The sequence below is a fragment of the Cupressus sempervirens genome, chromosome 4, assembly GCF_028749045.1.
Source record: "Cupressus sempervirens isolate cs-2001-9-10 chromosome 4, ASM2874904v1, whole genome shotgun sequence".
Lineage (NCBI taxonomy): Eukaryota > Viridiplantae > Streptophyta > Pinopsida > Cupressales > Cupressaceae > Cupressus > Cupressus sempervirens.
This window is the reverse complement of record NC_143121.1, coordinates 902,823,868-902,895,956: the sequence shown is the minus strand read 5'-3', so window position 1 is coordinate 902,895,956 and position 72,089 is coordinate 902,823,868. Positions and strand designations below refer to the sequence as shown.

Genomic DNA, 72,089 nt, shown 5'->3' with positions numbered 1-72,089 from the left:
GTGAAATCAACAATTTAACCTCGTGCCCTATGATTAATATGGTAAATGGAAAGGTTGTTAGTGGTCAAGGATGGTACACAAAGAACATCATTATATATACCCTCTCCCATAGGAATAAAACCTTTCTGACAAACCTTCATGTATGTATTATTACCCATCAATATAGGTGGAGAAGTACAAGGCTCAATAGAAGAAAATATATCCATTGAAGATGCCATATGATGTGATGCACTTGGATCAAGAAGCCATTTACCTTGCTCAAGATATGTGGAAGCAATGAGTGCTTGTCCTTTTCCTCTAGATGACGATGTAGATGTAGCAACTTCTTGATATTAAGAAGAAGGGGAGAACACTAATGAGAGAAATTGGATATTGTTCTTTTGAAGAATGTGAGTAAGCTCATCAATATTCTAATGGAAACATTTATACTCATCATGTCCTAACTTTTTTCAATAACCACATTTATCTCTCTCTCTTCTAGATGATTCCTCTCTTGAAGAGGACTTGGATTTAATATTATGTTGTGAAGGAGAGTCATTACCTTTTTCATGTTTCTTAGGATACTTGTGTTGTTTGTTTCCCTTTCCTTTGGGAGCTTTTGTAGAGGATTCATTTGCAACCAACACTTGATACTTGGAAGGCTTCAATTGACGCATGTGTGCTAACTTTGCTTGTTCCCTTGTGAGTTGAGCTACAAATTAATCAAGAGAAGACATTTTGTATGCACTACCAAGAGCATCCATAGAAGCATAGAAAATGGAAACAAAGATTGAATATTCAAGACCTAGCTTGGAAAGAATAGATAATATCAATTTCTCATCATCTTTAGTAATGCCACAATTAGAAAGCTCTAATCTAATGGAATTGAACTTAGAAAAAAAGTCATGAATACTATGAAAATCACATGGACTTAGACCTATAAGCTCATTATCCAATTTGAATTTTCTAATTCTATCAGGTTTACTAAAGATTCCTTCCAACGTAGTCTAGGCATCATGAGGATGTGTGCAAGATGCCATATGATATAGAAAATAATTGCAGATGGTAGATCTAAGAGATCTAGGTGCTTTATCCCTTCCATCAAACCATTTCCTTCTTTCTACAATATCTATAGCTCATTCTAGATCTTATCCAAGAATCATTGTAAGAAATTCAATACTCATCAACTGACTAGAAACTGCTTGTTTCCATTCATGATAGTTAAATGGAGTGGGTAATGGAACTTTTGAAAAATATATAACAAAATCAAATGATGACTGAAATCAATTGATAACTCATTCAAATTACTAACTCAATTAAGAAAATTGAAATCCCAATATTCACCAAGTGCAAATATAGCAAGAAAAAACCTATTTCTAAAAGTGATATGCCCAGTCCAAATCAATAAAATCTAATTACAAATTTGGAAAATAGAGGAAAAGTCATGCACATTCAAAAAAGTTGTGCATGAAAAATATTACCGAATGTGCCCAAAGAGAGCCTTGAAAGTTGTAAAAAATGGAATTTGTGATTTTCATAACAATTCAAAGATGGAGATCCCAAATCACCTACACCACTATGTAGATTGTGAAATTCTAGCCCTAATAAAAAAAAATTCTTGGAAAAAGGAGTCCGTATTAGGGAGATATCGTTGTTTGAAAATTGCCTCTAAAATTATTTTTTCTAAATTGCCACTGCACCTTCAAGAATTAAATGGCTCTAGATTTGCCCTTAGATGTCTAATTTGGATGAAACAAAATTGTATTGAAGGTTTTTTGGACCTGCTCTATATGATGCCAACCTCTTATTTGCACTAGCAAGCTCCAATTTTTACCTGCAATAGAAGGTCACAAAATAGGACTCCTAAAATCTCCTCCAAATTGCGATGTCCAAATTGCCAAATGCTGCACCAACAATGAGTCAATCCAAGATTTCACTTCTTAAGAAGAATTCTTCACATCACAAGAGCTCTAATACCATGTTAGAGTTTTAGGTGACTATACAACACCCCTAGAATCAAATGAAAGACCAAGATAACTTCCACAAGAGATTTGCATGATAATTACATGAAGATGCAAGAATGCTATTATTGATAATGGACTTGATTGACATCCAATGGATTGATTTTAAAATGTATATAGTGGGCCTCCTTATATAGGAGAGGTGATAAGAGATGATGATAAGGAGAAGATAAGCTATCACACACACAAGGTGGAATCACATCTCCACCAAAGGTGGATCATCCTCAACTATGCAATAAAGTATGTATGATGATGAGGATGATAATGTAGTATGTGCACTAAAGGTGGAATGAGATAAACACTATGACCACCTAGAGTGGAATTCTCATACACCATGTGTTTAATTGAGGTGCAAACTCTCAAGTATCTCAATCAAAAACTACTCTGAAATGCATTATTCTAAGTAAGATTAAGTAAGTGTAATTAGTGAATATTTAATTACACCAACAATTACCAAATCAAAAAATTATAGAAAAGTGGATTGAGACTAGTTGATCCTACAATCAAGGAGTTTAATTAGCCTATAATCAAATACCTTGGTAGCTTCTTTTTTAGTGGAGTGGTGCATGAGGAGCTTGCACACTTTCTTATCTTTTGTTGGTCATTCCAATAGTTATTTGGAATAGAAAAATGACATTGGCTTGAACAGTGAAGCCCTAATGAGATTAAAAATGGCTACTAGACAAATGTGTTGTTCAAAAAATGGTGGATCCTTGGACCCTATTGTAGATATGGTGTCGACTAAGGAAAATGGGGAGGATGGGGATTTATTTGGAGAAATCCCCTCTACAATGGCTAAGAAAAGGAAAGATTCTACTATTGACAATCAAACCCTTGCAACTGACAAATTGATGCATGAATCTTTAGCTATAGATCAAATTGATGCATGAATACCAACTCCTAGATGATGTTGCTAAAATATCAAACTAGAACTATCATTTTAATTTTTAAAGATAGATACTGTCAGAACTTGATTTTTGCAAATGTGAAAAAATAAAATTTGGAGAAAAGAGGATGGGATATTGAAGTGATAAGGGGACTAAGTAAGGGCTACATTTTTTGCAGGTTTAAAAATGTTGAGCAAGCCCAAGCAATACTTTATTATACGACATGGGTTATTTATGACCAAGTGTATTATCTTCATGCTTGGAATTTTGATTTCCATCTAAAGGGCCCAGACTCTCATGCATTCTATCCTATGTGGCCTAAGCTTCCTTATCTAAACTTATCCTTTAGATCTTTTCTCAAATACATTGCTCTCCAACTTGTTAGAGTCATGTGGTGTAAGTAGAAAATAGAAAAATTTTGTAGCTTGCATGTCCACCCATGAGTGTGTATAGAAATAGATTTGAACACATATCTACCTAAGAATATTAGATTGTTTGGTCTAGGATTTGAATTGGAGTAGCCAATAGTATATTTGAATAAACCTAATGCATGTTTTTATAGTTGCCAAGAAGGTCATCTTAATAGAGTTAGTCCTATTAGGAAGCCTATACTTCCCATAAACAATTCTATTTTAGAAGTTGTGAAAATCAACTTCATAGATTGCCAAGAACATGTGGATGCAAATAACCTATGTTGAAGAGAAAGTAGAGAAGGAAAAAGTAGAGCTTGGAAAATCTCAATAGAGTGAGAGAAAAATGTATTCCAAAATAATGAAAAATAAATTACAAGAGTTTGACCTTAAAGGTGGAAAAAAACCCTAAAAAGAGAAAATAAACTAGGTTGCACAATATAATTAATATAAAATATTAATTATATGTACCTAATAGATAGCTTAAACAAACTAGAGTAATAAACAACTTAATTAATTAAATCAACATGACCTAATTAATAAACATAAATAAATAATTACTCTAGCATCCCCCCTTAAGTGAAGCTCGAGAGTTAAGATAAACTAGAAAAGCTATGAAAGAAGGAAAATGGGTCCCAACAACAAGGCCTAATTAGGTACCCAAAACAAGAAAATCTTTGTAAACTTGAGATAAAGGAGAAAACCTAGTGTGAACAACTCCTCTCCAAAAAGAGATGGAACAAACATACTGAAAAAACATGAAGGAACAAAGGCCTCAACAAGACCCCCCAAGGACAACTTCTATAAACCCAAGCATAGACCACAATTGAAGATATCATGGTGATGCAAAAGGTTTGGTGAAGATGTCAACAACCTATGTGTCAGTGGGGATGTACTCCAAAGAGAGAACACCATCCTAAATCTATTGATAGATGAAATGCATTTGAAGCTCAATGTGTTTAGTATACTAATGACCCACCAGGTTGCGAGAAATATGAATAACACTCTAATTATCATACCATAAAATAGTGAGATGATTAGGAGGAAAACCAAATTCAGCCATTAACTACTGAAGCCATAAGATCTCGTAACTAGCAATCATTACTTCTTTGTACTCATCCTCTATAGATGAAATTAAATGAGCCTATTGCTTCTTACATGCCCAAGTGATAGGACCAAAGCCAAGACAAAAAAAATAGCCAAAAGTAGACTTTTGATCATCAATATCACTAGCCCAATTTGAGTCAATGTAGCCAACAATGTGAGGATCCCCTGACATGTAATAAATTCCATAAATAAGTTGCCAACAAACTATTGGTACAAATTAGGATCCACTAAAGGTGAACTAAAAGAGGTGGACAAGGTTACACATGACTGAAAATGTGTAGGAGAAGTCTTGCAATAAATCATATCAAAGCATCAAAGCATGTCAAGAGCATACTTCTATTGATAAACAAAGATCCTAGTAGAGAACTAAACAATCTATAGACCAAGAAAGTAATGTAGTAGACCAAGATCAATCATCTCAAACTATTCCATCAATGCATGCTGAATATCGTTAAGCACAGAGGATGAGCTACTAGTGAAGATATGATCATCAACATATAGAACAAGGATCAAAACCTTAGCCTCAAGATGCTAAATGTACATAGTGGGATCAGAATGGTAGCGGGTGAAGCCTATAGAGAATAGAAAGGAGTCCATCTTCTCATACCAAGCCTAAGGGGCTTGTTTGAGACCATAAAATGAGCATCAAAGTCTACAAACCAAGGAGAAATCTTGTACAAATCCCTGAGGCTGCTCCATGTAAATATCCTCAATAAGATCATTGTGCAATAATGCACTCTTCACATCCATCTAAAAAATGGGCCATCCTTGTGAAGCTATGAGGGATAATACAAGGTGAATAGATTTCATCTTGGCAACATGGGAAAATGTCATAGTATACTCAATACCCTCAACTTGCAAAAAACCCTTTGCAATAAGACATGCCTTATACTTATCAATTGAACCATCAATAAAAAAACTTAGTATGCTACAACCATTTGCATTGCACTAGCTTTCTTTCCTTAGGAAGAGGACAAATATTCGAAGTATGACTATTCATCAATGAAGAATACTCCTACACTACACTATCCTACTTAGAATGTCTTATCATTGTGGAAAATGTCTGAGGATCACCACAAATATCGTGACTCAAAAGACTAGAACCCATAATATGAGATTGGGTGCAACATGAAGTGGAAGAATCACCAACCAGAGATCTTGTAGCTTTAATTATAAAACTAGTCCATTTAGGCATCTATGGAGGATCATGTGGTGGAGGTAAATGGGGATCACCAAGATCATCATCATCATCATCTAGAAAAGAGTCAAGAAAGGATGAGTGAGTAGTGGTAAGTGAAGGAATGGTATCTACTATAGGAAGGCATTCATCAAACTGGACAGTTTTTCAAAATAGGACCTCTTTAGAATTAGGATCAAACAACCTATGTGGCTTAATGTCCTTGCAATAGCCAATAAGAATGAGATGTTAGCTCTTCCACTCCATTGCTCTTCTCTGAGAATCAAGTACAAATGCCCATTCTTCACTACCAAAAAATCAGAATGAAGATACATTAGGCTTGACATGAGAAAAAGCCTCCTCAAGAGTCATATGTAAAACTTCCTTGTGAGGCATCCAATTTTGAATATAGTTGGCACAATTGACTACCTCTACCCAAAAAGATGAATCCATGGACTTGGAGTAAATCATACAATTAGCCATCTCCCAAAGTGTTTTTTTCTTGTTCTCTATCACACCATTCTACCGAGGGGTGTAGGGCACTAAAAATTAATGTTGAAGACCATTCTTAGAGAAAAAATACCTAAAAGCTTGGTTCACATAATACCCCCATTATCTATGCATATCCATCAATAGAAAGACTAGACTACTTCTCCACAAATGTCTTGAAGACTCAAAATGAATCAAAGATGTTAGACTTGTACTTCAAAAAGTACATCCATGTGCATCTAGAGATGTCATCAATAAAAGTAAGCACATATTTAGCACTAGAAAAATGAGTGGGAAATGGTATGAGGTCACTATGAATCAACTCCAATGGTGCCAAAGCATGAGTAGCTTGTACATGTGGAAAAGGATCCCTATGTTGTTTTCTAAGTGCACAACCCTAAAAAATATAATTTGTGCAACAAATCTAGGGAAGCCTAAGAACAAGTGCCTATCTACTCATCTATTGAAGATATCTATAATTGACATGGCCCAAACACTCATTCCAAAGTATTCTTACTGAATTTGCATGTGCTACAAGATAGGAACCTATGTCATCAGAAGACTTAAATCCATCAAATCTATAGAGATGAGATGCACAGTAAACACTCCGAGTAGCCACAATCAACTCAAAATCATGTAAGTCATGAATAACCACATCATGTGGTGAGAACTCAACTATCTTACTAGAGCCATAGTGGAAAATCTGATATATAGACAATAAGTTCATCAAAATATCAAGGACAAAGAGAAGTTCCTGGAGAGAACCCCCAACTAATGAAATAGAACTAGAACCCAAGATGAAAAGATGTGATGAGTTCCCAATAGCAATCTGTAAAGTAGCATAAGGAGCAAGTGGTGTGAACAACTATTGAGTGTTTTTCATAAGGTGAGAGGCATCGAAATCAAGAATCTAGGTAGGCCCAGAAATCATAGCTCGTGTAGTAAGAGCATGACCTTTCTCTATAGGATTGGACAAATGATGATAGATTTGGGATTTTTGACACATTCTAGGTTGATTAAGACTAATTTTGGGTGCTTCCACATAGATTTGGGTGATTTGGGGTTAATTTGGGGTGATTTTAAGTTGATTTAATTTAATTTTTGATGATGTTGAAATGGTTTTGAAATGATCTACAATTGATGTGAAAAAGGATATAAATGATGACAAAAACTGTTGAGATATAATCAAGTTGGCCAAAAGATCAAAGTTAGTGGAATGAGAAAATGGGATGAATTAGTATGAAAATGTGACAAAACCGTAGATGCAAACCATTTTTGAGAATATACATTTTTCTCATGATTAGTTTCAAGGGTTACCACTCAAGATAGTGAAAAAATAATTTAAGTTATATTTTCATTTTTCACAACAAAGATACAAATCCAATGAAACTAGTGGATTGCAAATCAAACTTGAAATGCAAAAGTTATGGGCTTTGGAGTGCAACATAGGGGATCTGAGAGTAGTTTTAGGCATCTAACTACCCAAAGTGCATGTAAAATGGACCAAAGTGTGCCAAGAGTGCACTTGGTAAGCCAAAGTGCACTATGAAAATACCAATTGTGCCCTGGGTACACTTGAAAAGCCCATCTATGCTTTGAAAGTGTAAATATTACCCTAGAAGGCTCCAGGGGCCAAAATCAGCCTGATTGGACTCAAAATTACTTGAAACTTTGAATGCATGCCCAAAATGATGGAAAGATGTCATAAAATGAGTGAAATCAGTCAAACAATGTCAAATTTGGTTAAACCTAGTTAAAAAAAGGTTAGACTAAGGTGATACTAAGTGCAAAGCCATAGAAGGTTGACAGACAGTGTAGAATGATGCAGAAATGTAGGAATGCAAGTTGAAGATAGTTTGGTGTATTGGAATACATGATCATGGTGGAAGATGAAGAGATGAATGATAGAAGACCAAGGAGATGAGATGAGGACCAATTATAATGAAGTGAAAACTTTTTCTTTCAGAATGTGCACTATATATCAAATGGAGCTTTATTTTGACATGGCAAATAGAATGCAACACATCATGGCATAAAGGGCCAGAGCCCAAATGCAAACCTTTTGTATAAACAAGTATGATGTAGATAAAAAAATGACCTTTTCCTTCTTGAGGCATACATACATGCCCTAGACTCTCAAAGGTACATTGTTTAATAGATGAAAAAGGAAAAGATGACCATGAACCATTGCAACCACTCTCATAGATTAGTTTATATCATCGAGTGGCATAGAAACATGATCAAAGAAAAAGAAAGAAAGAAATTTTTTCACTAAATAGAATGAGCCAATAGCTATTATTTTCCATTACTACTTTCCTTTTAGTGTCTTATGTCTTCAAATAGTGTTTGACAGGTTGATCATCTGATAGTTTTATTTTTGGATTCAGTTGATAGGATCATATTGACATGTTGGATTAACTGTTGGTTCACATTACTCAGATAAGTGTGATTATCATTGAACTTTAGTGCTTTGAGTTTTAGTATGCAGAAGTGAAAGTGTTTATGTAAAAGGATTGATAATCTATAGTGAGTATTTATAAGGTTTATTACAAAATTTTGGTGGGTTTTGTGATTTTTAGGGTTGTTGGGCATATTTGATGTTTTTTGTGTTACTCATTTGTTCATGACAATTTAGAATTTTTAGGATTTACTTCAGGAAATATTATGATGTTTTAGGGATATTTTAGGATATTTTATGATATTTTTAAGTTTTTTTTTAGGATTATTTTTTTTAATTTTTAGGCTTTTTTTAGGATCATTTATTTTTTATTTTTTTATTTTTCTAGGATCATAAAGGATTCTAGTGTTAGCTCCAATTCGATATGTGATAAATCCAATGGATAAGATGTGCTTAGGGAGATGCCCCAAGTTCAAGTTTAAAATCATTCACTATGTAGGTGATAAGCCCCCAGACAAGACACAAACTATATCCAAAGGACAATGACCATATGTACAAACTAGTGATGCTTAGGTAAGATAGCAATGGGCATTAACCAATTCATGGGCCATGATCAAGGACTACGAATGTCTTACAATATGAAGGATATGATCAAGGAATGACAAAAGGGGAAAAAGCTAGATGGAATCCCGATAGATTGAGGAGCAACAACTAATTATACATGGCATCTCTTTCTGAGGTTTTAATCATAGTACTTGCCCAAAGCACCTATTTTCTAGGTTTTCACTTTTGGAAAAAAAAATTATCTTGACTCTAATTTTTGTGCCAAGATGCCTATTAGCCAATTTTTCATCAAGGCATCCATTTTTTCATGAATTTTTTCACTTTTTTCTTTTATTTTTTCATGACTTTTTGCAATTGTTTTGATATTTTTTAGGACTTTTAGATGGAATCACGAATTTCACTGATGAATGCTGAAAAAAAATATGTTGTTGGTGCTACTAGCTAATAATCTCTTCATCCATGATTGACCATAACTACGTAGTATTCCTTCTAAGTTTGTAGCTAAAAGAAAGCCCTTGAGATACACCATCACATATCATATGTAAGACAATGTTTTCTTCTTGTGAATTAGGGCATCTAAGGATAATTGGGTCAAAGGATATGTTGTATGGAATGTCATTGATGAGTACCTATTCAAAGACTCATTGGATGGAGGTCTAATTATGGGTATTGGTTAAGTTAGGTAGTTGGATTTGGGGATAAGCAACTAGATATAAGGAAGGTTTGGGAGGATTGGTACCAACATATTCCCACATGAAGTTTGATCAAATGTGCTAAAAAATACTTCGTGGCATGTTGAACACTAGAATACTGATATTCATGGTATTATCTTTTTCATCTTGTATCCTTGGGAGCTACTTATCTTTTGAATTTTGATGGTGTAATGTCACCTTTCACTTTTCACCAAGAGACCAATACTTTTTAATTTTTCCACTTTTTTCTTTGCAACTAGAAGGTGGATTTGGCTCTCAAAAATATGCCAATGTGTTCACTTTAGGAGAAATTTCTTCTTTATGATCACCAATTTTAATACCTTCATTGATTTCAATGTTTTTTGTGAGAGCATCATCATTGTCGAATCAATCAAAAATTTGTGGTCCATGGTGGTTCCAATATAATAGTTTAGGGCTTTTGTTGAAGGTATATATATGGATATCTAATTTAGTGGTATAGTTGGGGTTTTCTTTAGGAACTAGAGGATCGTTGGTTTCAGGTTGGGTATCCTTAGATGCCTATTCATCATTCAAAACATCCATAGTCTTACATGTAGGTATCATAGTACTCAAAGGACCTATTCATAATGGTTTGTATCCAAGCCCCAAACAAGGAGGTTGTCCTTTTGTAGTGATAGGTTCAATTATTCCTTGTTTCTGAAATCCAAGACCACTACATCTATCATAGCCTTATTTTTGCATGATAATAAACCTAGGTCCATACTTGCTAGGAGATATCAAAGTGGGTTCTTATTCTTCTTTTTCATTCTCAATATAGATGGATGTATTCTCATAGACATGTTCTTCAATTAGGCCTCCTCTGGGAATGAAATTGATAGAAGTGGCATTTTTTGTACTCATCTTAGAATGTTTTGATTGCAATAGTTTTGATTTACCATAAGATTGTGGAGAAACTAGTGACTTCCTAATGTGGAATACTTGAGACATAAAAAACTCTCCAAAAAAATTTTCTTGAATCTTTAGCTCTTATTTGGCCTTATTGAGGAGTATATCTATGTCCACAAATTTAGAGAAATTTGTGTGTTATGCTTCATTGTTTCTTGGGACTTGGAATGTAGTAGTATCTCTTAGATTATCAAAAAAATGGAAACAGTTTAGATCACTAGGGATGGTAACCTCCACATTGTTATAGGAAAACTTTAGACATTGATGATATGTAGAGGGTATTGCTTTCATATCATGAAGCCAAGGGTGTCCTAGTATTATGTTGCAATTCATTTTGATATCTAGGACTTGGAGCAAAGTATTCTCAGTAGCTGGACCAACTCTAATAGGTAAGATGATGACACTAGTGGACAAGCTTTCACCATCATCATATGCCTTTATGGTGATTCTATGAGAGGGATCTACATTATTTTCAAAGTAACCTAGACCCTTGACAACTTTAAGTATATAGATATTTAGTCCTGCTCATCCGTCAAACAAGACACATCTGACCTTTGATTTATGTATAAACACTTCAAAATGAAGGGGGTAATTGTGGTTGGTTATTTCTTTAGGAATATACTGGGGGGAAAAGGTGATATGTTGTAATGAAGATAGGTTCCCAACCATGGCGTAGAACTGGGAAACATTGATGTTATCTAGGACTACTAACTCTTTAAGGGCTTGATCCAAGATCTTTTGATGTTGGGGAGATGCACATTATAGTTCCAAGAGATATTTATGTAGGTGTCTTTCTAGGTTGTTGAACAAGGCCATAGTTAGATGGAGTAGGAGCATTAGGTCTAGTAGAGGTTTTAGGTCTAGAAGGAGCTCCAAGTAGGGCCATCTTGGTATGTTGTGTAGTGACAGTGCAATGAGGGTCTTCAACCTTTAAGGTGAATGTGGATATGCATGAATCAGAGTTATTAAAATAGTTGATGGTGTAATCATATCCACTACGTGTATAATTCATATTGGCTTGGGATTTTGACTTTGAACTTGAGGCCTTCTCTTTGTCATGATTACCCAAAGGATCTTTAAAAATAATGTGATCAGAATTGGATGGTAGTAGTGATGGATCGACTATGATCATACCACCATCAATAAGGTCTTGTACTACATATTTTAGCTGGAAACATGATGAGGTCTTATGTCCTTTGGTGTGGTGTTAATAACAAATTTTTTTGTCATCCCACCAAGAAGCCTTAGTTAGTGGTTTGTGTTTGATTAGGGGTAACTACAAGAAGTTATTACTAAGTTATTTTTGAAATGCATTTTCAAGAGTTATCCCCAAGGGTGTGAATTTTCTATCTTTCATTCTAGGATGTCTTCAAGGTCCATCCTATGGGGAAGTCTCAATTTTCTATTGTCGAGGTGGTTTTTGATTGGGAGTTTGTGAATTTGTAGGGTTCACTCCTTTCAAATTTAGTTGAGGTTGTATTGTGCTAATTGTTTGTGCATCCATAATACCATCATTAGTCACATTCTTGTTTTTGGAGAACCTTTTCATTAGATGAGTTGGTGTTTGGTTTTTCCTTGTTCATCTTGAGTATTCCCTTATGGATAAGAGCATCTTCAATACTAGCCCCTTTTTTCATCAATTTGGAGATGGTGCTTAGAATTTTGATCTTAAGTTCATACATTAAGTTAGGAACTAGGTTTTTAATGCATAAGTTAACTTGTTCTTCTTTGGGGATGTTTAGTGAGCATTGAGTGACTAAGCTTCTCCAACATAGTAAGAATGTGATAAATGGCTCTCCTATCTTCTGTTTAGTGGAGCACAAATCAGAGAGTGTGACCTCATTTGTAATGTTGAAGGAAATGTGGGAGATGAATTTTTCTGCCAGCTTTGACAAAGATTTGATATTAATAGGGAGTTTGGAATACCATTTGAGTGTGGGCCCACCCAGAGAATAAGGGAAAAATCTCATGAGGTAGGTAGGTGCATCACTGATTTTAGTAAAAGAGGCACAAAATTCTCTGATGTGATCAATGGGGTTCCCTTTTCCTTGGTTTTTTTTGAATATTGGAGCCTTGAAGTGTTTTGGGAATAGAGGCATATACAAATTATTATCAAATGGATTAGGATGTAAGTCCCTTTCTATATATAGAGCATCTTTCTTTTGGACTCCCAATGCCTCAAATTGTTTGGAAAGTTCTATGAATTGTTATATCAACTATTCATTAGGGTTTTGCATGATAGTTTTTCCTTTAAGCCCTTTGTTTCTATAAGTAGATCATTTTCAATGGATAGAACTATGTCTAATTAGTTCTAACATTTCTATGTCTAATGTGTCACTAGGTGGTAGAGTTATGTTATTACCTCAAAGACAAAAACATGTTTTTTGTGGTATATTTTGGGGTACTTGTTGTGGTACTTGTTATAGTATTGACTACGATTGTTGTACCATGTGTTTTTTTTGGGCCACTTGTTGTGGTTATTGTTGGGATTCCTCTATTGGTTGCATGTGAGACACTGTATGTGACTATTTTTGTAGAGGTATTTTTTGAGGTTGTTGTGGCACATGTTGTTGTTGATATTTTATTTGTTGCACAAGGCATCTTTGGTATTCAAACTATTTTTTTAGTTGCTCTTATTTTTTAGCAAACATGGCTTGTTGTTATTGGACCTGTTGTTGATATATCATGTATAAGTCAAGTGGATTTACATTGGACTGTATGTTAGGGATGTTGGATCCTTGCACCACTTGAGTTTTTTGTTGTTATGCTTGATGTTTCTATTAATATGTTGAATGTGTCTTGAGTGGATTTAAACTTGGTTGTGGATTGGAAACATTAAGTCCTTGTACCACTATAGGTTGATAATGTCATCAAAGTTGATTATGTCCTTGGGAATTAAACATCATATTTGGGTTATAGTTTTGGTACCTTTGTGTGTTAGATGTTTCTTCTTCGAACATCATATTGATTTGATAATGAGAAATGTTCCTTTTGGCAATGGGTGAAATGTCATTAAGAATTTTCCTTTATATGTCAATGTGAATTGTTTCTATTGATGTTTCAAATGATGTAATCATGGGAGGTTCCATAACATTTGACATTGTAAAATTTTGTCAATTTTACTCCAAAGGAGGTATGTTTGGCATCCCTAGAGTACAATTTCCTCTAGAAACATCTTGTTGTTGCATTATGTGTTTGAGATCAAGTCTTAACACCCTTTTGGGATATTTAGGAAGAGTCTTGTTTCCCTTTGTTGTTGGCAGTTAGTCAAACAAGGTATTAATGTTAATGTGTTCAAATGTACTTTTGAGGATTTTGAAAGTCAATTCTTGATGGGACCCTATAGGTGCCATTATTGTGTTTGAAAACATCAAAGGTTGTTTTCCCTTGTATAAGTCCAAATTGATCATAGGATGTATAGTTTCAAGTGTTGGATTGGTTTGATGTTTGGACTTAGGCGTTTCCAAGTTTGGGTTAAATTTGACAATTTCTTGGGCTACCAAAAGTTTAAAGTTCTTTTGGAAGGTATTATATTGACATGCCTTAGCCATTTCTTTATCATTGATTCCATAATCCATGTCAAAGACATCACTTAAGTGTATAGTACCTTGTTGTGTGTTTGATGTATTAGTGTTGAAGGTACTTGTGTTGGGTGCTAAATTCAAAGGAGTGTGTTTCTTCATCCTTAGGTGTGGTTGGTATGCTTCTACCTCTGGGTGGTAGTGGCACAAATATTAGTTCAAAGTTAGGATTCCATTGAACCATCCCATATGTAGGAGAATTGTTAGAAGGACATATCATGATAGGTGGGTTGTTGAGGGTTTATTGTGTCATCTCTTGAGTATTGTGATCTTGCGAATACATGTTAAAGGGGTCCACAAGCAAAGATTTTGATGTTTCAACTTGGTCTTTGTAAAATTTTTGTTGACTTTTCTTGCTGTTCTTTGGTCTCAGATGAGGTTGTCATTATTTTTGTGCTATAAAAAACAAGGGCTGGTAAAATTCTTTGGATCTTTGAGTTGATTATGTCCTTGTAAGTGTTGGCATAATACCTAAGGATGTAGATGCAATGGAGGAAAATCTAAATTGACTCACTACCTCCCAAGTGCACACCTAAACTACCAACTACACTCAAATAGTACCAAGTGCATGCTTGGTGTAATTGGGGCCCTGAAGGTAAGCATTGGGTAAGTAGAAGGTTTGCAATTAGTAAGCAAAGGTGTTAGGGTGACTAAAATGAAAAATATGAATACCTTGAGTGTTTTCCAAGGTTGAGAGATGAAATGTAAGATATGAAAGTGTAGATTAGGGTTCTAAAACCTAAGATGACATCCCTAATTACCAAATGTGATCTAAAACTATCAACTACCAACTAAACACCTAAAGTGTGCAGTTAGTAAAATAGCGATGCAATTGTTAAAATAGGGCAAAACTTGAAAATTTGGAAGTGAGTATGCAAGATATGAGTGTTTTTTGGATTTTTAGGTGTTTAGGGATGTTATGTAATGTGAGGAAGTGCCAAATGAACTAGGGTTTTGCCATGCAAAGTGAAAATGTCTTAGGAAAGCTATGCAAATGTAAATGTAAGGTGATATTTTGGAATTTGACTAAAGCGGATGAAAATGACTCTATGGTATGCGAGATGATGATTAGGGTTAGAATTTTGGACATGGAAATGATGTTGGAAGTTGATGTATGGAAGGGATGGTTTGATAAGTTTGATAATGGTGTTTGGGCTATTCAGAATGAGGATAAGTGATCAAGGAGACAAGTTGGTTGATAGACAAGTTGATAGGGTTTGATAGTTGAAATGATGTTAGGGTTTTGAACAATGCAATATGAGGGAGATATACCATTGGGGCAAGTAAAAATGACATTTAAGGAGACTAGGAGTATGACAATTCTATAACAAGGGTGCATACAAATATTTTGAACTTAGGTCAATTCTTTGAAAGGTATTTACCTAAGAATTTAACATTATGACAATAGACATTGGCTCTTGACCAAAAAATGATAAAATTGAAAAGATAAAAATGAAAAAGTCAAATCCATCCTGACATAGATAGAGTTTAACCAAAGAAAATGAAAAAATGACCATGTTCAAGATCCGTTATCCATTAACACAGTGAAATACTCTAGGGTCCATACTTTTGTTTAGATTTTGGATTAAATTCAAAGGTTTTTAGTTCAAAATGATGTTTAGGTGGATAGAAATGATGGTTATGATGATTGGATATGTGATATTGAAATGTCCTAAGATTTAAAATGAGGTTTTGGGTGAAAGATGTTGTTTTGGGTCATATGCAAAATGAGGACCTACAAAGGCTTCTAAATGTAGTTTTAGGATCCCAAAATGTAGTTTGGAGGCCCAAAATGGTCATGCAGGTACCCAACTATGCTTTGACAACACCAAGTGCACTTTGAAAGTACCAACTATTCCTATGGTACATATTAGGATAAACCACGGACAAAAATAAAAACTACATGCAAATATAACCAATAACAAAAAAATAATAGAACACAAAGAAATGAACACAAGGCACCAAGATTTAACTTGGTTCACCCAATCCCTGGGCTACGTCCACCAAACAACAAGTTCGATCTTATTACAATCCAGTGATTATAACCTGATTACAATTCATAATCCCTTACAGCTCAATACCGCTGCAAGAACCAATTTCGTATCACAACATTATGAAAAATACCCAACCCTAAGCCCTTTTATACAAGTATTAAACCGCTTTAGGGTTATAACATGTCGGCCATATGTTGGCCATAATACATTGGCTACCATGTCGGCTACTGCCCAAAAATATTTCCACTATTTATGAAGTATGTACAGTACTTTCCTAATCAGTCACCACAATCTAACAATCTCCCACTTGGGGACTGATCAGGCTCCACACTAAACAACAATCTCCCACTTGGAGACTGATCCTGTAGCAATACCACTACCACATGGGGCTCCCACTAGATCAAACCATCCTAGACTCTAATATTCTTTTATTCATGTTTAGTCTGAAGACCAACCGAAGCTGAAGAGGAGTTCAACTTCTCCCTTGTTACAACCTTTGTCAACATATCTGCTGGATTGTCATTGGTATGTATCTTCTCTAGCTTTAACTTTCCATCCTCCAAAACTAACCGAATGAAATGGTACCGCAACTGTATGTGTTTGGTCTTAGAATGCAGAGCTGAATTCTTAGCAAGATGAATGGCACTCTAACTATCTGTGAACAAATAATTATCCTTTTGAGGATGTCCCAATTCTTCCAAGAAGAACTAAAGCCATATCATCTCTTTGGCTGCCTCTGTAGAAACATCATACTCTACCTCTATAGTGGAGAGAGCATTAATCTTCTGTAACCTAGAAACCCAGCTCATGGCTACCCCACTAATAGTAAAGACATAACCTGTAGTACTCCACTTGGTATCAATATCCCCAGCAAAATTCGAGTCAACATAGCCCTGTAAATCAGTAGTAGAGCCCCCAAAGTGTAAACACTTATTGGATGTTCCTCTCAAATATCTGAGAATCCACTTGACAGCATTCCAATGCTCAAATCCTGGATGACTCATGTACCTGCTAACAACTCCCACTGCATGTGCAATATCTGGCCTAGTGCATACCATAGCATACATCAAACTTCCTACAGCTGAAGCATAGGGTACCTTGGACATCTTATCCTCCTCTTCCTGTGTCTTGGGACACATCTCCTTAGTCAATTTTAAATGACCAGGTAAAGGTGTGCTGACAGCTTTAGCATTCTCCATAGAGAAACATTGCAACACCTTCTCAACATAATCAGCTTGAGATAGCATCAATGTTCTATTCTTCCTATCTCTTCAAATCTTCATACCAAGGATTTGTTTTGCTACCCCCAAATGCTTCATAGAAAATGCATGTGCTAATTGGCATTTCAGCCCCTTAATATGATCCATGTTAGACCCAGCTACAAGCATATCATCAACATATAAACATAAAATAATGTAGCTATCATCATCCAAACTCTTAAAATAAACACAATAATCTAAATGACAACTATTATATCCATGCTCATGCATAAAACTATCAAATTTTAGATACCATTGCCGAGGTGCTTGCTTCAAGCCATATAAACTTTTCTTCAATTTGCACACTAAGTTCTCCTTACCTTTGACCTCAAAACCCTATGGCTGAGCCATATATATTTCTTCATCCAAATCACCATGAAGAAAGGCTATTTTAACATCCATCTGCTCTAAATGCAAATCTTCAATAGCCACAAGACTTAAAACAGTACAAATAGAAGTCATTTTAACAACAGGAGAAAATATCTCATCAAAATCAATTCCCTTTTTATGTGCAAATCCTTTTACAACTAACCTGGCCTTAAATATTTTCTTACCTCCTTCTTCTTCTTTCAACCTATAAACCCATTTATTCTATAAAGCGTTTTTACCTGCAGGCAACTTGCACAAATCCCATGTCTTATTTTTTAGCAAAGAGTCCATTTCATCTTTCATTGCAGACTCCCACTGAATCTTAGTATCCACCTGCACAACTTCATCATAACTTTCAGGTTCACCAGCATCAGTAAGTAAAATAGAATACAAAGAGGGAGAAAACCTTTGTGGAGGTCTAATTTGCCTTGTTGACCGTCTAACATTCACTGGTGTGTGTGGTATTTTTTGTTGCAGTCATTGCACATCATGAGGAATGGCTGGAACATCAGCTTTTGGAGTATCATCCAACACTACATAATCATCTTCTTTCTTCTCATGTTGCTGCAACAGATCTTTGTACAACACTTATTCATTGAATATGACATCACGACTTCTTATAATTTTATGATTTTCAAAATCTCAAAGCCTATAGCCAAATTCATTAATGCCATATCCAAAAAAGACACATTTCTTTGATTTAGCTTCTAGCTTGGTTCTATTTTTAGAGTCTACATGAGCAAAAGCTTAACAACCGAAGGTCTTGAGAAAAGAATAACTCACCTTCTTACCAGTCCATGCTTCCTCTGGAATACCATAGCCCAAAGGAGTAGAGGGACCTCTATTAATCAAATATACTATAGTATTTATAGCCTCCACCCACATGTGTAAGGGCAACCCAGCATGCAACCTCATGCTCCTTGCACGCTCCATTATAGTCCTGTTCATGCATTTAGCCACTCCATTTTCCTGTGGAGTCCTTGGAATAGTTTTTTGTCTACAAATACCATTACTGGAGCAATAGTATTCAAATTCATGACTGTAATACTCACCACCATTATCAGATCTAAGACATTTTAATTTCTTACTAGTCTCATTTTCAACCAAGCATTTCCATTTCTTAAAAGTTTGAAATACATTAGATTTCTATCTAAGGAAATAAACCCATACTTTTCTAGTTGTGTCGTCAATAAATTTAACATAATAGTGAGAGCCACCAAGGGAAGATACCTGGGCTGGTCCCCGTACATCTGTATGCACAAGCTCTAATTTCTCTTTTTTGTTTTCATTCCTTGTCTTTACAAAACTCACTCTCTTTTGTTTTCCATACACACAACTTTCACAGAAATCCATATTCACACATTTTAGACTTGGTAAAACTTTCCTTGAATGAAGTACTTTCATACCTTTCTCACTTATGTGCCCAAGTCTATTGTGCCACAACACTGTATCAGAATCTATAGCAACTATTTGTTCTCCCTGCTCAACTGCAGTAATTGTTCCTGAATATTCATTTTTCTCTCAAAAAATCAAAGTAGAAGGAACAATATGACCTGTACAAAGATATAAGGTGCCTATTTTCACACCTTTCGCTACTACAAGGGAACCTTTTGAAACCTTCCAATTTTTATCATTAAAAGTAACTACACAACCCTCATCACCGAGTTGCCCTGCTGAAATTAAATTTCTACTTAGTTTTGGAACATGTCTTACCTCATGTAGTAGCCAATGATTCCCATTCTGCAACTTAATCTTAATTTTTCCCTTTCCAACAATCTGACAGGGTTCATTATCCCCCAAATAAACAAGCCCAAAATCCCCTTGGACATAATCAATGAAATAACCTCTATGAGGTGTAGCATGAAATGAAGCACCAAAATCTAAAACCCATGAATCATCAACACTCTCTAAAGATAGAAGCAAAGAATCCTCTTTGGATTTGTTACTTACCACATTTTCCTCCTTGTCTCCATCTGATTTATCTCCTTCATTTTTCTTTCAATTCCAGCAATCTTTCTTTTTGTGCCCTGGTTTCCCACAGTACCAGCAATCATTTGGTCCTCTCGATTGAGACCTCCTCCCCTTGGACTTTCCTCTTGATTTCCCACGATTTCTAGAGTTACTTCCTCTTTCAGTCATTCTGCCCTTGCTTTGTGCATTTAAAGCACTTCCTGATGTAGATCCACCTGAGGATTTTCTATGAGTTTCCTCACTTAAAATAACACCGATCAGATCATCATATTTTAGGGTACTAGATCCAGGAAAAGAATTACTCACTGCCATTACCAAGCCATTCCAGCTTTCAGGCAAAGAACACAAAATCAAGAGAGCCCTAATTTCTTCATCGAAATTGATACACACAGAAGATAATTGACTAGTAATAGTATTAAACTCATTTAAATGATCTACAACAGATCCACCTTCTGCCATTTTCATATTAAATAAATGCTTCATGAGAAATACCTTATTTGAAGCAGAGGGCTTTTCATACAGTGTCGCTAGGGTTTTCATCAAATCTTCTATCATCTTTTCTTTTGTAATATTAAATGCCACCGATGGTGCCAAGCATAACCAAATGCTTCTGAGTGCCTTTCTGTCCAAAAGATCTGATTCAGCCTCTGACATAGTTCCCTAATTCTTGGCTTTTCCTTCCAACGGCTTCCATAAATCCTTATGATATAAATAGTCTTCCATTTGCATCTTCCATAACTAGAAGTTCTGCCCATTAAACCTATCAACCCTCAACTTACCCTAATCTGCCATCGCTCCCACTCAACTGTGAGACTCCCATTTAACCGTGAGACTTTCCTCTAGAGGATAACTGAAAGAAAACCTTTCTCTGATACCACTTGTTAGGATAAACCACGGACAAAAATAAAAACTACATGAAAATATAACCAATAATAGAAAATAATAGAACACATAGAAATGAACACAAGGCACCAAGATTTAACGTGGTTCACCCAATCCCTGGGCTACGTCCACCAAACAGCAAGTCCGATCTTATTACAATCCAGTGATTATAACCTGATTACAATTCGTAATCCCTTACAGCTCAATACCACTGTAAGAACCAATTTTGTATCACAACATTATGAAAAATACCCAACCCTAAGCCCTTTTATACAAGTATTAAACCACTTTAGGGTTATAACATGTCGGCCATATGTTGGCCATAATACGTCGGCTACCATGTCGGCTACTGCCCAAAAAAATTTCCACTATTTATGAAGTATGTACAATACTTTCCTGATCAGTCACCACAATCTAACAATCTCCCACTTGGGGACTGATCAGGCTCCACACTAAATAGCAATCTCCCACTTGGAGATTGATCCTATAGCAATACCACTACCACATGGGGCTCCCACTGGATCAAACCATCCTGGACTCTATTGATCTTTTATTCATGTTCAGTCTAAAAGACCAACCAAAGCTAAAGAGGAGTTCAAATTCTCCCTTGTTACAACCTTTGTCAACATATCTGCTAGATTGTCATTGGTATGTATCTTTTCCAACTTTAACTGTCCATCCTCCAAAATTGACCAAATGAAATGGTACCGCAACTGTTTGTGTTTGGTCTTAGAATGAAGAGCTGAATTCTTAGCAAGATGAATGGAACTCTGACTATCTATGAACAAATAATTATCCTTCTGCGGATGTCCCAATTCTTCCAAGAAGAAATAAAGCCATATCATCTCTTTGGTTGGCTCTGTAGCAGCAACATACTTTGCCTCTGTAGTGGAGAGAGCATTAATCTTCTGTAACCTAGAAACCCAGCTCACGTCTGCCCCACCAACAGTAAAGACATAACCTGTAGTACTCCACCTGGTATCAATATCCCCAGCCAAATCTGAGTCAATATAGCCCTGTAAATCAGTAGTAGAGCCCCCAAAGTGTAAACACTTATTGGATGTTCCTCTCAAATATCTGAGAATCCACTTGACAGCATTCCAATGCTCAAATCCTAGATGACTCATGTACCTGCTAACGACTCCCACTGCATGTGCAATATCTGGCCTAGTGCATACCATAGCATACATCAAACTTCCTACAACTGAAGCATAGGGTACCTTGGACATCTCATCCTCCTCTTCCTGTGTCTTGGGACACATCTCCTTAGTCAATTTCAAATGACCAGGTAAAGGTGTGCTGACAGCTTCAGCATTCTCCATAGAGAAACTAAATGAATGATCAAAGATACTAAATGAGGACTAAATGAAACCTAGATGATGCAAGTATCAGCATCAAACTATGGTGAATTCAAGTGAATGTTATGCGAAGATGAAATTTAACTTATGCCAAGCAGTTCTAAGGATGTAGTCTTCCATATTTTCAAAGTTTTGAAGGTTTTAGAAAAAAGTTTGCAATCTTTTGACAAAGGTTGTAATTTTTTGACAATGTATAATGTTTTGACAAGGTTCAAATGATATCTTGTCTTTTATCTTGATTAATGTTCTACAAAAATGTAAGACACAATAAGAAAAGAATAGTTATTGTAAAAGTGAAATGATACACCACAATCTAAGCTTTAGGACTGTATCCACTAAATTCCTACTTGAACCAAAGTTTAGCCATACTTATCTAGAGTAGAAAACTTAGAATCTTGGCACCACAAGCTCCTCCTTATAGTGCACTCACTTCTCAAGGCTACTAATATCTTATTCCCAAGGGATTATTGTCTCTACTAAGGACCATGAGAATGTGGGATGTCTTTAGGGGCATGTGTGGCCCACTAAGCTAGTGGATAGAAAGTTTTTTGGCCACTAAAACAAGGTTTTTAGTAAGGGAATTCTATTCATTGAGTGAATGATAAATATCCTTTAAAGGTATCCCAGCCCAAAGAACTAGGGTTTGACACACCACAAGCATATTGGAGGAGAGCTATCACACAACAATACTATCAACACGACATTAACCATATTGAATTTTATATAGTGGCTGCAACATTGACTTGGTTTTGGCTCATTACCATTCTCAAATCATCTCGTAGCATATCCAATATTAGATATCTTGGTCCAAGGCAAGCTTCTCTATACAAGTCACACAGATTTCTCTTACACCCAAGATCCATGAATGGCGAGGGGAGAGGATACATTGTGATGTCCCCAATTTTATACTAGATTTTAATAAGAGTTAAATAATAATGTTCTATTAATTTAATATATTTATATAGATAAATATATGATATAAAATCATCTAATATATGATTTGTACATTTAAATATAATGATGATAAATAAGGATGGTACTAAATGAATGGTGACAACACTATTATGTTATCTAAATGGCTTATATTATCCATAATCCCAAGGATACATTGCAAATATGGAAAATTAAATAATTAGTAAATGTTCTATGATATGTATTAATGTATATTATTAAATATATGTTAATAAATCACTACTAAACCTTTATATATATGTTATTAAATATATATAATATATATATATATATATATATATATATATATATATATATATATATATATATATATATATATATATATATATATATATATATATATATATATATATATATATATATATATATATATATATATATATATATATATATATATATAGATATAAAGAGGAGAACAAATGATAGATTAAGGGATTATTATCAAGACTTATAGGAATAGGGAAGCAAATAAGAAAATGTCCTAAATGAGACATTACAAGTGGTATTAGAGAATCTTTCTTGCCAATCTGTGGAAAGAAGTTAATGTTACCAGAGACTAGGTTGCAAATGTGAAGTAAATAAGTGAAGTGGACCAAAAAATACTACCTATATATTTTATTTATAACTATGCTATCATTCATTTCCATTAGAAAAATATCTCATTAATTCTCCAAAGCAAGTAGTAGAGGACATAGATTTTCTTTGGCTAGATTTGTACTTCCCTAGGAAGATACGTCTCTTCTTAAAAATCACAAGATTCCTCAGTTTTGGTCATCAATATGATCACAATATTCCTTATTCCTTTGTATTTGAGTCTACAAGGAAGATTCTTTACATTATTTTTCTGAAATGTCTAAATTGGTCTTTATTCATGGGGCATGGTCAAAGATGGGTCTTCGAGTTATTTTTGAAATCTTGATGGAGGAAATAGCAACTATTCATCGGCCCAAGAAACTTAAGCAATTCTAGATGGTTAACTTGAGGGTTCATATGGACTGGAAGGGCTACAAAAGAAAAGTGAGGAAGTCTCTTGAATATATGAAAGGCATAACATCATTAGAAGTGGATAGAAAGCAATACAAAGTGACTATAATAGGGTACATGGATCTAAAAAAGGTGTTGAGGAAGGTGAGAAGAAAGATGGGTAAAAAAGTGGAGTTTTGGCCATACAAGCCATACAATATTATTCATTCTTCGTATTTATATATATGCTACTAGATGAAGCTTGTTGCTACAAACCTTTTTTTACGTTTGTGAAAGCATTGGGACCATCAGATAGCTCATGAATTTTTGTGTTTGGCATTTCAAATTTCATAGGATCCTTATCATAAAGTAAGGGGATAATTTCTAAGAGAAGTGCATTAGTATCTCAAATAGCTTAAATGACAATAGCTCCTATATGAACCAAAGGAAATATGGATTGAGAAGTCTTTTAGGGGTTGAATCACCAAAGAAATCTAATTCTTCTACCATCCTAAGAATCACTCTTCTTGCAATGTCACCAAGATACATTCCTGACACCAATTTCTCAAAACACTAAAAAAACAACATTTGAACCATTACACCTTCAAACACCAATTGTAAACATTGATTTGATTGGGTTTATTCATGCTTGAAATTAGGAAACTTGCCTAATTACTAGGATTCAGACTAGCTTTGTCTAAATCTTCATCATAAATGGTTCATGGTAGATGAGAAAACTATAAATTCCCCCACTCCATATTGACAACCTTATCAACCAATACAATTCTTAGGAAAGCTCTGCAAATTCAATAAGATGCAAAGTAAAGATAAACTTATGTAATGAACTAAAAAACCTTCTTTTGCACTAACAGTGAATAGATTCTTACATTTCCACCAGATTTTGAAGTTGGTATTTAGTATTGCATTTTCTCATTCTACATAGGATGCATTTGTTCTAGTTCCAAAAGTGACTGTAGCCATGACATCCTCATCATGATAGTGTGCCCAAGAAAGTGTCCCAACAGTGTCATTTAATTGATGTTTTCAAATTGAAAATATGCCTCTCAGAATGCTTAACAATATAAGTTGATCGTTTTAAAATTTAAGGTTTTGTATGTATCATAGTAACTTATTACATAAAAAAACTCTACCTTTAAGGCTTTATAGATCTTGATTGCAAAGAGTAATCTTTCCCTTAAATTTGAACAATGGTCATATCCAATCTTAAGACATTTGACTCTTTGAAATAGTTAAGAAAAATTAGAACATGTTCATTAGAACAAAAGAGAAAAAAAAGACGAAGAATAAAATATCAAACTAGAGAAGACATAAAGTTGATCAGAAAAATAAAAATAAAAATAAGATTGCATATGTTACTACATTAGATCATTTATTAACAAGATAAGGTAAGACCTTATTGCAACACTTGATGAGGTAGAAAAGGAAAAGATGAAAAAAAGGCCTAAACATAATCCTGAACACATCCAAGAGAGTAATGAAGATGCAAAGGACCAACAAGAACTAGATGAGCCACAAATTTAGTGGCAATTCAATGAAAAAAGGGTAAATTCCAAACAAGGTAAACTTTTTATGAATTTATATATACAATTTATGTACTCATTTTGTAAAGAAAAAAATTACAATAATTAGTGAATCAGATTACCTCCTAAGTACACCAACTTGATGGATGTCAAGCACTATGATCAAGGTCAATAGGCCAAAGTTTTTCTCTTGGGCTTAGGTAGGATATTTAAAAAGAAAGAGATTTGCATCTAAGTAGATCACCTTGATGGATACCAAAGTGTTGTTGTCAAGGCCAAGAAGGCCAAAGTTTCACTCTTGGGATTAGATTGGGAAAAGAATGTTAAGATGGACATCTAAGTAGACCAACTTGATGGAATAGTATAATATTTCCATTAGGGCCAAGAGGGCCAAAGTTCCACTCTTGGGCTTAGATTGGTCAAGTTTAGAAACATTTGACATCATGTCAACTTAATTTAGTTAATAATCTACCAAGTAGACCACCTCATTGGATGACTGATGCCTTCCATTGAGGCTAAAGGGGCAAAAGTTTTTCTCTTGGGATTGGTAGGATATTGGTTTAGAACTAACTTATCATGACTCAACTTTTCTTTGGATCTATTATATACATGTACATGCTAATTATTATTTGTGCTTGTAGGATATGTGGTCAAAAAGTGTACTAGAGAAGTATATTTTATAAATCATTACCTTTACTCCACTTCATTGTGAAAGATAAATTATATAAAATCAATAAAGAATGTATGATGTGTCTGCATCATGTATGCTTTGTGTCTTCATGCATTTATGTGTTTACTTCATGTCTACTTTGTGTATTTATGCATCAATATGTATACTCAATATATTCTTATGTTTTGTTATTTTATAATTTTGTGGATACTAAATTTACATAGAAATATATGTATAAGCTATTTTTACTTGAGTAAAATAAAATTTTGAGAGGGAAAGATGCTAATGTCCCCAGTTTTAGACTAGGTTTTAATAAGAGTTAAATAATTACATTCTATTAATTTAAAATATTTATATAGCTAAATATATGATATAAAATCATATAATATAAATTATGTATATATTTAAATAAAATGATAATATATTAGCATTTACTAATGATAATATATTATTATTTACAAATATAATAATAGTACAATATATATTTACCAGTATAAGAAACCTATGATATATAATAATGATAATAAATATGGATGGTACTAAATGAATGGTGACAACATTATTATGTTATCTAAATGGCTTATATTATCCATAAGCCCAAGGATAGACTACAAATATCAAAATTTAAATAATTAGTAAATGTTATACATATATAATACATACTAATGTATATTATTAAGTATATGTTAATAAATCAATATTAAACCTTAACCATAACAACTAGGTTAATTATTATTTGAAGGGATGCAACCATCCATGACCATTCTAGTAATAATATATATAAATAGGAGAACAAATGATAGATTAGGGGATTATTATCAAGACTTATAGGAATAAGACAGTGAATAAGAAAATGCCCTAAATGAGACATTACATACATCCATGTAACTCCTAGGGTTTCAAACACAATAGACACACCAAGTAGAATAGAAAAATTTCATTTTAAAGCACCAAATGAAGTGTTATTTAATCTAATAAATCCACACACATAGTTTAGACAAGCACATAATGTCTTCGACAATGTCTTGCAAATAAACATTAGTAGTTTGTAATGATTGTCTCTTCATCAAATGATTATCACATGCTGCAAATAGACCATTAGTAATACACAAATATCTAATTTCTAGGTCCTAGAAAGAAGCACAAACCCTAGATGTAGATTCTAAGTGAAGTATGTGCTTTATGTGAACCAATTGTTCTCTGACAAAGAAGACTACACCCTAGAAGGTCAGAATGACCCAAGATGCCCCCAAGCATTCTAAAATAGTGTTAAAAATGCCCATGGTACACTTGGGTCCCATAATGGTGCAGTTGGTAGTTTATGGGCACTGTTGGGAAACCAGTTGTAGTTTGTGGGGAAATGGGCCCTAAACAATACCTAGAAATTGAAATTTTGAAATCTACCCTCCCAAGTGTGCTTAAACAGTGAAAAATGTGCCCATGGTGTAGTTTGGTCCTAGAATGGCATAGTTGGTTGTTTCTAAGCATATTTGGTGAATTGGGAACAATAGATGGGGATTATAGTGGCTCCTAGGTCCTTAAAATTGCCTCCTAGGGGTCACTAATGTGCCCTAATAGAGTAGTGTTCACCCTAGCATAGAAAACTAACAAAATGCCTAAAATGGGAGCATGTGACCATTTTAATAGACTCCCTAATTAATCTAGATGTGATAAGGATGTGTAGATATTCATTATACCCTTCCAAGTGAGCTCCTTCCTTGCACCTACAAGAACAAACGCAAGAAACCCAAGTTAGTTAAGCATGTTCACATCGGGTTCACCAATTGTTGGACCAAAAAATAGGCCAATGTCTAACATATTATGAGAAAGTCACAAAATAAATAAACATACATGGACACCCTCTAGTCTACAATGAAAGCCAAATAAACAAAAGGAAGCAACACAATGTTAAAACCCCCTCTTTGACTTTTTGCTCCCATGTCCTTCTTTCTTCTCCATGTAATGTAGCTCCAATAACCTATGGTGCACTCAATACACAAGTTCAAAGAATTGAATTTTTCACCTTGGATATGTGACTTGGAAAGAGATTCCTTTGAGAATCTATGACACATATGACACAAGGTGCCAAGCATAGGGTTGTATGATACTTGGAAGTTAAGCATGGCTATAAATAGAAGAGGATCTATGAGGCATCATGTGACAACTCAAACCCACTTAAAGCCAAGAATCTATGACAATGGAAGCCAAATATGGACATGCATAAGGAATAAGAATATATGGATTGTGACATATCTTAGCCAAGTGTAAATGGATAATCCATGATGTGTCATGTTCACATGTCATGATGATGTCAATATTATGTTGAATATTTAAATTAAAAATATATTATTCCACATAAATAGGAATTAGTAAAAATGGAATCAATGGTGAAAAATATGACATAGGAAATTGTGAATTTCTATGGTTTGTGAATGATGAATCAATTAATTAAAAAAATTAATTAATTGAGGATGATAATTAAGAAGAATAATTAGTAAAATGACATAGGATTAAATTATGGATTATTTAATCCTATAGAGAAAAGTAGTAAATAATTGGCTAATTTGATTAAATAAGTATGACCATATCCTGTAATGAAATGTGACAATTATTAAGATTGACTAGGATGATGATAGGTAGACCAAAGCAATGGTCAAATTGATTGATTGATTAAAATTGATAACTTTCCAAGAAACATGACATGAATTAAGAACATGTAACACTTAACCATTACTGTAAATGCTACAATATCGAGATTGATTAATATGGTTGATCAAAATGACATCAATAGAAATTGTCAATGTTATTAAGATGGTTTGATGATGTCATGATCTGACACTGAGTGACACAAAAATATCAATGATCAAATGACAAGAAGTATGGTTTGACCTAGCACTAAGAGCTATGATAGTACTAAGGTCAGATTGATAATTTTTGATAGATTGATAGATTTCTAAGGCATTGAATGCCACAAGGGTAAAAGCACAAATTTGTGTCACTGTTTATGATACCAAAACTTGTTTTGGTCAAATCTCATTTCTCTATCAAAACTCAATTTTTTTCAAAAACTAAAAATACCCTTTTATAGATCTCAGATTCAATATCATCATTATATAAATTTTTGAGTGTTTTGATTAGTTATAATAGCTTATATTCTCAAAATATTATAAGTCAATATTTCAACATTTTAAAAGATGCTCCTCATAAAAGGAAGAAAAATAGTAAATCATATTAAAAAATTAAAAAATTATATTTATCTCTACAGGAGAGAATCCTCTTCATGAATATGTAATTTTTTTGAAGAAGGTATAGATTTGATAGGAAAGTTTTGATGGGAGCAAAAAATTGTTGGATTCTGATAAGGTCAAACTTGAGTACTTATAACAAAGAAAATATACATCAAAAATAATTATTTCTTTTTATGTTCAATAGCTATACATGTCATCTATAAGATATTTTCAAATCAAAACAAAAAAAGATGATTTGCTTATACTTGTTTGATGAGAACTACACCCTATATTTTTTATAGTTAAAAAAGGGACTTCAAAATAAAATAAAATGAATAAATTCATACTAAAAAAAATTATAAAAATTATAGGCATAAAATTCATCCAATTCTACATATTTCATCAGTTTACATCATCTTCATATTTTAAACACAAATATCATTTTTTTTCATTAATGTTGAACTATCACATTTTCATATCTCATTTCTTTATAAAAGGTGACATAGGTTTGTGCTTTTACCCACAACAATTCTTAGGATTGGACAAATGATGATAGATTTAGGATTTTTGACCCATTCTAGGTTGATTAAGATTGATTCTAGGTGGTTCTGAGTAGATTTGGGGTGATTTTGGGTTAATTTAATATTGATGATGTTGAAATGGTTTTGAAATGATCTATAATTGATGTGAAAAAATGATATGAATGACGATAGACAATTTTGAGATATGATCAAGTTGGGCAAAAGTTCAAAGTTAGTGTAATAAGAAAATGGGATGAATTAGTATGGAAATGTGATGAAACCATAGATGTGAACCTTTTTTGAGCCTCTAAACTTTGTTGTTCACATCATATGACTGGTGGTATGAACAAGTTTGTTAACTTCAAAATTCAAGATGGAGGCATTATCAGAGTTTGAAACAATGGAACATGCCAAGTTAAAGGCATTGGATCTATAACTCTTGATGGTAAAACTGACACTAGGGATGTATACTTTATTGATGGTTTAAAGCACTATCTTTTGAGTGTTGGAAAACTAGTGGACAAAGGTTATCAGTTGTAGTTCATAGAGAAGACATGCATGATCAAAGAAAAAGATGCAAAGGTAATTAGAATAGGAACCAGAACTAGAGGTAAAGTATTTTAGTTGAATCAAGTATTGAAATGATATATTTGGTTGCAAAGCTAGATGACAATTGTTTATGGAATAAGAGATTTTGTCACATAAACATTGACATTGTTGTGAAGACTAGTAGAATGCTTGTAGTTAGAGATTTTCTAAAGATTGTAAAGCCTACTAACACAATTTGCAAAGATTTTGTTTTGGCAAAGCATAACACAACTTCTTTTCCTAGCAAGAAATTTACCACTACATTGAAGTTGGAGACAAGTATATATAGATCTTAGTGTTGAAGTTGGAGACAAGTATATATAGATCTTAGTGGGCCTACAAAGACTAGAGAATTCAATGGTGAAAAATATTTTATGATTTGTGTTGATGACTTTTCTAGAATGATGAGGGTTGCATTTCTTAAAGAGAAATCAAAGACATTTGATAAGTTTAATACATTCAAGAATAGAGTTGAGAATTAATTTGATAACAATATTAAATTTCTAAGATTAGATAAAGGAGGAAAATTTTCTTTAAATGAGTTTAACATGTTTTGTGGAGAAAATGGAATTAAAAGATAGAACTATTAGCTCCAAGAACCCTTGAGTAGAATGGTGTTGTAGAGAGAACAAATAAGTCAGTTACATGAGCTGCAAGAGCCATGTTAGTAGAAAATGATGTATCCAAGATGTTTTGGAGAGAAGCTATGAATATAATAGTCTACACTATGAACAAAGTACAAGTCAGGAAAGACACAAACAAGACCCCCTATGAACTATGGTTTGGTCAATCATCTATAGTTAAGTATTTCAAAAATTTTGGCAGTAAGTGCTATATCAAAAGTGATGATGCTATTGGTAAGTTTGATACTAGAAGTGATGAAGGTATGTTTCTTTATTATTCATTGAAAATAAAGGCTTATAGGTGTTATAGTTAGAGAACTAAGACTATTATGGAAAGTGCAAGTGTGAGAATTGATGAAAAATTCAGGATACAAGGGAGAATAGTTGATTACAATTTAGATGATGATGTTGTTACTAAGCCAAGGAATGATGAAGCATTTCTTGAAACTAACAATGATTTTCAAAATGAAGGAGAGCCAAGGTAGGAACAAAGATCAAAATTTTCTAATTGAAATTTCAACCAACATGTAGGTTGGTGAAAATTTTGTCCAATACATTCGTAAAAAAAATTGATTTTTGATAGCTCTGATTAGTCATTGTTGGTCAAAATTTCCACTAATTTTTGGTTGAATTTTTTTGAGAATTGGTGGAAATTTCAACCAATTCTTGGTAGAAAACTATCAAGAATTGGTCAAAATTTCCACCAATGTTTGGTCATTTTTTTTAATAATTGGTGGAAATTTTGACCAAGTCTTGGTAGAAAACTATCAAGAATTGGTCAAAATTTCCACCAATATTTGGTCATTTTTTAATAATAATTGGTGGAAATTTCAACTAATTCTTGGTAGAAAACTATCAAGAATTGGTCAAAATTTCCACCAATGTTGGATCGATTTTTTTTAATGTTGTATCAAGAAATTGTTTCTTATCCAAGCCATTTAATTCGTAACCTTTTAAATCTTTGCAAAGATAAAGTTGGAGCAAGAGATTTTTTCTTCTAAAAAGTGTCCTCTAATTGTAAAGCATCCATTCCATTATCTATTTAACAATTCCATTAGATGTTGAACAAAATTGTTCAACAGATAATGGAATGGATGCTTTATAATCAGAGGACACCATTGAGAAGAAAAAATCTCATGTTCCAACATTTATCTTTGTAGAGATTTAAAAGGTTGCAAATTAAATGGCTTGGATGAGAAATAATTACTTTATATAGCATGGAACAATTGGACATTTATGCATAAAGTTATGTGAGTGATGCAAATGCAACCAAATTTTTTGGGATCAAAGCCACCAATTAATGTAAGGTTTATAATCTCCATGAGGTTGACATTGTGGTTGTAAGGGCTGTGAAGATTGTACTTCTTCATTTTCCACTTCATCACTGATTAACTTGCACCACATATCAATGGTATTCATCTGTGTTGGCCTCCTATCCCCTATGTGAGTGTTGATGTAAAAGCCAAAGTGGAAACAATAAGTGAAAGCATGTTGAATAAGGTTGAAAAAGTGTGTTGAATATTATGTAAGGAGCAAAGACAATCCATAGCTATGATTTTTTTATAAAAAAACAACAAAAATTCATATATTAAGGAAAGCATCCATGATTTCCACTAAAGGAAATATAATTAGTTGACCAAATTAGCAAGTTTGATTAAGTTACATGAAGAAGTGTGATTTTTTGCATGAGAGAAAATGGTTTGATGTGACTTCTACCATCATACCTTCTCAATGGATATTAAAGAAGACTAAATTACATCTCAAAGGACACCAATCACATCTATTCATATTTACACACCATAATCAAGACCTTAAGGAGCCTTGTCATAGCCAGGAAGGGTCCTATTGATCCACAATTATCAAGATAAAGAAATGCACATGCATATAGACTCAAACAGAGATAGCGTCACAATAAGATCATCACATAAACAAGATAGACAATAATAATAGATGGTGATAATCATATTTTCCTCTTCCAAGTAACCAAATATTCATACTTAAACTTAGACCTAAATTATCAGAGTGCTTATGATTAAAAATTTTAATGGTTGATTGTTCAATATTGAATGATATCATGAACATTAGACACAAACTCCCATTATCTCATCAAAGTATACATATCATACTTTGTCAATCTTTGTATGAATACTCACATGTAAACTATATACTTCACCATGTACATAATACTCTAAGATCTAAAATATTTAAAAGGCATGGTTACACACTATGATTTATATGGTTTAATAGGAAACTTTCAAGGAAAAAGAAAAGAAAATATATATTCGTGTAAAACATACTCACTTTTGGTGATTCTCTAGATGTGATAAAAATATCCGCACTTGATTGTTGTTCTCTAGTGCTAGAAAAGGGGATGGGAATCAAAGGTGGTGAAGGAGCTTCCTCAAGGATCTATATAGGTTCTTAGACTTTTGTACTTTTTGGAAACTACAAAAATTGACCCTTTGGACCACTAGGTGGTATAGACATACTATGAGTTGCCAAACCAAGAGGAGGTTCAGGCAATGGAGATGTAGGCTTTGGGATGTTGATCCATGCATTTGTACAATTGAATTCTCCTAACTCTTCTCACCCAACAAAGGTACTGCATGAGTTGTATTAGATATGTTAGAAGACTTTACGAGCTTCACTGAATCAATAGGTGGCTTGGAAAGCTCATATAGTGTGGTTTTGTGGGGTTGAGATAGATTAGGAGGTGAGACATTAGGAGAGAATTTTGATGAACCACCACGATGAGATATTGAGGAACAAAGGATAGAGTTGGATTTGAATAAAGATTCTATATGCTTATATGTCAATGGACCACTTCCAGGTCTACTTGACCAATTAGACCACAACTTGCCTATCAATGGACCTAAAATAGCATGTTGTTTGATTCTCTTAGAATTAGAAGCATTTGGAAAGTTAAACCTTACCATAGGTATCCTTTCAACTAAACCTGGCATAGGAAATTTATTTTCTTGAATGCTTGTATTTGATTCTTCAAGAAGTGATTGACCTCTTGATATGCCATTTTGACTCAATATGTGAGTAGTATGAAGGTTTTAACTAATTCAACAAGATTCAACTCATTCTTTTTTGATCTTGTATATTCATTATTGGATTGTGATAATGGAGATGTATGCCAAAAAAAGGAAAAAATCTCAGTTCCACCTATTGTCCTTGATCCCATTGCAAATTTACTTCCTCTACCAGTTGTATTCCTACTTCCACCAACAACTAGAACTAGCAGAGCATAAGTGTGCAAATTTCTCTATGTTAATGTGATCATATCTTGTATTTGGTCAACATTTTCTGACTTCCTATGCATGAATGGTGCCAAGGGTGTTGATTTATTGCCAACCATTAGATTCCTAGTAGAACTAAGTCTATACTCAACCTCTTCAGGTCTTGTCTATACAAACAAACATATTCATGTTACGAACCACTCAATAAATTCAATCATCTTAAATTTTCTACTTACTCTAACAAAAAAAATATAACAAGGATTCAATAATAATAGTGTAGATAATAAAGAACAAATTAAGATCCTCATGGAAAATTGGAATTGAACTAGAATTTATAGTAGGCCTCTTTTTCAAAATCTGATTATTTCATACATGTGAATCATACATGTATTGAAAAACTAATTATTTATACTATGAAAATTAGAATTGAATTCAACATAAAAAATTTAGCTATAAATTAGGAGATGGGGAGACTAGTACCTTTTCTAACATATAATCAAGTATTTGATGCAAGTAACACTGAGACCAAAAATATGACTACAAATCTTAAAGAATAAAACAAATCTCCATATTCCAAGCACTAAAAAATTGTTATTGACAAGAGGAAAATATCCAATTGCTTAATTCAAATATCATGAGTCTAATTATAAAATGTTGCAGGAATATTCTCCCCCAACACTATTTGATATTTCAAAGAGTGGGCTTGATTCCTTCATATATGGATTGATTCCAAACACACTCAATAGGCTCTCACTAACTTGAGTCAATAAATGACCAAAACCAATATTCTAGAATTATCTCATGTCTTCGATCACATATCCAGGACCAAGGAATATAAATTGTAGATTACAATTAATAAATATGACACCATCAAGTATAATTTTAGTCAAATATATGACAAAACCAATACCAAAAAAAGTGAATCCATACTGTCGGTTCACATTCTTTTGAATATTTGAAGTATGTAACCGATTTATTAAAATCAATATAGTCATATTTTACAAAATTTGTATTAAAATCAATGGCCAATTCTATGGCATGATAAACCCTCTTGAGTCAGTTGTTATAGTTCTTACCATTGTTCTTCACCCACAAATTTGAATTGATTACCAAACAAAGTCTAATTTTTCTTCAAACTAAATTCGAACTGATAGCAAGTAGACTTCAATGTATATAAATAGGTTTGAAATATCTACCATTTTTATTTTAAATGAAATAAAAAACCTTTCCAAAATAAGTATAGAAACTTTTGAATCAAGGAACTTTAATTTGGTATGTCTTATATCCTTAAGCGAAATATATTCTCATGCAACTGATTCACATGTATGAAATATTCAAATTTTGAAAATTGGAATTGAATTCAATGTGAGGACTTATAGTAGACCCCCTTTTATGTTTAAAAGAAAAAGAGAAATGAAATGTACCTCCATTGAATTATCAAAATTGGTGGTTGATTCATCATATTCTAGATAGAATTCAAAACTCACTTCTCCAACATCTTCCTCTAGCTCATTAAGTTAATATTCAATATGCTGCTCCTCAACAATCTTCTTTACATGAGGTTAAAGTTCCTCAAGAGTAGCAAGCCCCTTTCTATATAAATGCAACTATTCTATGGTATGTGTAGGATCATGGTCAACCAAACTATGCTCTTAAGTGGCAATAAAAAATTAGAAAATTGGGGTTATGTCAACTTGACATGCAATTTTCTACTTGTTATTAACTTTATATCAAAAAATTGAAAGAAAATAATCTCTAGAAAATTGAATCTAGTTTCTAAACTACTAGGACTTATCTCAAAAAAATAAAAATTGATTGTTCAAAATTTGAATTTTAGTGCAATATTACAAAAAATTTAGAACAAAAATAAGAAGTAGACATATGTCTGACCATGTTAATGAAAATTAAATGATAATATTTTTTAATAATATTCTAGATATAAGTAGTAGAATCATGCCGAGATATGACACATATTTTTTGTATTTTTATTCTAAATAAATAATAATGAATTAATTTTTGACTTTAGTATTTTTGGAATAAAAAACTCTCATGTCTGACCACCTTAAGTAATTCAAAACTCTATAAAATTCAGTTTTTCATTTTTTTCCCTTATAGTAGAAGAAACATAGAATGTGATGCATCTTTTGGATTAAAAAAATGTTGTACCATTTGAAAGTTATAGTTATTTTTCAAGTAGTATGCCAGTTAGCACTTTATACATAACTCCATTAGAAAATAAGTAATAATTACTTACTAAAATCATAATTTGACAAACCTTATATTTATGGAAAGATAAGAACATTCATAAGAAACCATATTCATTTCATCAAATTTTGGTGTAAAAAACGTTGTTAGTACATGTTTGAAGTAAAAGTCACATAAAAATAGGCCAAAAGAACATTTTAGGATGTTTTTAAAGTTGACCATATACATTCGGTCACATACTTTTTGGCATGCGATGATCTTGCACATACCCTCCATCGAGAAAAGGGAAGAATTAGTGAGAAAGGTACCATAGATTGATTTCTAGAAACTTAAAAAGATAGATCAAGGGAAGAGTACAAGCATTGTAGTTATAAACCTGAGCGGTATAGTGATGAGTAGCTTGAGTTAAAAGACTATGAGATTGCCCTTGCTTCAAAGACTTCAACTAGAAAATAAGCAATGTCACCTCATTCTCATAGTCCTCTTTAGTTGACTACAAATGTTCAGTGGTAAATATTTCGCCTTTACCAATCTTAGATTTTCCTTTCACTCTCTATGCTCACATATGCAAGTATGCTTGTCTAAAATTGATAATGTACTCATAAACATATATTTCTCTAATAGTACCACTTAACATAAAGTGGGTGGGGGGAATAAAGAATAAATAAACTACTATCTACCTTTTTGCATTACACTGCTCTTTCAGTTCCTGCAACTAGACACAAAAATGTGAGGAGGGAGGACATAAGTCAACTATAACAATAATATTAGATTTATCACTTTTACATTTCGTATATGTTATGTGTGGAAAGCTTCATCCTTAAAAGTGATTTTCATTGCAAAACAATGATCAAGTATCTAATATCAATAGATAACACTTTTAGGTCCACGGTGCCAATATTGTAGTATTGTTCTCATTTCACTAAATTGACAAAAAGCTACATCATTAAGTCCAATGCTTGCCCCCTCCCTTCACTTTATTTTTTATTTTTTTGTAGTATATAAAGGGCAAGATTCCTAGTGACCCTTTTTGTAGAGATCCAAGGCATGTGGATGCAACATAGTAGCAAGAAAGGAATGAAGGACCTATCCCATTAGTTGACAAGGGAGTCCTCCCAATCCCACAACTTCAATTTCTACCATAAAAAATGGTACATTGTCTGTGCCCTATTTTCATTCATAAAATTGGAATTAGGATGTCAAACTTGTGTTTCTCCTCTAATCTAATGATAATCCCCTCCTCTTTTCATTCAAGGCCACATTGATGAAATTGAATCTTGAAACTTTAGAGAGTTCCCTTTGAGATTATTTCTAGTCTGTAATGTAGATATTATTCAATGCAAGAATCCAATGGTAATGAATCATATTTACTCTTCTTTTTGGCTATTTAGAAGTTAAGTTTGTAAAAATTGCTTTCCTTTTCACACCCAAGGATCAGTTAATGTTTTCCCCTTGTCAAATAAAATGGCAATCTAGTTTAAAGCTTTGGTAATATTAACTTAGAGCTGTGACTTTTTTAGAAAGTAAAGTTTGAACTTGAAAGGTCCCATAGCTTAAGTCAACCTCAAAATAGAACAACAATGTGTCTAGGACCAAGAGCATGTTTAGTAAGAACAATAATGTTTTTCAAACCACTTTCATTGAAAAGACTAAGGGGAAAAACAAAATAGAAAATTGCAAGGAATATGTATTAAATACTTGTAGAAAGGTTAATAAAGTAGGTATATTGGTAAATTAAGGAGAAAATTATTAAAGTGGGAAGCTAAAATGAGGATCATGATTGAATTAAGCCTCATGGAAAAATAGAATTTAAGACAAACAATAACACACCCACCTAGGAGAAAGCAATTGGAATAATGTTCAATGATACTTATAATTTACAATGGCCTATGTTATAGCCTTTGCCTATTTCTGGCCCCTACTAGGTATGCCATAATATATACCCAGCACTACAGGTTTGTTCCAAGTACAACTACAACATAATTGGGAAAATTCACTACCTTGAGGACAAACCCAATGTACCCATGGCAAAGCCTAGAAAACATGCATTTTCATGAAGAGAAAAAGTAAAGAGAAGATTTTTTTGGACCAACTAATTGGATCTAAGGTCCATATGTTATCTTCTTGGAAAAATTTTTTATTTGTTTTAGTCACAGTGAATATGTTAGCTTTGTTGTCATCAATGATTTTTTCTTTCATAGTTAAGCTCTTCAAATATTTTTTTTCGTAAATCAAAAAATGGCCATGAGAAGGTTTTGTCTAGGCATGAACTTGTTTTGTACATATGAGTTTTGAGTAATATTTATGACATATTCATCCCTATTTTTGATATGTGGAATCTCATTTTGGCCTATGTTAATGAGCTGCCTAAGATTGTAGGTAGATATGTGAGTCATCTAGTGAATATTTAAGCAATATGAATATAAATAACTTATCTTGTTTCAACCAAAAAAATAGGATGTCGCTCACAAATTTTGCAATGTATCTTTAAGATGCCAAGTTAGTGGCACATTGAAATAGCATTAGTTTTTTTTTTAATCTTCTCAGGCAATGCATCTTTGAGCACTAATGATCAAAACTGATTACTTATAAAAGCTCTTGCACTTGAGGATTCCTGCAAAATAGAAGTGAGCAATAGAATATCCACTAGTTAAAATTTGTCATCCCACTACTATCCAAAAGAATTGAGTAAATTTTTTTCTATACAAGAACCATGGAGAAACACCAACTAAACATCACATTAGTGATTCCTTTCTTACTTAATTCTAAACTTGAATTCATCTGAAAACATTCACACCTAACCAACCATCAATCCTCAATTTTGAGTACCTAAATCATTGTTCAATTCAAGAAGATGGGACACTTGTGTTGAAACTTGTTGTATAGGCTTTTAGTTTTAGTCACATGGCACTAGGAGGTCATCATATTATTCCATCTCCAATCTTTCTATAAAGGACCCAAAACTTTCGTATTCAGTTTTAAAAAGTAAATTGACAATGGCATTGCTATGCTATAGCTAAGAGACAAGTTGGTTCAAAAATATAAAAATATATAGATTATTACCTCTTTGTTTTCTCCTAATGCTACTCTTGACTACCCACATCTTTTCCAAGCCTCACTAGTTGATGGATTTGATTGTATTGCCTTACTAATGCAAAACCAAAAATTAAATCATTCAATGCGGTGACAGTAAGAATACTTAATTGGATGATAGTATGTAGTGTTTACTTTTCAACCTTAGAAAAATTTGAAATTGCAATTTCAATCTTTCTTTGAAATGCATATGCAGTTCCTCTTCTAGTTAGTGCCTCAATAGATGTTGTATTATCCCTAAATATCTACACACTTCATGTATTAGATGTGTCATTTCTATACATGGAAAAAGTGTGTTTCATCTTATATGCCACATTATGCAAAACAATAAAAAAAATCCATTGATGATGCACCACAAATAGAGCATTTAGAAATAAGACTTGGCTGATTGAATATGGCTATAGCATGTTCATAATTACCCTCATTAACCTACAAACAACAACACTTAAGTTACATTGTGCATGTCCATTTTCTTTAAGAAAATCACTAAGAAAATACATATAACTTAAGCTATGTACTCCATTAATATATTGTATTAAAAAAGATTAAGTAAAACCAACACAAAAAAGTCTATTTTTTTAGTCAAGCGACTAAAACCACATCTAAATAACTATTTTTAAATGACTGGTAGAAATAGCTACCCCTAGAGAGGAACTAAAATGCAAGCATTAAAAAGGATTAAAGTTTACTAGACTATGATCTATATAATATGAGATGATCACAAATGTCAAAATATTGTGATGGTACCAAGGAAATTTTATTGATAATCATGAGAAGATTGATTATAGGGTTTCGACAACTCTCTTACAAAGTATCGATTTGTCTTCTATCTAATTTCTGAAGTTTAGGTTGTGAAAATTAATATTGTTTCAAGAAACTTTATGAGTATAGGTGGCAATAGATTCAGAATTGAGCCTTTCTCTTGTGAAGTTACGCACAAGAATACCACCAAATCTAACTTAATAAGGGGTAGCTTGCCTTGTTTTTTGATTTATCAAACATAGATGTATGGTATATAGTAGACTCCAGGAATTAGAACCTCAACCTCTCCCCAAGATTTCTCTAAATTATAGAGAAGGAAATTGGAAATATTTATTTTTTAATATGTAATTTATAAATAATGATGATGATTTTCAAAGGCAGCAATCATAAATTCATAGTACTTCTCAGATATCTATTTTATTGGTTTTTCACATGACAATGTGATTTTGTACTCAACTATTTGTATTTAATAGAAAACACTTTTGTACACATTTATAGAATCATTGGATACATTTTTTATTGCTGAAAAAATGTGTTTCTAAGAAACTTTAACAACTTTTTGAATTGTTGAATGACATTTTTGGGGTCTCTCAAGTTTGGCAAGTCAGAGTTTTTCAACTAAGAATATATGACAATGAAAGTGTATGTTATATAATAATTTCAAATTCCCGATACTTGTAATTTATGAATGTAAATGTTATCTAACATTATCTCAAAGATTATTGAGTCCCTCATATATGGTACAAATTTTCTTTAGGGGAGAGAATGTGAGTAGGGCTATCAACTCATGATATGGTTTGAAATTTGTATTGTTCCTAGACTTCCCATCTAGATATTGTGAGATCAATAGCTTAATTTTATTTACTTAAATGAGTGGTTCACTTCAAAAGTATTGTTTTTTATATAGCCAATCTAGTAGTTTCTTCAGCCTTTTGTATTGCATGTTCTTAAAATTCTTTCTTGATAAGAAGTTTCTTTGACCCTTAAATTAGTCCCAAGTTAGACAAATGTCCCAACTCCAGATGAATGACAATGTGTAGATTGACAAGTTCATACATGAATGAATGGAGTCAGTGGGGGGTCCTTTTATTGCTTGTACTGATGTAATATCTTCTTCTCTTATAGTGCTATGAAAGATCTTCAATAGTCAAAACAACCACAATTTCTATGCCATTTAGCTTTGTAGTTCCAATCTCCTCCTGGTTTAATACTCTCTATCAACCACCTTTCCAAATTTTGGATAGAAAAGCTCTAATAAGTTAATGTGAACATGAACTAATCATTTGCTAAAGTGTTTAGAGTCCTGCAATCTTTGAAAGCTTGTTTAGATTTTAGTCAAAACTTTTTATTTCTTACATTATCAATTATCTAATCAAATTTGAGAAAATAATTTAATTTGAGCATGCACTTAATATAGGTTGAAAGTGCTTTGGAGATTTTGCAATCTTCTTAAGTAGTATTACTAGCCATAATTTTCAAAGATAGGTGCCAATAAGCAATTATTGCTAGAAAAACTGGTGTCATGCCCTATCATGTTTCATATTCTTTTTCAAGATTAAGATCAATTGGTATTTCTATACTCATATGATAATAACATTAGTCCTAAGTGTTGGAAATTCCTCCTTCATGGAAGAATAAATGCTAGTGTTGGAAGTTTCTCCTTCATGGAATTTTTTTTTGGCTAAGTGTTGGCAATTCCTCCTTCATGGAAGAATAAATGGCTAAGTGAAATGTCCCTTTTCTGATTTTTCATGATATTTCCAACCTCTAATCAGATCTTTAAAATCAAACAGCTAATATCCCAAAGATCCACCAAATTCCTCAAGAAACCCCAAATTGGGTATGTTGAAAATAGTGCTAAAAGCTTCACAACTTCACAAATTATTAATGAATCTGAAAATGGAAATTTTTACAGAACTTTAAGCAGCATAAAATCCTACAAATTGACATTTCCAGATCTGTATAGCCTTTACACAACAGCTCAAAAATGTAGGACCAAAACTATGCTCATCGGGCTCCCGAAATAGCACAAAATATGCCCGGAAACACCACAAGAACACTAATAATCTATCTCAGAAGTTTAATCACATCCCAATATATATATTCAGCTCTATTTTAATAGCTTAAAGTATAAAATACAGCAGCAACCAAAACTGATATGAAATACTCAACCGGAAACACCAAACTCTTACAAAAATACACCCGGAAACTCACAAATCTGCACTGTTCAGCACAAAGGCAAACTCTGTATGAGCATGCACATGGAATGGCTTCAAACTCCCATCCTTAGCCTTCCTAGAAACCTACAAACTCCCGTTCTTGGGTCTCCCTGGAAACCTGCAAACTCCCGTTCTTGGGTCTCCTTCTCCACAGGTTTGGCAGCCTCTGAAGAATAACAAAGAATGAGCAAAATCAAGTTCTGGAATCCCCCCCAAAATGCCTCCAAACCTCTTTAAAAAGGGCATAACTGTAACTCATGTCCAAGAGAGGTTAATGAAACATATTTTAATAATAATTATCATTTATTAGTCCAACAGTTTCCAAAGATTAACTCCCCTTTTCCGAAACTTCACTTTCTTGGGCCTGCCTGTCTTAGCAAAGATTATTATTTTTTTTTATTATTTGAAAAGGGGACATGACAAGTCCTCCCCTCCCAAACATTGCTTGTCCTCAAGCAATGGCTGAACAATAAACCAATCAATCCTCCTGGATCCCAAATGTAGTCATGAACTATACTACTACCAATTAACACAGACTCCTGCAAGATCCTCTGCAATATGACCAAGAGGAATCCATAATCAAACTGGCAATTATAGCTCAACCAAACTCCAAAATCACCATTACCATAGTCAAAAACCCATGAGAGACAAACTCTTAGAATATCAAAACCCAAGTAAAGTGGACTACCAACATAGTAAATACCATCAATGCATTCCACTGGCCTATATGGAATGTACAATCCAACTCTGCAACAATGGTGAATGCTCTCAAATAAAACTATACCAAGTATGGAGAATCCACACACTGTACAACTCTTGCAGTCAACACAACTCTGTAGATCATTGGCCACTGTCTCATAACCATAACTCCCATGCACCCCTAATGGTGAAAAGCCATCAGAAGATAAACAACAAGAAATGGAACCCAAACCAAATTTTCCTGCCATCAACTCCTCAGCATAAGGATCAATTGTTAACTGATGTACATACCCTGCAATATAATGTTGATTAAAAAAACCAACCTCAGTCAATAGCTCACCATGAACAAGTGATACAACCCATTGTGACTGATCACTAGCTAAGTCAAGAGATGTCATAGCCAAAGGAGTAGAATCAATAACAACACTTGCTGAAGCATCACTCCAAAACTCCTGCTCTAAGTCATGTATTATCAAGCTATCAACTACAGAACCTGTCGCCATGTCGTGCCCATCACAACTCTCATCTCGAGGCATCAAACTATTCCATAACTGATGATAAGCACTAGGAACCAAAGTACATCTCTGTATCATAATCTCATCAACATGGTCATCAAAGGTAAATTGATGAGCGTACCTCATAGTGTAATACCGATAGAATGCGCCAATCTCAGTTAGTGGCTCAGACTGTAATCCAGATGAAACTAACTACAATTGATCATCAACCATGTTGGAACTGACTACTACCTCCAAAGATATCACCAAGGGAGTAGTATTACTAGCAGGAACCATGCCAACTGTCAACTCACCAACATCACACATGACCTTTGATACATCTCTAGTCTCTGTGCCTTCAGTACTAGAGGCCACCACCCTGTCAGGCATACAATAATCTACTACAATACCCAACTCAACTAAACCTGACTCTAGTGGGAATGAACCTGATATGCCAATGTTAGTATCAAGGATGGATGCATCCCCATCTCCACTGTCTCTGACAATCTCAGCCATGGACATCCTCGAATCACCAAACACCATAGCTTGTGACTGTATAGAATCAGATAAAAACTGTAGTCGCTCTAACTCCATGGTCACCTTAGCCAAATAAAACTGTGACTCCTTGAGAGCCAACTGTGTACTCTCAAGAATCTCAGAAGTCACCTCAAGCTGCTCAGTAAGCTCACTCACCTCATCTTCCTTGGCCAACAATGCATCATATGTTGTACTACCCCACTCCATAAGATAATCTCTGTCGGCTACCAACTGCATATAATTTTGTCTCAAAATCTGAATAGCCTCCCATAAAGAGTGGATCTTTGTCATGGAAAGATAACTTCCTCCCTGCTCATCACTAGTAGGAGAACCCCATCCATAAACAGCTAACAACTGACGAGCAGCATCGAAATGTTGGCAAGTGATAGCAATGTCTTGGTCACTAACTCTCAACTGATTAGACACATGATGGCACTAGCTTGACTGTCTCCTACAAACCCCCTCTGATGTACTGTCTGAAGGAGTGTCCTCAAAGTTACTAGTCTCTAGAATATTACCATCCATATCCTATGAATCAAATCTAAAGCTCATAACAACATACGGAGTATCAAAAACATTAGCATTGCTGTCCAACTCCTCTGTACCCAAGGAAACTAAGTCTTCAAAACTACCCACTGCATCCTCCTAGATGTCATCAGTGCCAATATGATCCTGGGACTCATCTATACACACTGCCAAATATGAAATATCATCAACACATTCCAGCAAGTATGGTCGACTAGATATATGAACAAAGCCCAACACCAGTGTATAAAAACTAATACAAACATCGGATAAGCTCCTGGCACAAGAAAATACAACACCGTGCAATCTGCTAATCAAATCCATGGTAGCACCCAAACAATCACTGCTACCAAAAAGTGTTAATGATTTACAGTCAACTGAACCCCAAATGCCAATATAAGAATCTCGAGTCCATATCTGTAAACTAGAATTAGCTGGTAACTCAAGCAAAATCCTGACTTGAGTAATATGACCAATACCAACTAACTCCACATACCTGTCATGATGAGATAATGTAGTGACAATACTGTCTTCACACACCTTCAGCTGGCAGGATAAATCATGTGAAGTACTACTAGCCTCAACCTCATGTGATGAAGCATCTAACTGTGCCTGGTACTCTCTCTCAAAAAAGTCATGAATGCTCAATGTCTGCTCATCTACACCAGGTATCTCACCATCATGCACAACAACATCCTCATAATCATCATCCTTGAGGTCAAATCTATCTATCACTCTTTGACTAAAATCATCAAATGTAGTTACCTGATCATGACCTTGAGTAGTCATTCCATGATACCACCAATCATAGGCTGCATCTTCCAAGTGTAGACTTGCAATTTGAACAACATCACTCTCCTTCATGGGGTTAAGTGTGAAGAAGGTCTGTAATTTTTGTAGCCATGCTCTAGCTGAAATTTTATTTGTTCCATCAAAAGTAGGTGCTATAAACTTGCTTATTTTATTTTTGAGCTCTCTTCCACTTATGTCATGCTCCCTTCTGTACTCTTTCTTGGGCATCAAAGTGTTCATCATATCCACATATTCTCTAAAAGGAACTGAACTACGAAAGTCATCATCTAAGCCATTATAAGTAGCTCTTAATGAAATCAAGTTACCTGTAACCTCTTCCATAGGATTAATGGCTAGATTTGGTACTCGTGGCTCATCTGCAGGCAAGAAAATAGTTTTGGTTGATTTAGATGGTGTGGATTTCAGATTTCTTGGCTCCTCTGAAGTGCTCCCTTTCTCATTAATAGATGCAACTCCTTGTAGTTTTTCTGTCAATATTCGCAAAGCCTCTCTAGTTTTTGCCAAACTATCCACTGTTTGCTTCTAAGTATTTTGGATGTCTTGGAAGAATTTCTTTGCCATCTTATCTGGATCAGCCATACTTTTCCCTTCCTTGGATTTTGTACTTTTACTTTCAACTGGAGGTTTGATCAAAATTTCTTTATTCTTTTCTCGCTGCAAATATCTTTTTTCTCTTTCACTTAGTTGCATGCAACCATAAATTTTGACATGCAACTGATTAGAAGCAACATGCAACCACCAAATTCACCAAGAACTAACATGCATATGATTAGAAGTAGAATGCAACCATAAATTTTGACATGCAAGATTTGGGTAGTTATCAAAACTAACATGCAAGATCTGGGTAGTTGTCAAAACTGACCTGCAACTTCTACAAACCCTCAGGCTGGCAAGATCATGGCTCTGATACCACTGAAATGTCCCTTTTCTAATTTTTCATGATATTTCCAACCTCTAATCAGATCTTTAAAATCAAACAGCTAATATCCCAAAGATCCACCAAATTCCTCAAGAAACCCCAAATTGGGTATGTTGAAAATAGTGCTAAAAGCTTCACAACTTCACAAATTATTAATGAATCTGAAAATGGAAATTTTTACAAAACTTTCAGCAGCATAACAGCCTACAAATTGACATTTCCAAATCCGTATAGCCTTTACACAACAGCTCGAAAATGTAGGACCAAAACTATGCTCATCGGGCTCCCGAAATAGCACAAAATATGCCCGGAAACACCACAAGAACACTAATAATCTATCTCAGAAGTTTAATCACATCCCAATATATATATTCAGCTCTATTTTAACAGCTTAAAGTATAAAATACAGCAGCAACCAAAACTGATATGAAATACTCAACCGGAAACACCAAACTCTTACAAAAATACACCCGGAAATTCACAAATCTGCACTGTTCAGCACAAAGGCAAACTCTGTATGAGCATGCACATGGAATGGCTTCAAACTCCCATCCTTAGCCTTCTTGGAAACCTGCAAACTCCCGTTCTTGGGTCTCCCTGGAAACCTGCAAACTCCCGTTCTTGGGTCTCCTTCTCCACAGGTTTGGCGGCCTCTGAAGAATAACAAAGAATGAGCAAAATCAAGTTCTGGAATCCCCCCCAAAATGCCTCCAAACCTCTTTAAAAAGGGCATAACTGTAACTCACGTCCATGAGAGGTTAATGAAACATATTTTAATAATAATTATCATTTATTAGTCCAACAGTTTCCAAAGATTAACTCCCCTTTTCCGAAACTTCACTTTCTTGGGCCTGCCTGTCTTAGCAAAGATTATTATTATTTTTTATTATTTGAAAAGGGGACATGACACTAAGTGTTGGAAACTTTCTCCTTTATGGAAAAATGAAAAAGGATTAAGTGCTAGAAATTTCTCCTCCAGATCTTGAATTTCACCCTCTTCAAGTGTGTACCCAAGACTGGAAAAATGATTGATGATGATTAAAAAAGGAGGAATTCTTCAAAATGTAAGAAAAGGCATAATAATGAATTGAAAGCATTTGAAGAAAAAGGAGGAGAAATATCTAGTTCTAGAAATTCAAGAAAGACACTCAAATCCAAAATTCTAGTACCAAGATCAAAGTACTAAGTGATTTGGTCCAAGAAATTTAAGGTTCAAAGATCAAAGTTCAAATCCAAAAATCCAAGAACATGGAGAAAGAAGTTTAATATGAAGAATTTCTAGAGTAGCATAATCATCAGCAAGGGATTCCAATCCATTTTAGGGAGATAAATTTCCAAGCAAGTACATGGAAGATGAGAATGTTCCAAGAGAGATTTTTAGAAAAGTTAGTCAAATTTGGATCTTAGTTAAAATGATGTAGTCAGAAAAGACTCGAGCTTACATGGCCTCCATCATCATTTCATGGCATCCAATTATCTTTGATGAAGAACTAAGGTCTCCAAGTCAAAGTTCTATGCATTAAGAGAATGGAATCAAGAATAATTTATTCAAGGAAGACTAAGCATTTATTGAGTAATGGACATGCATGGTGGATATTTATTGCACCCCACTCCTTCCTAAATGAGCATGCATAGTGGGCATTTATTACCCACTACAGTAATGGATTCCTTGTTGCATTAATGTAGATTCATTTCCTTTGCCCTAACCCTAATTAGGGCTGATGTGGCACAATCTTGGCCATCGATTATTGTGATCATCTAAGCCACTTATTGTAATTGAGGACCTATATAAATGCCTCATTTCTCATTTGTAAAGGAGAGATTTTTATGATATTGTTGCTATGAGTTACTAAGATAATAAATTTTTCATTGGAGTTTGGCTAATGCTTGACGTGTCTTAGTGCTTGCTTGTTCTCTTAAATTTCTTAAATTAGATTAAGTTTAGCCTAGTTAATGTGTGGTGATTGCAATGAAGAATATGATGGTGTATTGATGAATTCCTTTGGTTCATACTTTTGACATTTTAGTGATTCTAGCTTGTTGTGAAAAGTTAGCCTAAACCCCTTTCATGCATATGCTTAACTTCTATCATTCATATACATTGTTCTTTATGATGGCATATGTAGTGATATGAAAATCTTTGGCATAACCCTTGAGGATTACACCAGTTTACGCATAGTTGTAGTGTAACTTGGCGAAGTGGAATTCAGTAAATTGAGCAATTTTTCCACTAGAATACTATTTTTTGTTATCACTACCCTTAGGATTAGAATAGAGTTCTTGAACCCTATCCTATTGAATTTTTGCATATTTTGTGAAAATTCCAAAAAGTACTTCATTGCAAAACCTTAAGATAGCTCCCACATCTAGTATGGCTTGAAATGAATCTAAATAAACATGTAAGGCCCCTTGTGATCATCAACAAATCACATCAACTACCAGTCTTATCCGTGCAGTCAAGACTAGGCATTAAAGGAACCTTGAAGTCATTGTATGATCTTCTAGAAATCTTAGCATACACAAGACTTTATTCAAGAGAGGATAAGATATTTCAATATTTTGTTCTACTATTTGGTGAGTCATAAAACACACATCAACAGAAATTGGCACTAGAAGGAGGGCTATACAAAGTGTATCCATGGATAGGATATCTCTTTAAAGGGAAAAAGCCAAAAAAATGTGAAATTTTGAAAAAACTAGAAGAGTGAAAAATTGGAAAACTTGAGAAAAGAAGAAAAGATTTCTCAATGGATAGGCAGATTGATCTTCTCCAAATTTGGTTTGAGTTGAACAAACAACTACATCCTTGTAATTTATCTCAACTTGTAGAATTAGGTCAATGGAGGATACATGGTACCACAGAGCATGAGGAGATGCATTGTTTGGTGTTCCTTTTGAGGGTAGACTTGGCATTATGAGGAAGGATTTCTTTTGCATAAGTGTATAATCCTATGGTGCTTGTCAATTCAGAAGAAGACTTTGTTGAGTTCAAAGAAGATATCAATAAGAAACCAAGAAGTGAGTATGGAGGAGATACTTGGTGTTGTGTGCATAGTCTTTCAGATATCGAATTTAGATGCCAATCTTGCCAAGATATCATTGACTTGATCAAGTTCCAAATGGGTTGGTACAAGGAGATATCTTTGGGGGGTGAAAACTATTTCTTCCAAATTCTAAGTTGGATGTCAAAGGAAGGTGGTAGTCGTCACCCATGTTGGGAACTAAATGGTGAAGAAAGAAATCAGTTGCATCAATGAATCATGGTTGAGTATAATGATGATGACAATAGAGAGGAAGAACTTTCACATGTCACTTCACAAGAAGGTGTTGAAAATAAAATCAAGGACATAATTAATTTCATCAAAGGAAGGGGAGACATAGAAGAAAAAGATCTACATAATGAAGAACTAGAAAATAATCACCCCAAGTTTGAGGATGTGGTCCTTGGCAAACTTTCCCACATGCTACAAAGTCAAATTCTTGAGGATGACTTGCAAGAAATTTCACATACCCATGAAATAGAAGGGCACAATTGGGTGGACAGGATGAATGAGGAATTAAAATTTATCATAGATGAATAAAGGTATAGGGAACAAGTTGACAAAACCATTAGAGATACTACAACCTTTGCGGGGGTGCTAAATGATATCATGAGGGAAGTTGATTCATTTCAAAATGTATTTCAAGATGATAAAGTTACTACAAGTGGCATGGTTCACCATCAACTTTGACCTCTTGAAACATTACCACCTATTATTGAAGTTGATGATGAATTTATTAAGTCATTTGATGATCTTCCTTTCAATCATGAGAATTCTATGCTTGATAAGATTCTACATAGAGAATTGCAAGATGCTCCTAAAGAGAAATCTACAAGCAACACCATGGGTGAGGATGATGAAGAGCAATTTGGGTTGATGTCACAATTGGATATTGTATTTGAACAATTTGGGAATATATATGAAGGAGACCTCATTAAGGAATCCTTGATTTTTGAGGATGCACTTAGTAATACACACAAGGATGCATGGTTCATGCTATATAAGGAAAAACCACCTAAAGTAGTATTCCAAGGGCTTGAACACAAGAGTTATCCTATATTGAACACTTGTGAGTTTGATGTTATCACCAGAGGGGGAATCCACCACCAACTATGTCCTCCTAAACATGTGAATAATCAACAAGGATTTCAACATGAAGTACTACTTGAGACATGCCAGGTTGTTTCTTTCCTTGCTTCTAATGTTGAAAATTTTGATAATTATTATTTTGAATATGGAGGTTTAGGAAATAAAACTTGCATTTGGATTGACCATGGACCCCATGAATTTCCTCAACTTTTGGCCTTGCATGATAGTTTTCCTAATTTTGAAAATTGGGTTATAAATGTTTTCTCAAAGTACAAGGATAAAAATGCTAAAGTAAGAACCCTTACCCAATCCTTGATACTCTTGAACATCTTGAGAAGCCATGCTACATCAGGTGTATATATTAGTTTTGTTTGTGTCATCCCTTCAAGATTCTTGTATATAGTTGGGTTAGATTTCTCTTGGATCATTTGGTTCAGGAGAATAGTTTAGTTTCCTTTCAGTTGGGTAGTCTAGTTTCCCTTTCAGTTGGGTAGTCTAGTTTCCCTTTCAATTGGTTAGAATAGTTTTCTTTTAGTTGTTTAGTTTAGATTTGGTTAGAATAGTTTTCTTTTAGTTTCTTAGTTTTTATGTTGTGAGGAAGCTCGAGTTTGATTTGTATCCAATCATTTGACTTGAAATCTTTTAGCTTCCCTCAGTCGGAGAGCATTTTGGTTTGGGGCCTTTTTGCAAGTGCAAAGGGGGTCCATGTTATCACTCATGGGAAAGGTGTGTGGATTTCACATTTTTGGTGACAAAATGAAGTCTATCTTGTTCATTTCTTGAATACATTTGACAAGGTTCAGAGATTAAACGATGTGCTTAGTCGTTAGTCTATGGTAGGACTTGTATTAAATTTGGGTCAAACTTGATGGAGGTTCTTAAGCTATCTTTGACATGGTTACAACATTCTACTCACACTTAATTGCTCTGAGTTCTTGGTGTTTTGAAGTGAAATTAGAATTGGCAAAGATCTTACACCTACTTTAGCACCACTGTGGTCTTCCAAACCCTCTGCAAGCTTCATTGCCTACAAGCCAAACAAAAGATTGAGAAAAAGAAATATCATGAGAAAAGAAAAGAGAATTTATGCAAAGGAAAGGTAGTATCCAAGTGAAAATAAAGATGAAATTTGGTTCAAGGGTGTGCAATCATCTCTGGTAGTGCTATAAAATCAATCACTAAAGGTAGAACCATGATTGCGGTGTCACAACAATAACTCCGTCGGGGCTATAGATGCTTGACTAGCAGTGAGGTTCTATCCAGGTTGCTTTTAAAGTAAGGATATTATAATAGCTAAGTTTAATGAATTTGAGAGATTATAGAGTTCTTGTCAAGTGGGGAATAAATCATTAGCACACACGTGAGTAACTTATGGTCAACTTGAGAGTTCTTTCCCTTGTTGAGTGCTTGTCCTCAAGTAGATTTTTAGATAGGCCATCCTAAGATTTTTGTTCTAAGTTACTTATTTCTTTAAATGTTAAAAAACATTTCTTTAGGTGGGTGCTAGATGTTGTGGGATTTTCACACCATCACCCCATTGCAAATGGGGGCCCCCCTTTTGCCTCTTGGTCTTGTCCTTTTGGCTTTAGTTCTTGGTATTATTGGGCTCAATCTTCTAAAGTTTCTTCTTTCAAATGAGAATTGGTAAAATTTGCCAAATGTGGAAAGTGTTGTCCATGTACCTCTGAGAATGGAAATTATTTTCTTGTTTGAGAATTGAATGGCTTGACTTACTATTTTTAGAAAGTCTATTTTTAGTAAATTTCACTGCCTCTCAGATTGGCCTTATTTTGACTTTGGGACAACTTACTATTTTTAGAATGACTATTTTCGGAAGGTCTATTTCTAAAACAAGTTATCTATGGTTGATAAAGAGCCAAAAGGGTACATGTGTCTATATCCAAAAGAATGAGCAAGCATGACAGTCAATCAAGAAAAAAATGGTTAAGTCTAGAATCACCAATGAAATATCCAAAGTAGAAAGGCATGAAAATAATAGGAGAAATAGTTGTCACAGAATTCTTCCATCATGGAAAAAATCCAAGATCAATCAAAAATCCTACCTTAGAGAAAAATGGTTATTGTGGAATTCTTCGATCGTGACAAAATCCATGATCACTCAAAAAGTCTTGCCTTGGAGAAAAATGGTTGTTGCGGAATTCTTCCATCATGGAAAAAATCCATGATCTCTCAAAAAATCCAGCCTTGGAGAAAAATGGTTGTTGTAGAATTCTTCCATTATGGACAAAATCCATGATCTCTCAAAAAATCCAGCCTTGGAGAAAAATGGTTGTTGTGGAATTCTTCCATCATGGACAAAATCTACAATCTCTCAAAAATTCTACCTTAGAGAAAAATGGTTATTGTGGAATTCTTCCATCATGGACAAAATCCAATATCACTCAAAAATCCTACCTTAGAGAAAAATGGTTGTTGTAGAATTCTTCCATCATGGACAAAATCCATGATCTCTCAAAAAATCCAGCCTTGGAGAAAAATGGTTGTTACAAAATTCTTCCATCATGGAAAAAATCCATGATCTCTCAAAAAATCCAACCTTGGAGAAAAATGGTTATTGCAGAATTCTTCCATCATGGACAAAATCCACGATCTCTCAAAAAATCCAGCCTTGGAGAAAAATGGTTGTTGCAAAATTCTTCCATCATGGACAAAATCCACGATCTCTCAAAAAATCTAGCCTTGGAGAAAAATGTTTGTTGTGGAATTCTTCCATCATGGACAAAATCCACAATCTCTCAAAAAATCTAGCCTTGGAGAAAAATTGTTGTTGCAGGATTCTTCCATCATGGAAAAAATCCACAATCTCTCAAAAAGTTCCACCTTGGAGAAAAAGGGTTGTTGCAAAATTCTTCCATCATAAACAAAATCCATGATCACTCAAAAAATCCCACCTTGGAGAAAAATGGACATTGTGGAATTCTTCCATCATGGACAAAATCCATGACCACTCAAAATTTCCACAAGCAAGAGAATTAGAAATCATGGAAGCGAAAATGGCTAAGTGTTGGAAATTTCTCCTTCATGGAAGAAAAAATGGCTAAGTGTTGGAGATTTGTCCTTCATAGAAGAAAAAATGGAAAAGTGTTAGAAATTCCTCCTTCATGGAAGAAAAAATGCTAGTGTTGGAAGTTTCTCCTTCATGGAAGAAAAATTGGCTAAGTGTTGGCGATTCCTCATTCATGGAAGAATAAATGGCTAAGTGTTGGAAAATTTCTCCTTTATGGAAAAATGAATAAGGATTAAGTGCTAGAAATTTCTCCTCCAGATCTTGAATTTCACCCTCTTCAAGTGTGTACCCAAGACTAGAAAAATGATTGATGATGATTAAAAAAGGGGGAATTCTTCAAAATGTAAGAAAAGGCATAATAGTGAATTGAAAGCATTTGAAGAAAAAGGAGGAGAAAGCTCTAGTTCTAGAAATTCAAGAAAGACACTCAAATCCAAAATTCTAGTACCAAGATCAAAGTACTAAGTGATCCAGTCCAAGAAATTCAAGGTTCAAAGATCAAAGTTCAAATCCAAAAATCCAAGAACATGGAGAAGGAAGTTCAATATGAAGAATTTCTAGAGTAACATAATCGTCAACAAGGGATTCCAATCCATTTTAGGGAGATAAATTTCCAAACAAGTACATGGAAGATGAGAATGTTCCAAGAGAGATCTTCAAAAAAGTCAGTCAAAGTTGGATCTTAGTTAAAATTATGTAGTTGGAAAAGACTCAAGCTTAGATGGCCTCCATCATCATTTCATGGCATCCAATTATCTTTGATGAAGAATTGAGATCTCTAGGTCAAACTTCTATGCATTCAAAGAATGGAATCAAGAATAATTTATTCAAGGAAGACTGAGCATTTATTGAGTAATGGACATGCATGGTGGATATTTATTGCACCCCACTCCTTTTTAAATGAGCATGCATAGTGGGCATTTATTACCCACTATAGTAATGGATTCCTTGTTGCATTAATTTAGATTCCTTTCCTTTTCCCTAACCCTAATTAGGGTTGATGGGGAACAATCTTGGCCATCGGTTATTGTGATCATCAAGCCACCTATTGTAATTGAGGACCTATATAAAGGCCTCATTTTTCATTTGTAAAGGAGATATTTTTATGATATTGTTGCTATGAGTTACTGAGATAATAAATTTTTCATTGGAGTTTGGTGAATACTTGATGTGTCTTAGTGCTTGCTTGTTCTCTTAAATTTTTTCAATTAGATTAAGTTTATCTTAGTTAATATGTGGTGATTTCAATGAAGAATATGATGGTGTATTGATGAATTCCTTTGGTTCATACTTTTGACATTTTAGTGATTCTAGCTCATCATGCAAAGTTAGCCTAAACCCTTTTCATGCATATGCTTAACTTCTATCATTCATATACATTGTTCTTTATGATGGCGTATGTGGTGATATGAAAATCTTGGCATAACCCTTGAAGATTTCACCGATTTATGTGTAGTTGTAGTATAACTTGGCAAAGAAAAATTCATTAAATTGAGGAATTTTTCCACTAGAATACTATTTTTTGTTATCACTACCCTTAGGATTAGAATAGAGTTCTTGAACCCTATCCTATTGAATTTCTGCATATTTTGTGAAAATTCCAATAAGTACTTCATTGCAAAACTGTAAGACAGCTCCCACATCTAGTATGGCTTGAAATGAATCTAAATAAACATGTAAGGCCCCTTGTGATCATAAAAAAATCGCATCAACCACTAATCTTATCCATAGTCAAGACCTATCATTAAAGGAACCTTGAAGTTATTGTATGATCTTCTAGCAATCTTAGCATACACAAGACTTTATTCAAGAGAGGATAAGATATTTCAATATTTTGTTCTACTATTTGGTGAGTCATAAAACACACATCAAGAAGTACTGTCAATATCAAGGCAGCTATTTAATCAGTACTGATATTTTACTTTTAGTTGTGAAACACTAATACTGTAAAGGGGAACTAGGGTGATGTTTTCTGTGATGTATTTGTTCTGTACAGAGGAAGTTAATATTTTTGTTTATTCCTTTTAGTTGTGGAAATACATTTTAATTATGTTTAATGTAAAAACTATTTTGACTTCATACAAAGTTCAGGTCTATGACCTTTTATCAAAAATACCATCTCAATACAATAAAAAAATGTAAAACTAAACACATATATTTTTCCACATGTCTAAATGAATGGTTTTAATTTGCTACATGTATAAACCCATTCTAGTAGCCATTGTTGTGATTTTCTCATTCATGTCTGCTCTTTTTGTCCTTTGATACTATCTCCTACTCTTCCTTGTTGCAAATAAGCATGCTAAGCTTCCATTTCCATTCATCAATATTGGCTACAAAGGAAAAAGCTTATTACCAAAACACATGTTAAAATAGGACTGTACAGCTCAAGATGTTAGATGCAAATAAGTAAATAAAAAGTTTTGTTTCAATTAAACAACCATAACCAAGAGACACACATACTACATGGGACACTAAAACATAGATAAATAAATCAATTTCTAAAACAATGAATTTCTAAGAGAATTTATCCAGCACAAATTAAAATTTAATGAATACATGAGTCATGATAATTAATATGGAATTGTATTTATGTCTTCCAAAGTGGACCAATCATGTAATAGTGCTTCAATTCCTATATTTAGGATGTGTGGATCTATCTCACATGGACTATACCTTAGACATCACTGATTTATTGACATGTTCCACCAAGTTTCTGGGATGGTAAAGGTAGAGGCCTTATTTAAAGGAATTAAAAAAATATAGGAAATATCAGATACTCATACAATAAGATATTTTACTAGATCCATTATAATTTATCATATCAAGAAACATCAGAGCTAAATTGTGACCTCATATGAATCAACATTCATATTAATAATATTTCAATGTCTAAATCATTTAACATTAAAATGTACACATAAACATAGAACAAAAAGTGAAGACCAAAATGCTAGGAGTGCAAAATGAAAAAAAATGTAGAATTGCATCTGCTACCACCATGCTTCTATCTGATCTACACCTAAGGGAAAATCAGAATTGGACTTTAAATTTGAGTCACTACCAACATTAGGAACTACCTTGTCTAATCATACCATAACCGATTCCCTTTGTGCCTCCTCAAGGTGAAGATCCTATCATGCAACCAAACTCTAGCATTGAAGCACCATGCACTACCACCAAATTATCCATGCATTGGAAGGTATGCATATTCCACTTGAATAAATAAATGAAGTTGTATGTGAACTAGTTGATATATATGATCAAGGAATTGGTGGACTATAAATGGAGGAAAATTTCAAGTGTCCACAACTCTAGAGCGTCCTTCCCATGCCAAACTCACTATGCAATGAGTCTGATTTGAACTAATTAAGCCCTATCTAAATCTTTCTATAGTTTATTGAATGTTGGAACCTATAGATTACCAAACACAAGCCACTCCATTCAAAGAAAATTTGACTCCTTATAATTATAAATCTTTCAAATTTCCTTTATGAAACTTTTTCACAAATGTTCATCATCAAGAAGGGCCACTCTTCGAAGTCTTTGCATACTAATTGGAAATTAGAGCACAAATTATTGTATGAAGTAAGATATTCATAGTATTCTAGCTCCATGTATCGTTGGGCCCAGTATGCTTCTCATATAATCCCACATCAAGATTCCTACATTAAATAGCTTGGTTCATCTATTCAAATATGTTATCAAATAAGTCTCCTATATCATCATATCTAACAAATCACACAAGAGAGCATGAAAGAGAAAATATATTTTCTTACAATTTTTTTTAAAAAGGAGACTCAAATGACTAATACTGAAGTACTACTAAAAATGAAGAAAATATGTAAGTTATATACACTCAGAAATCATCATAAAGAATATTTTTTTTCACATATCCCTTCAACTATGTTCATTTTTGAGAATACCATATACATGCAACCATTTTGGAAATATTTGAAATCTCATTAACTATAATAAATGGTCATTGTGGGATTTTTCTCATGTAGGTGGTTTCTAAACGAAATCAATGCTAATGATTCCTTGGGACATTGAATATTAGTAGACAATTCTAGAGCCCTAGCTTCTTTGTTGTGGGCTTTGTAATGCAATAGGGAATACAAGACTTGGTATGGTGTTCAATATTTTGAGCATGGAAGACCCCAAAAAATTATTGCAATACTACTGCTAGTGACTTGTAAAATGAAGTGAATCTATTGTCGAAGCATTTTCTTTGAATTCAATTCTCACTCCTATATATGAGTCTACAATTTTTTATGTGTAGTAAGATGTCTAAGGAGGTGGATAGGTGGCATCCAAGATACTTAACAGTAGATGCAAGACTGTTTGGTTGACCTACTTCATTTAATTGTTTGTTGATGAGGGAAAAAGTCATTAAATAATCTAATTACATATCTAGGCTCTCCCACAAGGCTCATTGAGATTGGCTAACAAACGTTTGATCATAATTAAACATAATGGATGTCAGTAGATAAACACAACTACGAGTAAAGAAAAGATGCACAAGGATGCTTTCCTTGCATGTGACCAACTAATACAACAAGCTTTTGAAAATTTGTTAACTACAACAAAAATAGAGTAACTTTGGTAAATTTTTCATACGCAGTTTACCCCTTTGTTCCATGCTAATGATTTTGAAAGCTTTTTTGTTATTGGTAGAGCTTTATGTTATTGATTTGCAAAAACATCATATACTCCTCATTGTTGAAAGGAGAACATATTGCACAAATCTAGGAGGACATATAAATGATATATTTAGGTTCCTTCTATAGATGCACTTGCTAAGGCTCTCTAGAAACAACAATTGCTTATTCTTTTTAAGAAAATTACATTCATATCTAAACCAAAATGATTCTTCATCATGGTGATCATCTATTCTTTCTTGTAGAAAATAGAATTTTACACCATAATTACATGAGAATGAAAATTATGTGCATCACCTATAATTGATGAAAATGTTGCCTTGACCAATAGTGCAACATCCTTGTTGTGTCAGAAATTTCTTAACTTCAGTGCAACATTGTATTATCATGTGGATCTCCATTTTTTATTGGGACCTACTTCCTAACAACTCTTACCTAGAAGATTCAACTTTTATAGATTCTCAAAATCTTGTGTTGTACAATGAGGAGTAGATTCTTTTGAGAATGGATAGAGAAATATGGATATTGATAATGCACATGCTAGTGACACCCATCCTTTATTTTTCTAAATGATCGTATTCACCACAAAGAATCTAGAAAAAGAAAATGAATGATTTTCTAGAAACATAGGTGAATGAATGAATAGTGATATGCAAAGCTCTGCACACATTTGGGAGCTCCTAGTTTTATTTCATTCAAAATATTATTTCTTTTTTCATAAACATAATTGTGTTTTCTATAATGTTAGGGGGACCATTGTGACCACACTTCATAGTTTTCCAAACAAGACATTTCCTCATTTTAGAATGTTGTGAATAAGATCTCAATTTTTTCTATGGGAAGTCATGACCTAAATTAAGTGTATAACTAACAAACTACCATAGGGGATTCTTATCTATAACAAACCCAAACCCATGCCCAAAGATAGATCACACTATTTCCTAAGTTTTTTGGAGGAAATCATGTCTACCGACTATTTTCCTTTGGAAAAATTAGAATATCTTTCTATCTTAAAAATGGAGTTACTGGAATTAGGTCAAGATTTGAAGAACAAAGTGACAACACAGGGAAGAGATAGTGGAGATGGACTCTGACATATGGAGCAAGCTACCACAAGAACTATTAAGACATGTTATAACTCAGCTACCCACTGTCTTTAGCGTAAGACCCATGGTTGTTTGCAAAGGATGTAATCATATTATTTCTCCTACCTACAATTATCATATAATACCATATGCTATTATTCATGAGTTTCCATTCCCTACTTTTCTAATCAGTGGTTTGCATTGCTCTTATAAACAAGAAATAGTATTTTTAATGTTGCACACATATATATTGTATTTCAAAGCTTAGACCTCAATCTTACATTGATTATGACACATGGAATTATAATCTCACTAGGTTGTAACCTTCAAATGGAAAATCGTGCAAATTTGGCTTGTCTGGAAAAGATCAATTACATAAAATTTGTGCTAGACTTTGCAAGAACATGATCTTCATCTAGTGATCAATCACTACCCCAATATTACCCACGAAGCCCCAATATCATCTATAAATTTCCATGATACCCTACATGGGAATGAAATATTGATATGGCTATAAGATTGCACAAATATACAAGATTAAATTTTAACATACTTTTCGACCAATACTAATATATGATACTTTTAATATATTAAGTTTATGACCTGATTTTGTTAGAGTTTTGACCAACTTGGGAAAAATTACGATTTTTTTTACCAATATAGGGATGGAAACCAAAAAAGAAAAAGAAATCATACCTTTGGTCAATATTTTTGGTAGACAAACAAGTGCAAATGTACTAGTGCTAGGCCAACACATAAGAGTATTATAGGAACTAAATGGGTATTCAGAATAAAAAAAGAATGAACAAGGTGAAGTTCTAAGGAATAAAGAAATATTGGTATGAAAATGTTACTCATAGAAAAAAGGGATACATTATGATGAGACTTATGCTCCAATGGCTAGAATCAAAGTAGCAAGATTATTCTTAGCTAATGTAGCACAAAAGAAAGTCAAAGCATATCAGATGGATGCCAAGTCACCATTTTTGAATGGATAACTTGAAGAAGAAGTGTACATTGAGTAGCTTGAAGGATGTCCCTTGAAAAATGGTAAGGACATAGTATGCATATTGAGGAAAGAATTGTATGGTCTAAAGCAAGCACTCAGAACTTGGTATGCAAGGTTAGACAAACATTTGACAAAGCTTGGATTTAGAAAAGTTATGGTACACAATAATCTATATTGGAAAGAAACTAATGATGGTTTGATGATTTTGTTAATATTTGTTGATGATACATTATTTGGAGGATACGATGAAGAAAGTGAGAAGTTTGCATAGGAGATAAAGAAAGAATTTGAAATGAGTATGATAGGAGAGATGAAATATTTTCTAGGATTTTATATTTTATAGAATAAAGAAGGAATATTTATTTCTCAGAATAAGTACTTGAAGGATTTACTAAAGGTTTGGCTTGGAAACATGAAAACCTATTGGAACACCTATGGTAACTAGACAAAAGCTATCTACAAAGGATGAGACACCTACTATTGAGAAGAAAAAGTACAAATCTATGATCAGAGGATTGAAATATCTAATTCACACAAGGCCAAATATACAAAGTGTAGTTGGAATTATTGCAAGATTTCAAGATGATCCTAGAGAAGCACATTATGTAGCAGTCAAAAGAATATTTAGATATCTGAAGGCAACATCTGACTTTGAATTCTGGTATGAAAATCTAATGATTCCACTCTAAGAGCTTATATTGATGTTGATTTGGTAGATAGTATGGATGATAGAAAGAGCACTAGTGGTGGAGCCTTTTTACTTGGAGGAAGATTGGTTCCTTGGTTTAGAAAGAAGTAGGATTGTCCATCACAAAGTATAGTGGAAGAAAAATATTTTATAGTAGTAAATAATTGTAATCAAGTCATTTTGATGAAGTAGATGCTAAAGGACATAAAGATAAAAATCAATGAACCTATTTTCATACATTGTGACAATACAAGCATGATAAATATGTCCAAAAATCTAGTGTTGCACTATAAGACTAAGAACATTTCTATTAAATATGATATGTTGAGAGAGAAAGTTGTAGAAAAGGAAATTAGATTGGAGTATGTGAGAACTAAAGAGTAGATTGTAGATATATTCACTTAGCCTCTTCCTAAAGAGACTTTTGAGTATTTTCAAGGTATTCTTTGGGTTATTCCCCTTCCTAAATTTGAGGAGAAGATGCAAGAGTGCATTACTCTAGTGTAACAAAGCACAATTATTTTCTAAATTGAATGCTGATGATTCTTGTAAGGGGGAGTATCTATGATGGATAGAGCCATCTAGGACTCTTGTTGAATGTTGCTTTGAACAGTGCCTTTGTTTACTTGAGCTTAGCAAGAATCAACTATAGCTAAGTTTGATGTAGTTAAGTTAGTTTTTGAAACCTTTAAAATTGATGTCAATCGGGGAGAAGTTTGGCATGAAAAATTCCATGGAAAAAATAGTATGCATAACAGTTAGAGAAGTTCAACATGAATACGATATGTTTAGAAAATGTACAGCATGGAATGAGAGTTTGATAGAAAGTACATTTAGGTATATCAGTGGGGGAGAATGATTGATGAAGAGGATTTAAAAAGTAAGTTAAATAGTCTTTTGTTTGTATTCTTGGAACTAGATGTTTTTCATCAATGTTTCCATCAATACCAAAGGGGGATATTGTTGCAAGCATGAATGTTGATGGTATTCCTATGGGGGAGTATTGTAAATATGTTACTATGATAATATGTTACATTCATGACTAAGTTTGTCATCAATGTCAACATTGAAGTTTTTAATGGTATTTAATAGAAGAACAATAGAAAGATCAAGTTGGTACAAATAGCTAGTTGAGTATTATCAATATTCAAGGTTATGGGAGATACTTCTATGTTTTTGGTATTTGTAGTTAATGTTAGAAGAAGAAATGATAAGTCTATGATAAGTTACGTAAGTTTTGGTGATGTTTGTTCTAACATAGAGTTTACAGAGGCATGTTCCAGTAAAGTTATTATATCTCTTAACAGAGTTGATATTCTAAGGATTGAGGTTGAGGACATGAAGAAGACATGTTGATGATGACATGGCTAAGCTCATTCATCATAATATTTCATGTAAGAAAAGATATTAAAGTTGCAAGGTAGAATATTAATGTTATCTCTTAGTGCAACCTGTTCTTAATCTGGTCCTATAATAATTAATTAAGAAGATCTAATAGCCAACTTAGGGATTTTTTTTGAGGATTTGGTATAAATGAAGGAAATTTTCCTTCATTAATTGAAGAGAATATGGAATGATATGGAATTGTATGGATTGTAAGCAGAGAGAGAGAGAGAGTGAAATGCGAAGTTAAGAAGAGTAGTGCAAAAGTGAAGGAAACTTCATTGATGAGGTTTTGTTGAGTGATTTGAGGTTTGATATTTGCATCCAAGGTTTGTGACCTAGTCTAAAAGGTTTGATAGTGATTGGTTAGATTGACATAATAGAGAAAAGAAGAAAATAATATTAAATTGCATGTTAGAGAAATGAGCTCTTCTTGTAGTTGAAATTGAATGTTTGGGCAGTGTGCTCATCTTGCATACATTGAACCACAACTCCTAATAGGTTTGGCACAAGTCTTAACAAGGTTGGAATCTCCTAATAGGGATTTAGAGTCTCCTAATGGGGGCTCTATGTACTAAATGTTGTAATAGACTCCTAGTAGGGTCCATCCTCTAACAAGGAATATTTATATTAGTATATCATCTCATGGGCATCATTCCCACTTGGATTTTCCCTCTAATAGAGGGTTTGACTAGTTAACATATCTAGTGTAATTGTCTATGTACATCTTATTATGATTTTTGTTTACTTTAGTTGAGTGGTTAAGCTTGTCTAAAGAAGATAGATGTTTTAATTGTAAAATAATTGATCCACCCTTGCCCCCTCTTGGTTATCTTGGTGGACTATTGTTTCTAACATCTAAGGCCTTCAAAACTAAGCCTGATGTTTTTATACCAAAATTAAAACCCAAAAATATACAATAACTTCATAAATACATAAAATCTAGCAATAAAACTACACTGACAAGTTGATATATCTAAATGAATCTTCACCTCTAAAATTAGAAGATTCCAAGCTCGTATGACAAACTTAGTAAGTAGAAATCCTACATAAACAAAAACTCTTAAGAAAAACCTTATTGAAAAAACTAAAAGGAAATATTTTTGGTTGATATAAGATTTCTCTTACACCTAGGATGCTATTGCCTCAGACACCTAGGGTAATTTGTGAAGTGACCCCATCATGTCTTAGGTATTTAGAGACAAGAAGGGATGACTAACTTCCTCCCTTGCTAGCCATGATGAAGATTCTACTAGCCTTCCTTTTCATTTGACTAGGTATTCTTCATAATTTATGCTCCTTGTACTTTTTCCAACATGACTATCCACTATGTCCTCAAACTCCTTTGTAGTCGAACTAGCTATTGGAATACTCCACCATGCTTTTGCATGTTTGGCCATATCACCTCCCTCATAATACCCTATGAAATCTAAAATGTTGAATAAGTTGATAAAATAGTCAATTAAATAGGCAACTTCGCTTCATAGGCATTTCTAGAATCATGCCTTTTCACTATCTTGCATGTTTGAAACTTCTTTATTTTTAGCTTATTATATTTGCCCATTGGAAAATGCTCGTTTCTCAAATGAACCATGAATTCATCCCCAATTTGAAATTCCTTATAGCTCAATTTCACATCTTACTTAGTTTTATACTATGTATTAATGTTTATAATGTTCCTTGTCACCTCCTCATGTATTCTGTTGAAATATTCAACAAATTCTTCTGCTTCAAAAAATTCTTCTACTTCAACACTACTTATCTTGCCTTTATCCAACTTCCTCAATTCATAAACATTTCTATCAGTACTCCCATATGCAATATGGAATAGTGATTTACTAGTACTCCTATTGATAGAATTAATAATATGAAAATTATTCCTATGGTAAAATTGGATCCCATCATTTTGGTTTATCTCTAACCAAAAATCTCAACAAGTTTTCCAAACTAAGATTCACAACTTCTATTTGTCCATCAGTCTTTGCATGATGTGATGAACTGAACTTCACATTTTTTTTCAATTTTTTCCATAATGTATGCCAAAAATAACCAACAAACTTGGTATCTCAATCTGAAAGTATACTCTTTGGCAAACCATGTAATCTGATAGCTTCTATAAAAAACAACTCTACCACATTAAAAGAATCGCTAGTCTTCTTGCAAGGAATGAAATGAGCCATCTTTCAAAACCTATCAACCACCACAAAAATACAATCATGCCCTCATTGAATCCTTGGTAATCCAAGAACATAATCCATGCTGACATCCTCCCATGACTTATTTGGTATAGGTAATGGCTGATACAACCTCATATTATGCTTCACTCCCTTTTTTCATTTGATATACTCTACAACTCTATACAAACTTCTTCACATCTTGTTACAATTATGGCCAATAATAGTTCTCAACAACCAAAATAATGGTTTCATCTCTACTAAAGTTTCTAGTCAATCCTCCACTATACTTCTTCTTGATGAGATTCTTTCTCATTAAACATCATGGAATGCACAAATAACTTCCTTTGAACGACATATTATGTTGGATTATGAAACTAGACCACTTGATCCTATCAAGAGTAATAGGTTATGTACAACCCTTCTATGCTTAACCAAAAACAAGATCCATTAGATACAAATTACTGAGTTCCTTGAACCTAACCATTTCAATCTACATTTTTGTGAACAAAAGTTGTCTTCTATGAAAAGAATCTCCAACTCTGTTAGACTTCAAATGCCTTTGGTTTAATTTTCCTTCATTATTCAAATACTAAAAAATTTGATGATCAGTATACAAAAAAAAATCCTTAGGAAGAAAATATTATTTCCCATTATTCAATTCTTGAACAATAGTATAAAATTATTGATCATAAAAAAAATACTTTCTTTTTGCATAATTCAATTTCTAACTAAAATAAGAAATAAGTCTACCTTCTTGGCTAAAAACAACTCCTATTGGAGTACCACTAGCATCAAAGTCTAGTTGACACAACTTGTTAAAATCTAGAAGTGGTAAAATAGGCTTCTCTGTAACTTTCTATTTCAATAGATTATAACTCCTATCTTCTCCTATAGTCCACTTAAATTCTTTCCTATCCCCTCTCATTGTTTTAGTGAATGGTCCATGAATACTTCTAAAACCTCTTATGGACTTTCTATAAAAACTAGCCAATCCATGAAAAGATATTACCTCTATAGAACTCTTTGGAATAGGCAATTCAAGAATAGCCTTCACTTTCTCTGGGCCCATTTTTAGACCTTATGCTGAGACTACCAATCCTAGGTACACTAACTCCTTGACAAAACTACACTTCTTTTAGGTTTGTCAAGAACTTCGCTTGCCTCAACTTATCAAAAACCTTTTGAATATGCATCAAATGCTCCTCCAATGTCTTACTAAATATCAAAATATCATCTAGGTAAATAATGACTAACCACCAATACAATACTTCCCATGTCTTGAAAGAAATTTTCCAATCATCACATTTTCAGATGTGAATCTATGTTAGAAATAGAGTGGAGGTTGAATCAGTATTCTACAATCTTTTTCCCACAACTGAATATTTTTAATTACTTTATAACTTGGATAAGAAAGTAAACCAACAATGCTGAAAGTAAATATAACCATACACATAGAGAACTTATAACACCATTATTTTTTAACTAGGGAAACCCTCTCTAAGGAAAAACCCTAGTGGGAATGATACCCACTAGACAATTTACTAAACAATGGGATCGTATTAATGATGCTAACCCTATTAGGAGTCTATGAAGTACATATAGTGTCTCAATTCCTTGTTAGAGGACTAGGCCTTGTTAGAAGCCCCAACTCTATTATGAGTTAGTAGAACAATTATAATGTATGCAAGAAGAGCCCACTACCCTAACAAGCAATTATACAATTTAGTCTATTCACAAGATGGGTATACATACAATACTTGTTTTGCTTTTGTAACTCACACTTTCTCTAATTGTATATCATATTTCACTTCACATAAAGCTCACAAATAGTTCTCACAATATTTTGCATGTCACGTATAATCACACGACATCTCCATTATCTATCAAAGACAAGATCTTTACTTATATCTTGCATAATCACAAAACTCTACACTATCAGCCTTTCATTTCTTCACACACTTGACATAATATAAAATAGCTTAATAAAAGAAATCCGCATGGTTGGCCCAACATAAATTATTAATTATCTTGTAACAAAAATAATTCCTAAAGCCACACAATTTTTTTTACTGCTATGCTCTATTTTGCACTATTAAATGCTTACACTGTTAATCTTACCATAACTTGCATAGTACTATCCATACACATTAGTGCACTAGGAAAAATCATCATGATAATTTCATGAAGCTTCCTTCAATTTCACATAAGATAACTCTTAGCATATCGTCTGTACTCTTAAGATCTATTCTCTGAATTGTTCCAAACTATCTAAAACTTAGACAATTTTCTATCTTTAACTCTATAAATGAAATGATGAATGTATATTTCCATAAATGAAAACCACCAAGACATCTAATTGGTCATATTTCTAAAAATATTTTCTTTTGGAATCGATGGAAACATTTGGGAAATTGGCTAACTCCCAAAATGATGTCATACATAACAAAAACAAGTAAAAATTACTACACAAAAATTGCATTCAATACATAACAATTTTATTGATGTTTTGATGGATCATTACATTCCTTGTCACTCCTTTACATTGATACATACATAATCTCCCACTTACATATACATTTACATACATAAAATTTTTACTTTACACAATACTCCCCCTTTGACATCAATGGAAAAGGTGCCAAAACTTGTATCTCAAAAACTTGTTAGCTATTGTTGATCAGTTCAACATTTTTGATATGTAATCTACAAAATCATTCTTTAGTTTATCAAAGTCCTTCTTCTAGTTCCCTTTGAATGTATCTAATATACTAATGAGCACAAAAAGTACATAAGATGCCACTTGAACTATGCTCAAGTTAGTCTAGGCAAAAGTCAATATAAAAAAGTTCGTCAACTAAATTCTTTGATGAAAGACATTCCTCCAATTGCCTCTACAAAATTACAACTTTGGTTGCCAGATATTCTTTGAGAAAAAAGAATATTTTGGTTACCTTCTCTTTTTCAAATTCAATGCCTCTAATAGCATTATGGATCTTCTAAATCTCATTCTTAGAATCTTGGATTCTAATACTTGATTGTTGCAATCTTATAGTGAGTGTCTAAAGCACACTCATATGGCCTTTTCTATTTGCATCAAAATTTGATAAGTAAGTGTAAGACATTGGGCACTATCCATACAACTTTTTACTATTGGTAATATATTTTCTAGGTTCCTTGATGTTTCTATCAATTTCCTTCAAATCATTGCACACATTGGTACACATTGTGTTGAATAGGGTCACATCATGATTTTTCTATGCTTTCCCTATTGCTACATTAGCTAAAGTTGTGAATTACCCATTAAAGATCTTCACCAATTCTTTTTCCTTTGCCTAAAAGTCTAGATTTTCTACAATTGTGGAAACTATTTTCTGCATGCACTCCAGTACTTAGGAAGAGTCTTGTTCAAAGACTTAATAGATTTATTCTTCTCAAATAAATTGCTCAAGAAGACCATTATTTCTTTCTAGTCTTCATCATTAGAAGGGATGGATACTACTGCTAATGTTCTAGCTACTAGTTCTATCAAAAGTATAGTAGACTTTATCTTTTGTTCCCCTACTTTCTTCTTTGCCTCAACATCTTTCTTCGCATCTTCTTCTTTCTTCTTCTTTTCTTCTTCTATTTTTATCTTCATTTCCTCTTCTTCTTTCCTCTTCTTTTCCTAGATACTTCTTTTATTTTCTTCTCTTCTCCTTCATGTTCTATTTTTCTTGTTCTTCCTTCATTTTCTCTTCTTCCTCAATATTAAAACTAGTATAAGCATTGATATTTTTGATATTTCCAACAAAATTTGCTGCATACTCTGTGAAAGGGTTCTCTTTTTGCATCCATAGTTATGTGTGTACTATCCACTTGCATGGATTAAATACCCATAACAATGTGAGGTTGTAATAGTGCTTGATGTGTCCCTTGTGCCTCTTCCTCTTCACTTGAAGATGTTTCTACCTATACATATACTGGATTGTTAGCCTTTTTCTTGGACACTTTCCTTAGACACTAAGGAAATATAATTTACTATAGTCTATGTTGTCACCTAGACTTCACCCTTATTCTAAAGTTTAACTTTCAACAATCTACTAAAACATGGTATGATCCTTGGCTTGTGGGTATGCCATGTTAAGGATTTTTGGAATAACCACCAAAATTCCCCTTTTGAATTCCTAACATGGCTTAACCACCTCCTGTGTTCTATAAGTCTAGTGGTTGTATTAGACATTGACAGGTCAATCTTTTGGTGCAATGACAAACCTAACTTGTAACAAATGGTATAAGATCTTGGTCATAGTTTCGAATCTCCTCAAGTCACATTGAGGGTGGGATTTTTGGACTAATTGCCAACATTTCCCTTCATGATTCATGACATGGCTTAACTACCTCCTATGTTCTATAAGTCTAGTGGTTGTATCAAGCATTGACAAGTCAATTTTTGAGTGCAATGACAACCCTAGCTTGTAACAAGGATCAACCTTTGGTACAAAGGGCTGACTTTTGTTGAATCACCTCTTGAAACTGACTTTAACTTGGTAGGAAAAAGGGGATAGATAGAAATATAACATAAAATTAAACTAAAAATGAAGGTGATTCACCAAAACTATGACATAATGCAACGTTTAATGAAAGCCACAACTATAAATGAATGTAATAGGTTGATCATAGAAAGACCCTAATAACATTAAGTGCATATGTAACAAGGTATAGATATTTAGAAGAAGAAAATCATGTTCACAACTTCAAAATTTGATTAAACACAAATTATACTAGCTTCTCTCACAAAATTACTTCCCATATGCCTCAAAAACACTTAACTTAAGCCAAGGATTAATACAACCACACTAAATTGAAGTTTAAAATGCTAAAAAGATAATGATAAACTCACAATAGGGCCAAAGAGGATCATTGTTATATTATTTTTAGAAGGAGAAAGGGCTCAAAAATTGCATTACAGTATGAGACATGAGCTACAAGTAAGACTATCTTTGCAAGGAAAAAACAAGGCCTCTTGCAATGAGATACAATGCCAGAAATCCCTTGAATAATGCCCAAGAATGGGGGATAAATAGGTCCAAAACCCAAAATTTGCATTATCCCCAAAATTGGAAACCAATCCATGATTTCCATCAAATTAGCTAAAGACTATAAACTGTCATCCTCATGAATCATGTTGCAAACTAAATCTAACATCTTCCAAAAAATTAGCTGGTAGGTGTAAGTAACTTCCCCTTTTAAATTTCCTCTATCCATGATTTTGGCAAAATAAAATTCTACCATCTCCTAATTTCCAAAAAAAGATATACTTAAATAGAAATATTTATAAAATCATCATCTATTAAGTATTTACAATATGAACATGTGCAAATAATAAAAAGACCAACCCCCTTACAACATGCATCATATATCCCTCTTTTCAAATTTAATCTAATCCCTCCAATTTTGCATTTGAAATAACATTTAAATAAAATGATTTACTATCATCATTTTATTAAATGTTTTACATTAATGGTGCAAAATTAACATCCATAACATTTTCAAATATTGCCCCATGTAGAGAAATATCCACCTAGCACTTGCACATTTTAACATACCACATCGTTCAGATCATTATACAAACCCTTCTATAAAACTCCTCATAAAATGACATCATAAATATGCCAAAAAAAATTATAAAGGCTAAAATATGTCTTCCAAATCTTCAAATCCTTCAAAAGGAAGCCCAAGTTTGAATAGAAGGTGTTTCGGGAAAGTTTCCATGATAGGAGATAGTTTAAGCCAACCTCCTGTAGCACAAAAATTGGAAACAACAATATTAAATCTATAAAATAGGATTTTGATATTGATCTCACCATTTTCTTATTTTATTTTCTATGAACAAACCTTGAAGCTTGCTTCATATTTACTTCTAATAATTTTGGATATATAGATTCTTTCCTCTTGATTTCATGCTTTTGCAACCCTATTTCATGTGTCATTTTACCATAGGGTATTGATGCATTTGAAAAGAGTTTTATTTTTGTGGTTTCACACATAAATAAGATCTTCATATTTTTCCTTATGTAGTAAGTTATTTCATGGAAGCCACATGTTTCATTCTTCTAATTCATGTCTTCTGCTATAGGAGTTGTTTCTTATGTAGTTTTCAAAAATTGAATAAAATGACCCCTTAGACCTATGTAAACATTTGACTAGAAAGAAAAAACTTTGTTCATCACATTAATATCCAGTCCCCCACCAATGTTTAGAGTGATAGGAGTCCATTTTTTTCTATACCAAATTTTTCAAGTAGTTGTAATAGTGAAACTACACACTTCATATCATTGATAATAGACCTACATTCTGCATTCTTCTTTTTTCCATAGGAACAATGCCTAGTTCTTGTTGCCTCTGCAATTTTTTTTAGCATGGCCCATATGAGATTTCCAATTTATTTAATTTGATGTACCTACACATGGAACAAATATATTAGATAAAACATAAGCTCCTCTGCTTTTGTATCATCTTTTTGAGCCTTTTCTGCATATTTTGAGAATAGCCAGATGAGTACTTTCTGATTTTGCATGCATGGTATTTCAAAGATATCAACTTTTATGATATCTTTATAGATCTGATCCCCCTCACTCTATTTTTGTAACCCTTTCAAGTTTTGGAAGGAAACTAGAGCTAATGATCAACCATCTGCATATATGACTCAAGAAATGTATGGTACCTTGTATTTTTATTTCATTTACGATGCATGCAATTTATTTCAATATGGTTTATGTGTTGGCTATGATCACAGCCTCTGTGAGCCTCTATATTTCACTGATCTTATCACACAAACTTTTCCTTATACTTTCAATTTAGCTCCTTTATTTTAGTTGATTGTGCACTTGATTTTTCTCTTAATTTTCAAATGAACACAAATCTACTTAAGATCATATAATAATGACAAACTAGGTTATCATAGAGAAAGTTAACCTAGTAATTAGGCTATTACGTGTCACCAATTTGAAATATATGAAAATTGGTAATAATCTACTCTTTTTCTTGCCTAACCTCCTCAGAATTGTCTCCCATTAGAAGAATTTCTCTTCTTATTTTCCTCAGCAAGGGATCAAAACCCTTCAAAATTTGGTCAAATTCTTCTTTTGATCCAATGCCACATAATTTATTTATTGATGTAATTCTCATATTCAAATCTTCTTCTACTACTCCTCTCTTTCTATTAACTACCCTATTAAATAGGTCCTCAGGAATTTTATTTTGAATAA

The 72,089-nt window shown here is 33.5% G+C and overlaps 1 pseudogene; it reads right to left on the bottom strand.

The window, feature by feature from the left end:
* Positions 1 to 33,290: 33,290 nt before the first annotated feature.
* On the bottom strand, positions 33,291 to 65,911 carry LOC149564300 (uncharacterized protein At2g33490-like; annotated as a pseudogene).
* Between the last annotated feature and the right edge of the window lie 6,178 nt (positions 65,912 to 72,089).